The following is a 72,089-nucleotide window of genomic DNA, read 5'->3' as shown; positions in this document are numbered from 1 at the left end:
GCTTGTCTAGACAAACAATTCCAGTGCCTCATCACCCTCACAGTAGTGAATTTCTAATCTCTAAACCCACTCTTTCAGTTTAAAGCCATTCCCCTTTGTTCCATCACTACAGGCCCTTGTGAAAGGTCCCTTTCCAGCTCTCTTGTGTCTTCTTTACGAGCTGGAAGCTGATGTTAAGGTCTCTTCAGTGCCTTCTTCTCTCCAGGCTGAACAGCCCCAACTCTCTCAGCCTGTCCTCCTAGGAGAGGTGTTCCAGCCCTCTGAGCATCTTTGTGGGCTCCTCTGGACTCACTCCAGCAGGTCCCTGCCCTTGTGCTGGGGCCCCAGGGCCGGGAGCAGTGCCCAGGTGGGGTCTCATGAGGGCAGGGCAGAGAGGTGGAATCTGCTCCCTCAGCCTGCTGCCCACGCTGCCTTTGGTGCAGCCCTGGACACAGCTGGCTTGCTGGGCTGCAAATGCACATTGATGGGTCATGTGGAGCTTCTCATCCACCAACAACTCCAAGTTCTTTTCCCAAGGGCTGTGCCTGGCCCATTGTCTGCCCCATCTGTGTTTGGGCTTGGCATTGCCCTGTCCCAGATGGAGCACCTTGCACTTGGCCTTGCTGAACCTCTTGAAGGTTGCTCAGGCCCACCTCTCCAGCTTGTCAGGGTCCCTCTGGATGGCATCCCTTCCCTCCAGAGTGTCAAAATTAGAAATTGGTTCTGATATGCTGTAATGAATGGAGCTGCTCTGCTGCTGGTCGTTAATCAGGTCATTAATCCTCAAGAGACATACAGCAGGATTAGCTGTGATCCCATGCCAATAAACAAAATAGAATGTTCCATGGGTTGGGAATGGTGTTGTAGGTCAATAACTAGAGTCAGAGTTTTCCCCTGGTGAATTTTTTATGCCTATTTGCTTTGGAAATTTCTTTCATCCTCTACCTTGTAAGAAAGCTCTTTGAAATCCATGGATTAAATGCCATCACAGTGTTAGAGTTAAGAATGCTATTATTGTCAAATAACAGTTAAACTGAAAATCAACATTCTTTTCATGATTATCATACAATGAACCCACTCTGTGTGAATCTGAGTTCTCAGCTGCACCACTCTTCAGTTCTGTATCCCTGTGTTCTTGATGACAGACTAAAAGTGCTGAATTGAAAGGAGGACTGTCCATTCAAATTAAATGTATTATCCAACATAGACGTGGAAAATTGAATAAGATCTTCTCTGTATTACCTGATCTATTCAGAATTACTCAGTTTCCCTTTTTTTTTGTGTGCTTCCCAGTGAATCCAGATGCCTCCCAAAGAACCCAGAAACTTTTCTTTACTGCTTTCCTAATGGGAACCGTCTGCCAATGGTGCTGGGCAGGCACAGCTTTGCTTGGTTTATGGGACCATGATCCATGGTCGATTAACCAGGCTTTTTTGGTTCTAGAAGAGGTGTGTTTACAAAAATCCAGCCCCACCATCTGGTACCATTGGCTGTAGGTCTGCTGTAGATCACTCACAGTGAACAAATATTTTTCTCATTTGTCAGTCAGCCTTTGTCCACACACAACTGACTTTTCTAATAACATTAAGTGTTCCTTATTGTACTGTTTTACTGCTACTTATGGATTATTTAATTCTTTCAATGGCTCTGCAATGGTTCATTTGCTTTCTAAAATTATTCTTTAAAGTACTTGTGCAGATGGGGATAGACAAAGTTGATTCCTCTTGCAAGGAGCTGTTGATAGATTCAGAGATGCTGGCTGCTGAGCACTGCTGTAAATATTCACTATCTCAGCTCTGCAGGCTTAGCCTCTTTGTAGGGAGTTTGGGAATATCTGACAGTACAGACTATAAAAGCAGAGCTGTGGAGAGCTGCCTTCAGCTTCCAAATGAAAATGACTGATTATAAAACCCGTATTTTAATGGCATTGTCTCTCCCAGGAACATTTGAAAGCTAAGCCAGCAAAGTCCCAAACAGATTTTACGGACCAGGCACGTTTGGGGGTTGTGCAGGCACGTGTCACTTGCTGATGGGGCCAGTACCAGTTCCCAGAGTCACAGGTTTGGCTGCTCTGCCATCCCTGAGTGGTGCTCCCACTGCCTGCCCTGGAGAGACAGGGAACCAGCCCAGCAGAGACCTCACCTGTGGGGAGCTTTGCCCAGCAGCAGCTCCTCAGTAAAGGTGCAGTTGGCTTTGTGTGAGCATGGTGTGGTAGCACAGCCATGGTGTGGTAGCACAGCCCTGGTGGGGTAGCACAGCCCTGGTGTTGTAGCACAGCCATGGTAGCACAGCCCTGGTGGGGTAGCACAGCCCTGGTGGGGTAGCACAGCCATGGTGTGATAGCACAGCCCTGGTGTGATAGCACAGCCCTGGTGTGATAGCACAGCCCTGGTGTGATAGCACAGCCCTGGTGGGGTAGCACAGCCCTGGTGGGGTAGCACAGCCCTGGTGTGATAGCACAGCCCTGGTGGGGTAGCACAGCCCTGGTGGGGTAGCACAGCCATGGTGTGATAGCACAGCCCTGGTGTGATAGCACAGCCCTGGTGGGGTAGCACAGCCCTGGTGGGGTAGCACAGCCATGGTGTGATAGCACAGCCCTGGTGGGGTAGCACAGCCCTGGTGGGGTAGCACAGCCCTGGTGTGATAGCACAGCCCTGGTGTGATAGCACAGCCCTGGTGTGATAGCACAGCCCTGGTGTGATAGCACAGCCCTGGTGTGATAGCACAGCCATGGTGGGGTAGCACAGTCATGGTGGGGTAGCACAGCCCTGGTGTGATAGCACAGCCATGGTGTGATAGCACAGCCCTGGTGTGATAGCACAGCCCTGGTGGGGTAGCACAGCCCTGGTGGGGTAGCACAGTCATGGTGGGGTAGCACAGCCATGGTGTGATAGCACAGCCCTGGTGTGATAGCACAGCCTGGCTCCTGGACACTGCCCAGGGGAACAAGCCCCACCTGTACGGCAGGGAAATGAGAGCAGCACCAGCACCATGGCACAGTGTCCCCGGAGGGGTGTCCCTATCCCTTCCCAGCTCTTTCTGTGCAGGGCTGCAGCTCTGGTGCTATCACAGTGCCCTCTGCTGCAGGAATCACAGCAGAGCCCTCGGGCTGCTCTGCATCAGCTGGGAAAGAAGGCACAGCTCAGGAAGGCAGACCCCAGCACCGAAGTGTGTCCATGTGCAAAGAAATCCCTGACACAGTACAGGGGTTGTGTGGCATTTAAATGTATTTAAGAATTTTTATTTTTTAATAAAGCAGAAAGATTTCTTGTTAGATTTCACAAGTATAGAATACTTACTAGAGATATTGTGATTTTTCTTGTTATGCTGAATCACTGAGGGTCTTAGAGAAGGAGAACAAAGCCATGTAGGAAGTGCACTGGATATATGTATATAATTTCTGTGCACAGCATCTTTCTCATGTTCTTGAATGGTCTGGTAAGGAATAAAAAAAAAGGAACCCTTAAGAAATTCAGATTAGAATTGGTTCAAATAAATTAGATTTTTCTTCTGCTGAAAGCACAAATATTGAGATAGATATGCATATATGCAAAGTTGATTGATTTCTTTCTTTACTTCTGTAACAATCAAGATCCTTCAATTGCAAAACACCTGGATCCAAACTTGCTTGGGGCTCTGCCAGCACAGGTATGTGTGAGGAATTGAGGGGGCATTTTGACACATTTCTGCAGCTTTTGGAGGGGTAAAGGTAATTGACTCTGAGGTCAATTTGCACAACTTGGCTTCAGGACTTTTTTCCATCTAGTTGAAGTTTTCCCCAGAAGATGGAGAAACCTGATTTCCATTTTCTAAGGGAACCTGTGCAGAGGAAGGAGGAATCAATGACCCTGCTTAGGGCAGCAGCCACATCTGACACCCCTTGGGTATTGGGGAGCTTGTTGTGAATGGGCTGTGCTGCTGGGCTTTGTGTCTTGGCCAGGAGAGTCAAGGCAAGAGTCTGAGCCCCCTTTCTGACCACATCAACAGGATTATTAATTTCCTTCTGCTTTTTCACTGCACTGGAAGGGTGGCAGCACGTGAGTACTTCACCCACTTGTTCTTTTCAATTTCTGAGAGCATTTGTAGTAAGTGTTGAGCACACAAAATTATAGCTCTGTAGTGGGTGAGAAAGCTGCTTGCTGCAATCAAAGTGAGACAGACTCTTGACAGCAGACTTTGGTGCTTGCACAGAAGAACAGAATAAATGAGAAATGTTAGGAATGATTCCGACGACATCCCCAAAGCTTTGGGTGAATCTTGCCCGACCTCAGACCAGATGTTTAACCCTCCCATCTTCTTATGACATTGCCTCTTGTTAAGAAAGTGTACCCACATAAAAAAAATACAGGGTTTTTCCATCTGGGACTGTGCTGAGACATTTCGGTGCTTGGTCTGTTCTTTGTAGTTGCATTTCCTTCCTCCTTGTAGGGAATAATTGCCCCTTTGCAAAAAAATACAGCTGAACATCTCTGTACTACTATATTCTACATCCTCTAATGAAAGCCTCAGAATATTTTCATATTAATAGTAAAGAACAACAAGCATGGACATGTTCCTTAGTATTGAAATGTTAGCAAAATTAGGAAAAATTAACACAGTCCAACTCATGAATGAGGCCTCATCAAATTAATTGCTGAAATCTGGTTAACACAGATTGATATTTTTGATTGTGCCACAGCTGGCTCATATTTTACATAAGGATATTGTTCAGAAAGGGTTAGTGCAACTTATTAATTATTAATAGTTACTTTTGCAAAAGCAGACCATAATGTTATTTATTACAAATAACATACAGGCAAGCAAATCACTATTAGCAGTGTATATCTGTACCTGGTGTTTTATATTGGTTTGCTTTTAGCTCTCTGGAACTCAAGAGTATTCATGTGTAAAACCTGCTCTTGATATTTTAATTAATTAGTTTATCTAAACCAGTAATAGAAAGTGGAACCCGTGGCTTTGGTGCTGTCTGGTTTATTATTATCCTGCTACCTTTTTGGCAAACAATGCACAAATTTCATGCTGTAATAACTCCCCTTGGATTAGCTAAGGAGCAGAAGGAGGGGAAATGAGAAAGGATATAGAATGAGTGCTATGTTTGCAACTTGTGTTCACTTTTTTGTCCCCTGTGACAGTATAGATTTGATGTAATATTTAAATACAAGCAAAGCAAAGTCATTGATACAATTTCTTTCTTGTGCCATGATCTATTTAGGCTGAATTCTGTTGACAGCTGAGTAACACTGTTACCTGCCAGTGTGATTACAGCAGTGTCCGCCTTCATTTTCAAATCCAATTTGCATTTAATAAAATGAAAGATGAAAGCAACCTGGCTGAAAGTGCATCATCAGCACCAGCTTGCTGAATAATGGATTTGAAAGACTGGAAAGAAGTCACCAAACTAGTTACAACGTTGGAGCGAATCTAGGTCAGAGAAACTTCAGCATGACTTATTGCAAGCCCATGACATAAATCATCCAGGAGAGGCCAGGGAAGACCAGCTCCTGAGCTTATTTATTGTAGAAAAGATTGGCATTAATGAGCTGGAGGAGCAGGACGCATCCATCTGGCCTCAAAACACCAACATGTCCTTCAAGGGAGTGTTGGCTGTCCAGAAAACACTATAGCCAGTGTGAGCTCCAAACCAAGGGGGAGTTTCCTGCTGGCTGCAGTGCCATCCCAAGGTAGCCCTGTCTGTCCTGTGCAGCCCTGGGGAGCCCCATGGAGCTGAGGGGGCTGAGCCGTGGCTGCAGGGCTCAGCTGCTGCCCTGGCTGGGGCTGGGTGCTGCAGCTGCTGTCACAGCCGGGCTCCTCTGGCTTCAGCTGCCTTCACCCATCCTGTCCTGGCTCTGATGGTGTTGCTGTGGTGCTGTGAGGGTGGTGGGGCTGCAGCTTACTGCTTGTGGCAGTGTCACACATTGTGGTGAACCAAAAATCAGCCCTTTGTGAAAATCAGCCCATTCTTGTACTGTGGTTCTTCCTAGGCACCGGCAGAAAAAATGTTTCAGCTTTGGTTTGTGTGGGTTGAATTATTGCTGTTTGCTGCCTTTGAGCAGAGAGGATTGAAAGTTTGTGGGCTTAGGACTAGCCTTGATTAAGGACTTTTTTCTCCTCTGGGGTATAAATATTTAGTGCTCAGTTGGACAGGAATGTTTTCCAGCACAGCTCTGTTTTCAGCATGATTTCCATTTCAGCTTCCATTTCTAAATCACAAAATTTTGCACTAATGATTCTGGATGCACAAGAATGGAATCAGTTGGATTGTGGGAGATTGGATATCATGACAACGTACATATGTTATTTTCTTTCCTTTATCTGCTTTGCTTGTAAGGGCTGTTATCTAACTGTCATTTTCCTGGCTGGATTTCCTGTTTTATACTTCTTGTCCCAGAGTATTTATTTCTCTTTTGTCTGCACCCAGTACTTGTAAGTGTCTTAATTTTGTTTTTTCTTGACATGCTCCTGTGATGCTTTATTTCATAAAAAAGTACACCTGGCAGGGAAGCTTTTTTTAGCCCATCAGTTCTCAAGAGTGTGTATAGAATAAAAAACTTCCTGATGTTTCTGAAGGCGTAAATGTGTTCAGCCACACCTAACATTCACAATTGCAAGTTATTTTAGTTTTTTTTTCCAGGAAATGATAATTATACAACAGTAAGTTCTTTCAAGTTTTGCTATTACATGTATTGCAAGGCATGGAGGAAGCTCTTTGCTTTCAAAAATTTATGTATCTTAAAAGGGCTATGACTTTGCTTGGTTATTATTGCTGGCACAGTCTCTATAATGCTTGTAATTTTAATAAGATTTTAAAAGTTAAGCCATATAAAACATGCTTCTAAAGCAAGGAGAGAGGACTTGAATATACCTAAGCAGTGAAGATGGCAGAAAACCTGCGTAAATCTTGCTGGGGAGCTGATGTAACTGGAACCAGGATGTCAAAACTTTCAAGGGCCTGACAGCTATCAGCAGGACCTTAAGTGGGGGGAAGCTTTTGTTCAGTAGAGCTGATGAACAGCTCACTGATGTTAATAGGAGGCTTTTCAAGCAGTTCGAATTTTTGGACTTTGAATCAGGTCTAACATTCTCATTGAAAGTGTGATATTGCAATCCTTCTGTTGTCATCAGAATGACACCTTCTTCAGAGGAGATTATTTTCTTTTGGAAAGGGAGGGAGCCATGAAGGAAATAATTGATAGTCTTAAATGCTGTACTTTGAAAATTCAGGTTCTCTTTATAATCCTTACAGAATGAGAGAAATTACTAGCAACTGCACAATACTTACAGCAGACCTGATAATGGAGTAATTATTTTACAGAAGAGCACATTCTTTATTGCAAAGATGAGCATTTAATTCTACCTATACACAGCTTTGCAATAAAGGCAATAATTTCCAACAGAACATGTATGATTAAATGAGCAACTCGGTATAGAGTTGTCAATCTTGAATGTTCTGGTAGCGAGGAAAGAACAAGGACACCTTGTCTGTGATTATTGTTATTGGGGTGGGGGTGGACAGCAAGATCTTAAAAACAGTGTCTCAACTCACCTTAGGTGTATCCTTTAGATCCACAAAAGAGAATGGGGGATGAGGGGAATAAAAAAGCTAAAATGACTGCCTGCTTGCTGCTCAACAAACCAGTCCCTAGAAAAATGAAGTAGAAGCATAAGATGGGCAAAATGCATTATCTGTGCCTGAGGAGAATAATATGGAAGTAGTGAGAAAAAAATTAGTACAACTTAAAGTTTAGGAGAATAACATTATCTAAATTTACAGTGCCTTGAAGGAAATAAAGATATTTTAATATCTTTATTTTCCCCATTTTTAATCTGTGGGATTTTTTTAAATTAGTAAGAATTGGAAAAGTGAAGTTCTAATTAATTTTTTTAAATATGCAGGAAATTATATTGTTATTTCTAAAGGTACATATGCGTGGATTAGTAACTTAAAAATGATTTTATTTTTTGCTTAAACTGATAATTGCATTAGTGGTTCATAATCTATTAATGAGAATGTAACTTTCATGTACTTTGGTTAAAAGACATGCTGCAAAGCAGAAAAAAAGCATTAGAGACGTACAGTACAACCCTCAGTGTGCTTGCAAAATACATGAATGTAATGCTGTGGAAGTGAAAGCAAATTTTTAGGAACAAGCATTTGAACTTCACAATTTATATCAATGCTGTGTCTCTGGAGAGCTGTGGGTCACAGCAGCAGGAACTGCTGTGCCTGCTCAAACTGCAGACCTGGGAACATCGGGAAGGTGACCAGGGCAGTGTTTCAGGGTAAGCAGCGTTTGCGTGCCCAGCACTGCACCCATCACCACACTACAGAAGGGAAAGCAAGCTCATTTTCTCATCCTTTAGATTTTACAGTGTGTGGCATGAATTCTGATGAGCTCTTGCCTGTAAGTTGTGTAACCAGTGGAACTATCTGACGCGTTTCAGTTTGTTGATGTCCTGTGGCATTGAATTCCTTGAATTCCACAGACTGCATTTGCATGAGTTTTTGGCTTCTAACTTTCCTGTTATTTCTCACCTTGAACATTGTTTTGGGAAGACAAAGGAGTGTGATCTCTGTTTTCTGAGCCCTGTTGCAGCAAGAGTTGTTTTATGGCAACAAAGCACCTGCAGAGGACTAGGACAGGAATGCATTTGTTGGTGAGCACACAACTGTAGCAAAACACCAGGGGCTGTGAGCACTTTGAATTTGCTCGTTTGTTATCTGCTGTTGCTTGTGTGCTGTCCTCTTTGCTGAGAGAGGTGGGATCTGAATGGATGGGGCTCTTCATCCTCCTGAGGGTCCCTTGACTTTTGAGGTGTTTGTACTTTGCTGCTTATGCTTACCCAGCTACTTGTAAGTGAGGTGCCAATGAACACGTGAAGGGACTCTGTGTTCTGTATATACTGAGTAAGAAGAGGTTTCTTAGTATCAGGTGTTTTTATGTAAGGTTTTCTTGTACAACCTGAGAACATTTGCTATGGGACATATTTTATTATAAAATGACTGTACAGATAATACTGATCTCTATTTAAAAGAACCCAAGCTATGCAATAGCATTGGGCTGGACTGGGCTGTATGTAAATACATTATCTCCCAGCTACCAAACTGGTGAATCCAGGTAATGGATACCTTTTTTCTTTCTTTGCAACTGGTAACAATGAAAACCACCTCATTTTGGCATCCTGCTATTAATTCTGTTATTTTCTGCCCCTTAAAGCTGCTGGTGTTTTCATTTCTGTATTGAAACTTACAGACCACAGGGAAGTTCAGGATAGAGCCCAGCCCTCTCTGACTCCCTCCTGTTCATAGAAATGTAGAGATAAATGCTATAGAGCTGTGGATTTGAGGTTTAAGGAATCTAAGCCTCCACAGTAGGAAAAAGTAGCCCGTAACAAGAATATTCACCCCAAATCAGAGTCCAAAGCTGCAGACCAGATTGAGAGTGTTCACCCTTAGATGTGTAAATTTTTTTTCAACACAGATATGAAAGAAAACAAGTGGCATCCAGAGGAACTTCTCAATCCTCTTTTTAATGGGGACTACAAGGTATGTAGGAGAGGAAGGCAAGGGAGTCTCAGCGAACCTGATGTCTTTAAAAACAAAATGGGTGAACCAAGTCTATATAGATATTATATAGATGTGGAAAGGCTTGCATTTAAATTTCATACTGGTTAAATGCTGTAATAAATACACAAGAATGGGCTATGAACCCTTGAATTTTGTTAGTTCAGAATCTACTTACATGTTTCAGTGTGTATATATGCAAAGAATTGGTGATTGGGTCATTAATGTTACTGCTAGACATTTTCAGCCATCTCAGCTTTTCTGCGTCCCATTCTCTGATTGGCTAAAATTGTAGTGAAAATTCATCCTTTCTCCAGTGATAGTTTTAAGAAGTGATGGGACATAAAGAAACTGACATGTCCCAGTTTGTGCAGAGTGGATGAAGACACTTCTTTAGAAGCAAATATTGCATGAAGAAATACAATTTTCCAAAGAAGTAACCCCTATAAGAAACATTTTCAAGAAACACACAATGAGGTCTATCACTGAACAGCTGAACCCAGTGCTTGTGTTTATGAAATCATGCTTTATTTGTGAGAACCACAGTGATGAGTTTCAGACAGAGAGCAGGCACAAATCTCCATGGGGAACACTGGTGAGAGTGTAACCCCAGCCCTTTCTCTCCATCTGTAGGCTAGGGGACACTCTTTCAAGTGACAGTAACACAAGAAATTAAAACATTCCCTTGACATCAGAGACAATAATTCAGTCTTTGTTTCCAGATGAAAGCACAGGCACTTGCTTGTCACTGCGACAGAAGTAATTTCAAAACAACAAGTGTTAGGGAGCACTCTGTGGGCTATGATGAACTACAGGTTTATTGCCCTTTATATATTTTGTATCATTTTTATTCTGCCTGGATTTATGTTACTCAGGGAATATTGGAAAGATTCTTTTAAACTATCTGGGCCTGAGAGGAGATAATGTTGTATATATTTGATATAAAGTATAAGGATCCCACCACATGAAGATTTATTTTTAGCATACCGGTAGGTGTATTCAAAGAGACATTTTGATAATACAGAATAAGAGATGTGAAAACAGCCTGACCCTCTAGTCAGGATTTAGCAATCTGGGCTATGCATACCTGGCCAATAAAGAGCAATAACCTTGTTTGTGGGATGTTTTCTTGCATGGCTGAACAGCAGAGATTTATTCTGGCAAAGCTGTCAGTATGGAAAGAGCAAAGGGCAAAAGCAGGGTGTGATAGAAAAATAATTCAAACAAGAAAACCAACACCTGGTTTGAGTTGGGTCAACCCATATTCTAGTTTTGACACCCATGCACAAAGAGGAAAAGGCAACTTGGCTCGAAAAATGCACAGATAAAACTGATGAGCTCCCTAAGGGATGAGGTTTGCTGAAATTCCACAATTCAAGAGGTTTTTGTAGACATAAAAATGTCAGTACAACAGTCTGCTGTATGATCAGTCTTTACAGAAACTGTTACTTAAAACATGTCTATAAAATTTTATAAATAATGCAAAATATTAGTAAGGATGTAGATATGATTTTACTCATTCAGGGCTGACTAGTCTAGCAGTTTTTGATGCCTTTTTAATGCTTAATAGATGCAGAAAAAATCATTCCAAAGATAAAAAAGTCCTTGAGACTAGCTAAAGATTTGTCTTGTGTTTCTTTTCTTTAATCAGAAAAACAGAGATAAAACCAGTTTCTTTTACTCATTTGCCTTGTTTTTTCCAACTCTGGGCCTTGAATTTCAAGAACCAAGGTTTCTTCTCAGGCATCTCCCTGACCTCAGTAGCCCTGACCTCAGGCTGGTGTTTCCAAGCACTGCAGCTAAAATGATAACAATATTAATGTTACCAGTAACAGGCATGGCATATGATGTGGGAATAGATCTGTAAATTTTTTTTTTCACTTTCATTCACGTTCAAGAGAAAAGAAGTATTTCTGAATTACTGGAATGTAATTTTTTATCTCTTCTTAATAAGAAGAGTGTCCATGGTTACCTCTCTGCTGCCAATAAAGTCAAGTGTTGTTATCAAGGTCTGACTGTTAGCAGTCATACATAATAAAACTGATGGTGTTTATAGATGTTTTATTAGTCAAAATTATATTCCAGCTGAAAGGTTTGCTAAAGATGAAATTCCATTTCATTTTACATTAAACAGGAAAGAGTGCAAAGGAAAAAATATCTTATTAGAGACAATGCACTGTATGCAAGTTTATAAATTTGACCCTCATTTTGGAAACGAGTCTCTAATCTTGCTGCGCAAGCAGCACATGCTGCACAATAATAGCACAGCCATAACATCAGGTTTTAAAGCCTGCACATTCAGTGTGACAGACTTCCTTGGAAATGATCTAAATCTTGTGGAATGTGAGTCAAAGGCAGGTTAATGTTGAAAACCTCTGGTGACCCACTTTGAATGTTGCACTGCTCTATCTCCTGGCAAGTGTCTGACATGGACACAAATTGTGTGGCAGAGAGTCCTTGCAGCAGCTACTCTGGACTGTGGCTGGGAAAGTGGCTTCTCTTGGGAACTAACTAAAGTAGATCCATGTTCTCTTAGGAGGTAATTTAGTTGTCTTTGATGCTGGAATTTTAGGTTCTTCCCCATTCCTAAGAAGTTCCAAGTTCCTCGAAGGCCAGATGCATCTATGCCCAAACTGCTTCAGTCAGATGGGATTTTCCATCAGGTAGATGGGATATTGCACAGGCTGAAATGGGGGCTAATTCTCCAAGGACATACAAGATGTTTTGTGCTTCCAGTCAAGGCATGTAACTCTTGGTTGTCCTGATAGCCCAGAGGATCAGTAGGGCTCAGGGATGGGACTCCTGGAAGCTGCTGTGCCCAGAGCTGCTTCAGAAAGCCAGGGGGAAATGTCCTTTCCCCCAGACAGGCACTTTGGGTGGGAGGCAGAAAGCTTTGCATGCCTCAAGCTGCTCCCAGGGAGGAAGAATGAAGCAGTGCCTCTTGCATACTCCCTGATCTTGTGTTGCTGACCTGCAAATGCAGCTGTCCAGAAAATCTCATCCCTGTTGCAGAAAGGGTAAGCGTGTTAGAAAAGACAAGGGCACATGAATTATAGCATACTATCAATTTTCAAATAATCTTTAGTCAAAAATCCTCGAGGATATTTATTCTAAAATCCTTTCGGTTATTCATTCCTGGATAGGGGATTCTCAATTTTGCTTTCTTTTTACTACAACTGAATTAAATATCACTTGAAACAGGGGGTATGATGCCCCAATTAAATGGATGACTGCTGTAATCATAGAACACATTTGAAATTAAATGGAAAGGTTTCCTGTTCCAGGTGCAGGCAGTGCCATGGGTACCAAGGATGTGTACAGTCCCAAGGACTAATGCATAAGGGCAGTGCAGCTGCAGTAGTTACATCAATATTACTATTACACATAACTTCTCTCTGACCCAGGGAATACAATAGCTTGTACTTCAGTGAAATGAAGAAAGCATGTCTGCACTGTGCCATGGAGGGGCAATGCAGAGACATTCAAGCTGCTGCAGAACTGAAATAATATCATTGCACTAGCACGTTGCAAATAACGTCTGCCAAGAGGACTGGCATCATTATCTAACCTAGTGATTATGGAGCTTGGCCAAGAGTGATGTATTCCTGGTCCCAGTCTCACTGTCCTTGATTATTTCTGGCTTGTATTTGTTTTTTAATCCAGATGCCATCTGACATTGGATATTTGAACATCCCAGGGAGCAGAAGCTGAGTCCCACGTCTCTTCTACTCAAATCCAGGTTTGTCCTCCTTTGCAGGCTCTGCATTTTCCCCCAGGAAGTAGAGGCCATAGTTTCAGCCCTCCTCAGCAGGGAAAAGCCTGGAATTCAGGTCCACCACTTCCTGAGCAAATACTCTATTCGGGTATTATGCAAAAGGCCATGTCTGTGAATAAAAACTTGGCATACATTAAGATTACTCAAAGCATACCAAATAAATCAGGCTCTTCAGGAGGCACAGCTAGTTTGTAAATCCCAAGCAGCCTTTGTTGACAGAGAAGTGCTTAGATTGTCAGCTCAGCTTGGATTTTTCAGAAATCTAGTGCAAAATCCCTTTGTGTCTTCAGTTTTCATTACCCCCTGAGCTGTGAGGCTCAGGGTTCGTGTTTGGCATTCAGGATGAGGTGCTTTGCCTGTCCTGTGCACCTCTAGCAGCTGCACCCAGAGCTCCTTTCCTGTAAAAGGATTTGTGGCCAAAGAGCAGCAGTGCAGTGAGAGCAGGAGCAGAGCTGTTAGAGGGGAAGGCACCCAGTGAATCAAAATTCAGAACAGGAGACTGGTGAATGTATCAAGAGGGAAAGCACAAACAGATCCCCAGTCAGCTTACATGTTCAAAAGCTGCTTCTTTAAAAAAAAGGAGAAAAAGGTTATAGATGGAACAAAGAGGTTAATTTAAAAAGAATTGTATAAGCCCAAATTTTAATTCAGTTTTGAAAGGAAGCAGCCTTTTACTGCACACTTGAGCAGTTAAAGTCTCACCCTTGTTAGCTTCCCAAAAAGTGATGCTTATTGCTTTCAAACAGCACTCAGAACAACTGTCCAGAGGCTGTGGCCCATACCTAAGCAGCCAGATAGCTTAATAACAAGAGACAGCAAGTTCTTTTGTGCAGCTATACTGCACTTGGCTAACTGCTCAGGATGTCCTGAAAGATGATGTCTAATGTCAACAACATTTGTGTCTTGGTTCTTGTCTCAGACGTGTGAAATTAGAAAGCCTGAAATGTCTGTCCTGGGTGCTCAGAAACTTCTTACTACTCTGGCATCTTTTCCCAGACAGTATTCATTCTCCAACTGAGTTACACATTGGTTTATACATACTAAATCTATTTATGTGCTCATAGGATAAGGAGTGCCAGGGCTTATTTGCATTTGTGGTTTATAAAACCTGAACATGATTTCCTGAATGTGTGACAGTGCCCTGTATCGTCTCCTGATATGCTCTGAAAAACAACTTTTAGCCTATTCCTAAGACTGCTTACATTATTGTAAAGTTGTTGAGTTACCTCTAACAGAGCCAGCAGCTCAGTACTGATTTTTCATTCCCTTGTGAGATGGTAAAGCCACTCTTTTTCTCAGCTGCATTAGTTGTCTCACTGCAGATAACTCGGCCCAGATTTACATAGGTGGTGGATGTCACAGCTGCACGTCCCAGTGGCAGCAAAAGGCACCCAGGAGTGCTCAGTGCTTGCTGAAAAATGACACTATTCAGATTTCAAATTTACCACTGCAAATTAGAGGAGTGGAAAGTATGAGGCAATGAAGGATGGGATTTATTTGCATTCTCCTGATTCCTGTATGCTGGTGTGACTAATAAATATATTTTGAGATCCCCTGAGTCTTAGTGAGAATGTAATTTTTTTTCCTTGGTCTTAACAAGGAAAGGAAGAAAATGATGGATGAAATTGGATGTCACAAATTTTATTTAAACACGCTGTCATTGATTTGCATTTTATTTCTTGGTCCAACTGGAGTAGGAAAATCCTGCTTTTTCAGCTCTCCAAGTTCTCCAGGAGTACCCCCTAAAGAGCTGATAAAACAAGTATGACAACTCAAGATAAATAATTGCTCCTGGCTAATTGTTTCCAAACTACAAATGCAGTCACATAGTCAAAAATCATCGTGGCCAGTTCATGGAACAGCTGTTTCATATAGAAATGCTGTGATTCATTTTGTATTCCTGTCCATTATGTGCTCTTGGTGAATTTAGTGCAATTATGTGTAGCAAAAGGTTATTACTTTTTTTGAGGAAGGCACTGTAAGCTGCCATTTTCCAGAGCTGTATTTCTGTGCTGTTTTATTCCTCTCTATGAGAAGCAGCCAGAAGGTGTGTCAGAAAGACATTATCTTCAAAAACACATGAAAGGTGTCAGTCTGATTTTAACACAGTTTTGTGCAATTTATATTTGTTTTCTGTCACATTAACTGTTAACTGCCCTGTTTGGTAAAGATGCATGCTGATAGGAAAAAAATCCAAATGAGAAATGGCATGATTTTCTAAAGAAAATTGCTTGAGAGAAATTTTGCTGGGCTGTTCCTTCTGTTGCAACAAATAAACAAACTGCCATACCAATAGAAGGGATTCTGCCCAAATTTGGCTCTCCACCCATGGGAATGGATGTGGAACTGAAGCCACAGTGATCCTGACTGCTAATTTTCTTGGGTGTTTGCTCTGTTATCTCACTTTCCTTCCTATAAAATGGGATATTAATCCTTCTTTCGTTCAGAGAATTAGTTGGGGTTTTGTGCAGTCCTTTGGTACTATTAATGAAGGATTTCCTCTGCAATTTAACTCATCTCTCCCTCTTTGCACAGACAATCCTCACTGCACCAGGAACCTTTCTTTGCAGAGTCAGATTTGCTGTTTTTCATTAGGAACTGATGAATGTAAAGCTGAAATTTTCCCTGAGAATCTGGAAGTGAAGCTGAAATCACCTCAGTGAAAAGTGAGCCAGCATGGTGAGTTTTATATTCCTAAATTAGCACTGAAGAGAAGGGGAAAACTTAAGAAGTAATTTCACAGAAAAGCCTCAGTGTGCTGGTGAGTAGGAAAATAAAGTATTCTTCACCCATGAATCATGCTCACTCCTGGGGAGGAGAGATAGATACTTACTGCTCTTGCCATTTACCCTCTAGCCAGCTGTCTGAAGAAGAGTCATGCACCCATAGCCACATGTTGAAAATATCTTCTCTGCTCTCTTGAGTTGTTATAATGGTTAGAACAGGGAAGAATTGTGAAGGACTTCATTATTCTTCCCATTTAATTTTGCAGGATGCCCTTTGGTGCTTCTGCTCTGCGGTAGAGCAGAGTCATTCTGATTGATGTATACACCTGGTGGACACCAAAATAAGGCTACCATTACTAAGAAATACTGACTTTGAAGTCATGAATTACAAAAAGAAGAAAGAAAGCAGCAAGAACATTTTGAAAATATGAAGTAGCAACGCTTACTAATTTAGCAGACAGAGCACAGAAGGAGAGCACCAAAAAGCAAATAACGCCCCCTTAAAGTATGGGACTCTAGTGCTGGCAAGCACCAGTTCAGCCCTATCTCCCATGGATACAGTTGGATGCAGCAGCAGGAGTGTTATTTTCTCCCTGCATGATATGAGTCACTTCCACAGGAGACAATATGCAATCCTAAGAGCCAAGCACTAGGTGTTTCATATTTGCTGAATCTCTTGCTTTGAGTCATTGATTTCTTCACATCGAATCTCATCTCTGGCCCAGTTAGTGAGCCATTAAGTGAGGACTCTACTGTGTTGATGAAATAATAATTCTGTTTACAGAGTGCCTTCTCACCAAGGCACTGTAGGTGCAGCACACTGTCTGCTTAATTCACACTCTTTTAATAATTAAAGCTTTTCTACCTAATGCCTTTGTGAAAAACTGAATTCTTGTGTGAGCTTCAACCAGAAGCAATTGCAGAGAGACTTCCTGGGGAGCAGTTCCTAGAAGGTTGCCCATTTGTTTGGTGCCAGAGCAGACTTTCCTCTAGAATGAGGAAAACATTTCCTTCTTTTGAGGAAGGTGCTCAGGCCTCGTACTCAAGCACATCAGCTGAGGAGAACACAGTTCTACTCCATTTCTGCCATGCTTTTGTCCCATTAGGGATCACCATACTCTGAATGCATAAGTTGTGTGACAATTCAAAGTCTTTTTTCACCTTCTAAAAAGTTAAGATATGCTGAAATGATATTCATATTCTCAAAGAATAAATTGTCTTCTGTTAGCAGAGAAAAAAGACAAACTTGGGAAAAGTAAGAGCTAGCGTGACTTGCTGCATCCAGCCCAATCCAGAACAGCAGGAGTTTACCCACCCAGCTGAGGAGAAGGAAAAAAACCAATCCTGCTCATATGTTTCTACAAAACTCCCTCTATTTTATTTTTCTTTAATTCTCATGCATAATTAGAGAAAGAAGAAGACAGGAGTGAGGTATGCTGGCTGCTAGTGATGTGCTGTCTCATCCCCTAACACCTGCACGCCGCTGGCTCAGATGTGAGCAGTTCCTCATGATCCACTTAAGATTCCATGGGGGCACTTGCAAAACCTGTCCAGAGCTTTTCTTTCCTGGGCCACAAAAGCACATCTTTGTATGCTTGGTGCATCTAATCCAGAAGGGAATAAGGTTTAGTTACAAAGGCAAAAATTTTGCTTTACCCTTAAGGGCTTGTGTCTCCTTTTTTTCCCTTCTGTGGACATTCATGAAGTTTTTGTGAAAAGAGACACTAGGGCTCTGTACCTACTTTGCGTGGGTGTAAAAATGGCACACAAAAAGAAGGATGTAAAGGATCACAGGTCAAAATCCTGAAGTGACATTATTTGTGATTTGCATTTGTAGGCCTGCTCTTGGGCTAATACTGGGTGATTAATTAGATGCAGTGGCTGGATATAGCTCTGAAGTGACTATCTACAGGGGGATAGCTGAGAAACCAGTATGAAACATGGTGACTCACACCTGGCTGACATGACTTCCCTTAACCTGTGGGAAGGGCTCCCAGAAGCTGAAGCTCTTGTAGCAAAATTTAGACTTCAGGTCACATTACTGCTTGTTTTTGAAGTATGCTTTGAACAGGAAGAAAACCTAGCAGGGAACAGATGATAGTCCATGTTGGCAGGAATAAATTAATTTGTTTCTTACACTTGTGTGAACATTGGCTTCAGGAAGCAGTGTCTGTTCCACTGCCATGGCGTGTCCTTGGTGGCCATGGGAGGGGACCACTGACATGCTCAATAGGTTAAGCTCATTAAGATGAAACATCTTGAAAGTGCCCAGCTTTTTTTTTTTTTTAATGTTCTTGCATTTCTGTTCTCTCTCCCTATATTTGGAAGGTCTCTGGCTTAGGGATGGTGCAGAAAGAGTAATTTCAATTCCCATTGTGTTGTCCTAAACAGTTTCTCTGAAGGCAATAGGCTGCAGTAGTGGATGAATTGTTCTGGTGGCATTAGCACACCCGTGAACTGTTTCCTTAAAGCTACTGGGTGTCCTGGTGTGTGGCTGCTGCCAGAGGGCTGGAGCTCATGTGGGAAGGCTCACCAGACCCTCAGGAAAGGTGTTGGTTGAAAGCAAATGTCATCAGCCATACTGCAACCATGTGGCCCCATTGCTGGTGTGAAGGCAGGGGAGCAGCCAACACTTACAGTCTCCTCAAAAAATGCCTTTGAAAATATTTTCCTAAGATTTTTATTTTACTTCTATCACAAAAACCAAGGCTAGAAGATAGTTTGAAAGCTCTTTAAGAGAAATCCTTTTGTGCCTTTCCTACAGATGCAGGTAATTGCAGAGAGATTTGGGATCTGTCTAAGTCAGATCCTGCCCATTAAAAAATAGATCTCAGTGCTGGATTTGACATGCAGTGTTGACATCCTTCTTTTATAGTAAGTCAGATGATATGTTTAGCAGACAGCTACTTTGACAACTTTCCTTCTGAGGAGCTAAAGGAAGAAAATGCTGAAAATTTCCTGTAGCTTTTGACATTTTATGTGCTTGCTGAGCTAATCTTTGTAAAATCTTGATGTTGGGAGGTCACTTACTGATACCAGAGGCAAATGCAACTCCAGAGACTTCATTTCATTGCAGTTAGGGAGCTGGACCTCCTGTTAACAAAAAATATTGCCTTGCTTACGTTAAAGGGAAAACAGACTCACCAATTCTGCAGGATCTTTCTAAACCTTCAATTTCTTTCCATTAGAAAAATTACCCGCACAAATCTTTCAAGAAATTATCAAATGAATACTATTTCCTCTTCACAGTTTAAATGACATCTTGAATGATTTCCTACACAGTTTTCTTTACTTTTTCCTCTCACTTTGCTGCATTACCTTCTCTATCCTGAATAGTTGAATAGCTAAACACCCATATTATGTGATAATGACTAACTCCACCTACAGACCCTGAAGCCATTATGAAGAGTTATCGAACAAGAATTGAGCTGCCTCTGTGCTCATTCAGAATGAGATGAAAGCCAGGCAAGAGCCTTGTAGAGGAAGTCAGTCTGGATGTCTCATTGTATCACCTTCTGCATTAATAGGAAACACCTAGAGTGGGATCTCTAAAAGTTTTCTGGAAGCCTTTTCACTGGTTACTGTTAATATATTTTTTCAAAATAATTCTTTTCCACAGGGTGTAAAATATCTAGATTGTTTTCGTTTGTATTGGTTTGAAGAACAACAATGCATATACCATATTTTTATTTGAATATATGAGGAGAGTGTTTTGCTTGCTTGCAGTTATAAATATTTTAGGGACATGCGTAGTAAAGTGTCCATGTGTTTTGGGTGAGTTCCAGCCATGAATATTTTTAGTGTATCTGACATCCGTGTCTCTGGTAGAAGATACCATCACAGTATCCTTGCTGAAGGTACAGTGGGCAAAGAGGCTTCTTCTCACAAAATCAGCCATAATGAAGACTGATTATATATTAATGTAAGGGATTTCTTTTGTTAAATGGCTTGGCCATGTTTGCCCTCTAGTGGCAGTGAGTTTGCAGCTGATGGACCCCCAGAAGTGGCCAAGAGGAGCAGAGAACATCACTGATGGATTTTATTTAACTCTGTTGTTTGTTTTGCGGTTCTATTTATCAGCTTCTGCTGTGAGCACACAAGTGTACAGGGAAGGCTTCCTCTCACCTAGAGGTCAGGGTGAAGTGTGAGTAAACCTATTTCCTGCTGCTCCATTCCCTCAAGGGTAAAGCCTTTGAGAGGATCCCCAGGTCTCTTATCAAGGAGGTAAATGCAGCAGCAGCTGGTAGGAGCAGAGGGGGCTGCAGTTTGCTTTCCTGAGGGTTTGCTATAGGAATCTGTTCAGCATGTTGAGAAACACTTGGTTATGTAGTGCTTTCCTGACAACCCTGCTTACTGACTAACAAGGGAAAAATAAGCCCTATAAATAGCATAATGCAGAACTCAGGCAAAGAGAAGAACTTAAAGTAGGAAAGGTCTTTTCATAGAAAAAAATCTTCTGTGGATGGAAGAGGGTAATGAAACCCAGTAGCTGTGAAATTGCTGTGTGATCACCAAGCAAGAAAAGCGCTTGGTTTGTCATTCAGAAAAATTATTGCAGTTTTCAGTCTTGAGACATTAGAATAGCAAGGCAGATTCTGGCACAGATTTCCTTTCTAATATACTGTTTTAAAAGATCTATCAACATTTTTGCAGCAGAAGAAACTTTTTTTCCTTTCTTCCTTCAGTGCATATTGATGGAGGAAAACAGCAAGGCTCATGTTTTCAGTCTTAGTGCAACTATAGAGGAAATGGTTGACATTTAAGGATGCTGTAATGAGGAAATTACCAGGTATTCTCCTGAGGGGCTGACTCTGGGTGATCCCACTCCATCTGTATTCCTTGCACCTAAGACTCAGGGCCATTGGGTTTTAAAAAGCACTATTTATTACGTCTTGATTGCCTTAGGATGAAGTGCTTGTAGAATGGTGGAAGTGTAATGAGAGCCTTATTGGATGAGAGACTTCCCAAGCTAAAATATGAGTTTTGGCAGCTTGGCTAAACAAACACATTTCCAGCTAGCAGTTGTGAAAATCTCACACTGTCTCCAGCCCAGAGGTTATGCAAATGTAAGCTGTTGTGGCACTGCTTGTCTCTTCTGCTCCATATGGAGCTGCAGTTAAAAGGGAACTTGATGACTGGAACGATGGTGAAGAGATGGACACAATCACAGGAAATATTTCTATTGCTGTTATGGGGCTATTCAGGCATAGAGTCCTGATCACTGATTTCAGAACAAATCTGATGCATATATAAATAATTTAAAAAACTCCTTTAAAGTGAGATTTTTAGGGAGAGACAAGCTCAGGAAGAGCAAAAACTTACACATTTCAACTACTCTTTGGTACCATGCTGAAAACATGCAGCAGATGAATGAAGGTGACATTCAAATGTTTGTACTATAAAGGAGTTACCCCTAGAATTGATAATAGAAGCTGTGTAAGAAATGAGAAATACTTCTTAATTATTTTTATATTTGTATTGACATGATATAGAACCATACCATACTCTGAGCTCTGATTCTGCTTGGCCAGGACAGGGTTTACTCTGTAGGTGTTTATGTAAAGCTGCAGATTTGGTAGGACACGGAGCACAGAGCTTTGCCTGTGCCTATAACCTAAACCATGACCTTTAATTCAGCCAGTTTGTGCCTAATCATTAAGAGCAAGCTGAAACGGGACACCAAATGATGTGCAAAAATGTAGTGCTTTGAGCTTCAGATCCTTTGAGAAATATAAATGAAATAAATTCATCCCAGCACCTCTGAAAAGGCCCTTTGTCCCCTGCCTGAGTGAAGGAGGTGAGGCAGGGAGCAGCCTGCAGGTGCTGCATGAAGAAGCCGCTCCCAGGGCACTTTGGGGCTGTCCCTCCGCGCCTCGCTCTGCGCAGGGGCGATTTCAGCATCCCAGAATTTCTCATGAGTGGAGCAATCCATTTTGTCGATCCACCAGCTGGCCAAGAGGTGTGGGCAGTGCCAGCTTCCCTGTCTGCCTGGTGCTAAGCAGCTGGCCCTGGGCATGCGGAGGAGCCTGCAGAGCCAAGCTGCAGGCAGGAGGCAGCGCAGGGGAGCCGCTGCTGGCTGCGCTCGGAGCTGGCAGCCCTGCCCGGCCGGGAAGCAGTGAAATCCGTACGGCTGCAGCTGGGGAGCTGAGCACTTGGCAAAGGGGACAGCCTGCCTGCCAGATTTATTTTGGTCCGTCAGGCAAGGTCACCAATTAATTCCTCTGGAGCATTTCAGTTTGGTTGCATTAGGATTTTCCAATGTGAAGCTGTAGTGCTGTAGAGACTGATGCCCAGCTTCACAGAGGAAAGAAAAAGATACAATGCAGGTGCTTATACTCAAGACTGAAATCCTTAATACTTCCCTTCTATACCTTTAAATAGTGAAGTCTTTCACTGCCTAATTTTCACAAGCTGTAGAGCTCTCCAGCATCCTCAAAAGCAACCTTGCCTTTGCTCAGAAATGGTGGAAAATGCGCATGGCTCAGCCCTTTCTCACACGTATGAAATGGAAAGTGTCACACAACTTGCTCTTCCCTCTGTATTCCACCTGTGATTATGCTCATGCCTATTTTCATTCCCTGATTTAACAGGTTGAGCAATCATCAGAGATGTGAGCCTCCTTCCCTGGCCCACCCTCCCCAGCTGCGTTCCAGAGCAGGCAATGCATGTGCCAAAACCTAGAAGGTGATTTCAGGTATGGAAACTGTTCCCAGGGAGCCCAGGGCCCCATGAAATGGGGTGTGTATGGTGACATCTTCAGAATTTCCTGTTCAAGTCTTGGTAGGGATTGGGCTGGAGGGAAAGATGCCTCAGATTCCACCTGAAGTGCTTTATCTCCTTAATAAGGGAAGTGAGTACATTGCTCTGGGATGAACACTGTGCTCTGGCTCAGACACAGGAAAGTCACAGAGACTCAGAATGCCAGAGGAAACGGGGGCACCGTGACTCATGGTGTAGATCAAAAGGAAGTGGTGTTATTTCTCAAAGGTGAAATAGTCAGAGATGTGTCTGCATTGAGGCTGCAGTAATGTAGGCAGGTTAATGCCACTGTGAGACAAGCACTTCTCTGCCAGTTCTAGCCCCACCCTGAGGCCCTGTTAATCTCTTATGCCCACAGTGAATCTAATCTGTATATCATCCCCCAAATCATGAACAGATCTTGAATAGTACTAGTTTTGTTTTGACAGAAGCACACAGAAGCAGGAATCTGAGTAGAATTCTAGCATGTTAGCTTGTTCAGCCCAAATTCTTGGCTCTCTTTTTTTTTTTTCTTTTTTTTTCCTGTAATTATCTTTTTTATCAGCTGGCAAAAAACAAAGTGTCAAAGCAGCTCTAATTAGAGTAAATTCTCAACCACGTAAGAGACAGATATGACCACAGTTACACTGGGCATTTAAATATTGTTTCTTATAATGTCTGTAAGGAATGTTGGGTTTCTTTTTCTGTGTATGTTAAGAAGATACATGAAGGTTAGGAGCCTGTATGTGTCCTGACCAGACCAGTGGACTCATAAATAGGGAAGGGAAGCTGGGACTGCAGGAAGAGACAGGCTACAGATAATGAAGGGAAAGCTCTGTGATAGATCTGTCAACATAGATAATTCCTGCTTGTCAAATCCCATCTGAAAGGCAACTTAAAATTATTAGGCCATAGAAGTGTTTCCTGTGAATTACAGCTAAGTGATCTGCAAGTGAAAGAAAAAGGGATAACCAGATTTTTTTTCTGTACATTAAGCATTTTCAGGTACCAAAATAACAGCCTTCTTACACTGATTCAGGATGAACTGTAAGTACTATTTTTGAGCAGCCTTGGATTTTCTAAGTAAACTGTTCTTCCAGTACTGCTTACAGTATAATTATTACCTATCCAGCAATACCAGAAATAAGAATGTCTTATGCAATGCCTTTTTCCTCTGGGGACAATGTAAAATGGTATTCAGAATAGTATCAAACTGTAATGTACTTACAGGAAAAAAAGATCATATAGTAAGCAAGTGTGGAGATAATAGGGAAAAAACACCCCACCCCAAACCTTAAATGGAATTTATGTAAAACTACCTGGAATATATCAGACCTATAAAAAAAAACCTCAAGGAAAAACATTTAAGCCATTGTAACTAAATTTAAAAAAAGCCAGTAGATGGCATGAGAGACCTTGAGATTCAACATAAAACTCAGACGGTCACTAAAAGCTACCCCTGCAACCTTCTGAGCTGTCTCTGGTTTTAGCCCTAACTACTGTATTTGCTGGATTCCTGAGGTTTCTTATTCATCAGCTGCACTTAGATCTGCACACTACATTTATTTTTAGGGACAACTGAAGTTCATTTAATAACTCATTCAAACATGCTGAGTAAAAGCCTGGCTCTGTTGAGTTTAACCATTGGTTTCAGTGGGGTTAGAATTGAGGATGTTTTTTTTAATGCTCACACTGCGGAGCTGGCATTTCATTTCCAGGAAGGGTCTGGTATTAGTGGTTTTGTCCTTTCCTATCACTGCTGCTCCTTTCTCTGGAGCAGAATGATCCTGCTTTCCTGAGATTCACTGTGTCATTTAAAATTAGTGAATCAAAAGAGCCAGGTCTGGTGGACAAAAGGTTTGTTGTCTTTGTCTAGGACACAAAAGTCTGTGTCTCCAATAGCCTTTTTGCCTGTCTGTCTGTAATAGTATCATCCAATTCTAGGCTTTTAGGAATAATCCACTAAGGTATAACCAAAACTGACCATGAACAAATTAAGTGTATTGTTTTGATTTTTTCCAAATGTATAGTTATTTTACAGTTGGATGAATCTGAAAATGAAAACCTTCAACTTAGCAATAAAATATACTCATGTGGTTAGGAGATCTAGTGGAAAAATTTACTTTTCATTTCTAGAATCACTGAAGAACTTGCAAAAGACATATGGGACTATAAATTCATAAGCATTTCTGACTCCATCAAGTAGGTAAGTAGTCATATCTTTCTGATGCAGAAAATGAGACACAGAAGTCCCCAGCCTCATGCAAAACCACATTACAGAGCTGCAAGGGCAGGATTAGGATGCAGGCCTGGCTTATGCTTAAGTCTGCATCTTTTTTCTGACACTTAAAAAAAAAGCAATACTAGAGTACCATAATTGCAAGATTATATTACTTGGTTACTGCAGTAAAGTCCAGAATTCATTAATACATCCAGTTGAGGAGCACTAGGAATGAAAAGTGGAATGCATGAAAGCTCAGCCTGTGTAGTATGCATTTTAATACTCAGTTGGGTACATAGTTTTGGCTTGCTTTATAAGATAGGACAGGCATGATTTCCAAATGAGGTTTAAATCTGGACTGCAGATATTCTCCCAGATGGGTTGGAAATGTCTGTGTGGTGCATTAGAAATTCCAGAAGGGCCTTTTCACACTTGTACTGCTAATGTTCTTAATTCCTTTGGCAAAATGAGCTGGTTCTCAGTCCTGCTTTGCTGTGCACACTACCAACCTCATGCTTTTCTAACGTTCATTACATTGTGATTTTACAGCTGCAGTGAAGCCTTCCAGGCAGCCAAAGGCATTCAGCTGTCCCAGCAAGAGGGCACTAAGGAACAGGAGCTGGCCAGAAAGGAAAGCTGCCCCTTGGAAGTGGAAATGGGAGCTGTGTCCCACCCATGCCCTGTGCAGAGCAGAGGAAGGTCTGCGCCTGGGCTTTACCTGCTTTCCCCCAGGTTCAGCCTGCACCCCAGCCCAGGCTGCAGTACTGGTGGGGTGATGGTGAGTGAATTCCCAGGAGCAGAATTTCTTCTCTTACTAATGGCTCTTTGCTGTTACTAAGCCCCTGTTTTTAGTAGTTGAGCATGAAACTTCATTTTTCTTCTCCCCCTACTACCTTTGTCTTATCTGAAGTGGTTGACAGGCAAAAGTTTCTTTTTTGTAAACAAGAGGATTAAAGAGAGAGGTGTTGGATTAAAGATGACAGTCTGATCCTGTGAAAGTCAATGTCAAATCTCCCATAAGCCACAGTGAAAACAATACCAGCAAGAAAAGAGCTCTCCAGGTGTAAGACTAGTGTGATTTTAAGGGAAAGTGGAATGCAATATTCTTCATCTCCCCTCTTGTTTGAGGTATCTGTTTTGCAATCTAGCTCTTCTGATGAGTTAGGAAAACACAGCTTTTCTACAATTTGTGAATGCTTTATTAAAAATAAAAACACAGGGCAAGGATTCATGTTACTGGTCTTAGTTTGGATATCCATGCATGAAGAAAAGCTGTTGAATAGAGCACTGGGTATTTGCATATATTCTCAAACACAATGCACAGACAAAGGCTGGGGGAGGAGAAAGAGGCAGGTAACTGCCTTTTGCCTTTGTAGGTTGTCCCCAGGAGAGAGGCTTGGGGCAGAGGCAAATAGCCTTTCCCCAGAGTATGCATCAGGCATCTGCTTTGAACAAACTTGTAATGGCTTACTCTGGAAGTAATGATGTTATGGCTGTATATGGAGAAAAACTGGGCCTTTTCTGAGAGTTGGTGACAAGCTGCAACTCTAGAGAGAGTAAAAGGAGTACCTCCTTACATTACTCATGCTTCTGCTCTTGAAAGAAAAGCACTGTGAAGTGTTATGCTGTAATTGTTCAACTATTTAGCCTTCAATAATTTTTCTGATAGATCAGTTTTTAGTTAGAAAGAAAAGCCTTTTCTTTAATGACACTTTCCTGCCAGGGTTTGGGTTCAGCTGTACCTTGCCCATGCTAAGGCTTCTCTTGGAAGAGCGTGCTGGCTGCTATTGACTGCTGTGGAAAACACGGCATGGTTCAGTGCACGGCTGATTTGTGACACAGGGTGAAGAGATGCCATTGCTTGGGGGTTTGAAGGTGCCTCCTATTCCTGGTCCCCTGGGGTGGGAGGGAATTACCTTTCTGCACAGTGAAAGCTAGCAGATTGACTCTTCACTGGTTAAACAGAGTCTGGCTGTCCTGCTTGTATTTTATTTTAGCTTTATGGCGCTATTGATCTTACATATCTTTCTATATATTGCTTTCCGGAGTATTTGGAATGCTACTTGATGTATTATTGTTCCCTGAAGTTTTTGAAGCCATCATTTTCATAAATATACAATAGGAGATGGTAAAGCAAAAAAAAAAGTTCCTATTCACACTTTTAGTTAGTTCATGAAGCAACAGCACATCCATTGAAATTTAAATGAAAATGGGGACTGTGTCACACACTATAGCTCTCTGGAAAGCTACAGTGGGAGTCTAGCAGTCCAATTCATTCCTTTGTAGAATGTACTAAGGCTAATGGTCTTGCTGGGAGTAAAATATATTTTTTTGCAGAGCGGTTCCAGGAACAGACGTTGCTCTTTACCAGAACACATAAAAGAAAACAAATGCTTACTGTGTCTTTAGTATGCTAAATATGAAATTCTTTGCACAATGGAATGTTAGCAGTAGCCATAATCATGTTTTCCTTTCATCACCTAGTGAACATAATTTTATGAGCGGACTGCTGTAATTATATCTCAGATAAAAGGGAGCAGAATTTCTGTATAATATTATAGTTGGCCTGATTGTTTTGTTGATAGGGAAAAATAAAGAGAGACCACATGAATACTTATTTAATGAACATATTTATTAAGCAGTGCAGACTGTACATAATGCATTTGACTTTGCAGTAGACTTACTTCCTCCAAACACCTTTCTTAATATTTTACTACAGCTATTATGTTCCCTTCTTATCTGTCCAGCTATTCAATTATTTGTGTAGTATGTCTATAGCACAATGCCAAAACGTTTAGCTTAACTACAGCTGCCAGTGCAGGTACAATCAATGTCAGCATCCACAGACTCCACAACATCCTCAGACGCAGATTTCTTATCGCTGCTTTTCTGCCATTCCAACAGGCTTACAGCAGTTTCTGTCAGAAGAGTGAAGCCATTGTTAACTAACATCAAGCAAATTAACACATTTCAAAGAAATACTGTTTTGATGGCTGTCAACTCCCTCATCAAGTAAAGAATGAAATCCTGCCCTCGCGACTGACATCTAACTGAGTCATTGACTTGGAACAGGATTTTCACCCATGATATAATTACTGTAATACTTCCCTAAAACCAAAATGAATTACATTTCACGAAACACAAAGGCAAAAGGAGGCTGTGAAAGTGCTGGAGGTAGCCCCTGTCAGTGTAAGACCACCACGTACCAATCCACATCAGCAATCACTTCTGTTAGTGCTGCATATCACTGGGTATTTCTGCTGACTATTTGTTGAAGTTCATTTCTGAAGGGTAAGCCCTTTGGAGAATTTTCAGAGGTTCATAAACTTCTAATTAAAGTTTCCCATATACTGTGAAATCTGGCAGAGCATTCTCAGTTGCAGTATTAACCTTACCACACTGCTTTATCAACAGCAGCTTGAATAAGCCATATTCCTTAATGCTGAAATAATCTAAATGGAATAATGATATTCATCCTCCCAATAAATATTCCTAGCTAGTTGGAGGTTTATCATTGCATTGGAAGAATATTAGGATATCCATTTAGATTAAGTTTGTATAATGAGAATGGATAAAGCTTTCATAATTTCACTTCCATTTGTTTTATTCCTTAGTTGGACAGTACATTTATTAAATGCCATTCCTCATCACAGGGAAATATGGACACTGCTGTATGAGTTCGGGTTGCATCAGTCACTTATCTTCTGAAAGGTTAACACTCCCCATGGCTAAATTACTGTCCAACATTAAGAGCAGGTTTTGCATAATAAACTGGATAATAAATATTTCCCAGAAAGATGCTGGAGATGCTTTTAAAAATGTATATTATATTTTCAGGCTGTGAAATGAGAAATGCTGTGAAATGTCTGAATTCTGGTTTTTATATACATTATGTCTCTTACTCTTGGCCCACTGTGGGTCTGAGCACATTCTTATCCATGTAGGAAATGGTTTCCTTGCAAACTGGATTGTGGGTGAGTAACTGATCCCCATGTAACTGATCCCCTTGTGGCATGTTTGAAATATAAACCAATATGTGGATTTAAACTTGGAGTGATGCCTGCCTCGGTCAAGTTCCTAGGGCCACAGTCTTGCTGATTTGAGGGCAACAGGAGAAATTCTGCATTCTTGTACTTCATTTTATCCTTGCTCCACTGCAAGTGGGGTCCTTGACAGTGATGGGGCCCTTGAATTTTGAAAGAGCAAACTATCATGTCTGAATTGTCATATAAAGAGTCGAGAAAAGTTCTTTGTCCTGTGCATGTGTGTTCCTAGATTGAGAAAGATGAAGATTTCTACTGCTTCTACTGCTTCTCCAAGTCATTCAACAAAGAAAGAAAGAAAGAGTAGTTTTTAAGTCCTGGCCTTGTATTCCTATTGATCTTTAGTCTAAGAAAAAGCAATAAATTTAGCAAGCTAAAGAATGATAAATGGAATCTTTTTCTTCCTCCTCTTTTTCTGCTTCCTCTTCAGGAAAATAAATAAGCATACAAATAAATAAATAAATAAATAAACAAACAAGGTCTTGATTAGAAGTATTGCTAGCAGACTCCCCACTCTCTGCTTCAGTAAATGAACAAGAGAAGCCTGCAGTTGCTCTGAAAGCAGCACTGGCTGCAACAACTAACATTTTTTTTTCTGATTTTCCTCTTTTCTCAAACTGTTTTGTGAGAGAATGAGACAGCTTTATTATAGCCTAATATTCTAAGGCAGTGAGTGGTCTGGGGTTGTGACACTTCAGAGATACAGACTTGGATACACAGTAGAAATCTATGAAACATGGATATAACAAGATTTTGGAAGGATTTTTTGTAGAGGGTGGGTTTTTCTATTTATGAAAGAATGCATCCATTCTCATCTCAGGGTGCCACCAAAACTATTAACACTCTCTCTGTGCTACTTGTTGAATAGGCTGTGGCAGATATTTGGCTATTGTAGAGAGACATCCTCTCTGCTTTTCTGGGCTGATTCAGCACATTGCTGATATAATAACACAACCAAAGTGCAAAGTTCTACACAGTTCTACATTTAAATTCAGACATAAAATACCCTGCCCTTTCCAGCCCTACTCAACACAGGGGTGCATTGGCTCCAGTGAAACTACACTGGATTATCACAGCTAACCATGGATTTGGCCAGCAATGGTTAAGAGAACAAACCACTTCAATAGATACTTCCTAATGTTAGGGTTCCCTGTAAGCTATATAGGTAATTAATTTTTAATTAATTAAAAAGATTTAGGAAAGAATGCTCCAGAAACATCTGTGGGTTCCAGGTTGGATTTTCCTTTCATGATTACATAACTTCAGTGTGAAACTGTATTAGAAAGTGCCTTATATCCTGATATAAATGAAATGAGAAAAAGGAAAAGGCTTGCAGTTTTTTGTTTCTCTTTTTTCTTTTTCTTTTTTTTTTCTTTATCTGGGGCATGACTATGTGTGTATAAAATACCTTAAAAACCAAACCATTTTCTGTAACAATTCCAGCAATGTGGTTTTGCTGATGAATTGCACAGTGGCATAGCATGGCAGTCTAACTACAGCACTCATGTCACACTACCTGACTGACTTTCAATTGCCTTGCCTGCCCTGGTCTACACAAAATTGCAGGCTGTAATGCACATAAAAGGACTCAGTGTTGCTTATCTCAACTTTATGGAGATCCTGAAGACATGACAAATTTTATTTTGTGATTTTATTGATCGCTGCTGCCCCTTTTACCTCCTCAAATGTTTTTCTCAGATGATGCTGCCTGCCATCACCTAACCTAGCTTTTAGCTGGCCAGCACTGTCAGAAGCTATAGCAAATACTAATGGGATTTAAAACAGCAGCTGAGAGAGGAGCCGGAGCAGTACAGGTCTGTGCATGGCTGTGCTGTGTTTTGTTCTTTCGAGTGCTCTGACAGCTCCTGCAGTACGTGACACACAGAGGGAGAAAAACACTGTACCTTTTGGGAAGCAGTGGAAGCCAACCTTTACTGAAGCCTTTTCACTTGGAGTACAGTCTTTCATACATTTCAGTACTGGGTCAACAGAGTAGCAGGTAGATTCCTCACCATCAATAGTAGGGTTTTGATTCAGCTTCACATAACTGCGCTGCAGCTTGCACCCTAAGAGGAAAAGGAAAGGTAGTTAAAATTGTAGAAATAAATCCCAATCGATCCTTGCAATAATAAAGGTCCATATTTTCTCTTCAGCTTTTATTAAAACACAGGTATCTGACAAACCATTTTTACAGTACCGAGGTTATCAAGATAGGACAATAATAAGTTGAGGAAAGAGTCTGAAAGGGGAGCTATTTTTAAAATCTAATTGCACAATAGAACCCAAATGGAATCATGTATACTCAGTTTTTTAGAACTACATAATACACAGAAAATAACCTCTCATGTCTGAAAGCTATTAAGAATAGATACTGCAAGCACAATGGCTACTTCATTGCATTAGGAAAAATGTCAACCGTAGTGAATAGATAAAAAAGGGCAGCATTTATTTAATAACAACAAGGATAATTTTTGTATTGGATGATTTTTATAATGCAGCAATTATCTCACTAGAAAGGTATAATGTAACTTAACAGGATGCCAGCTACGACTCTGTTTTCTGACACACAGATAAGAATAATTCTGCTGCCACTGAAGTCAAGGAGAAAGCAACCATTAACTTCAATAAAATTATTTCAGGTCCAAGGTAAATGGAGACCTACCAAACAAAACTGTATTGATATTTTGGGAGTCTAACATTGTTTTTCCAGCTGCGTGTGAGATGAAGCTCTTTACTGTAGGAGTAGTTCTAAATATTTTCCTGAGATTGCACCCTCACATGGTGCAGAACAATAATGAATTTTTTTTGCACTTTGGAAATTTACATGAGTGTAGGATCTGACACTCTATTCATAGTCTGCACCTTGTGTGGTGAAATTAAGTCTGCAGACAACAGCTGAAACTGTTTTGATACAATGGTGAAAATCACACAATTTTTTTTCCTGTAGGAGCAAGATTAGGGCTGATTTTGCCTCTCAAGAAAAAAAGCTACTCAGTGTAAGAAATAAAACCCAATTATTTAACATTGAATTGCACATGAGACAAAGACTTTTGCTGGAGTATATATTCTCTATATTCACAAGCAGTGTTTTAAACAGTCAGTAGTTAATAAAGTTAAAATGGATGCATATGACTATTGAAATTTCTAAGTAAAAAGTACCTACTGCTTTAAAAAAAATATTTTCTAGCTCCTGGCAGAGGAAAAGTGAAATCATAATCTATCCAAGCATAGAGTTTTTCCAGATTCACTCACCACCAGAGCAGGTTTCTTCTAGCAGTACCCATGAATGAACAAACGCAGAACAGCTGTGTGCCAGCCTACGGTTTGGCATGAGCAGCTCATTTTCCTTTTCTCTGTCATTGTTACCACAAACTCCACAGGTCTTTCCTCTCATCCACGAAGCAACTGTAACCTGCAAAGCAGCACATCTTTGTAGTGAATGCTGAAGTGTTGGTATGTCACACTGGCAAGGCGCTAGGCAGAAAGAAAGCAGTAACCTTGAAAGTAAGTGCAGTACCTTAAGATTTACACCATCAAAAGTCACCTTCTTCAGTCCGAGTTCTGGAACTTCCACGGTAACTGTTTTTCCATTTTTGTAAATTTTAACATTGCCTGTAGAAAGATGGTGAATCATAGAGTGATCATCTTAAATGAATGGAGGAACTGTGTAACACAGAAGACACCACAATGCATTTTCCTTCACAATGCTCATTTTGCTGCTACAGTTAAATATGTATATTTAAGTGGAGAGGAAAAACAAAAATAGAAGAAATAATATATTTTCAAAAATATTCTACTGCTGTTACAGTCAGTGGGAACTGACTTCTGTAGGTAGTATGCTAAATTTTGAAATTATAATGACAGTCGTGGTGCTCCAGCTAAATGTCTGAATTAAAGCATCTCTCTGTGACTATAACATGAACTTTTTTTCTGAACAATCACCAAGCTGGGTATATGATAAGAAAGCGCTTTATTCACCTGTTATTTATGCTGGAGGAGTAGAAGTAAGAGTATATATACTATAGGAATCATGAACATAAGTCACTACAAAACTTAAGAAAGTAGTCCTTAGTTTTCTCTTTGAATTAATTCCACTTATGTTTTCATTACACTGAGATTTTTCTGTAAAATTTATAAAATCTTGATATTTAGCTCCCAGGTCAGCCATGGAAAACTGGGTTTTCCTTTCACAGCTTACCTTTTGCATACTCAGAACCTCCACTGTGTGATAAAACTCGTTCTTCATTGTATGCCACAAGGAGAGATGAATTTGAGGCAGGACAGATTGTGATGTTCCTTAAGAAAAAGCAAAAATAAAAGAGAATAAATTAGTGGTTAAATATGAAAAGTATAGATATTTGTGACTATCTGAATTTGAATTAATGAACAAGCAGTTTTCTTTCCAAAGTGCAAAATTCATTGAGACTGTGGGCTTTAATAGTCAACCTTTAAAGAAAAGACAGTATGGGCACTTAGTGAGCAATTTATCAGATATTGGTGGTTGTGGAATTCAAGACAAGAGTAACTACACCATAGAGCCTCAGACAAGGATTCCTTCTAGAAATTCTTTCCTTCCCATATGTCTTATTGAGAACCAGTTTCAGCTAGAAACTAGATATCTCTTACTCCTAGAGTGACTCCCTGAGAAACTTTGTACCTAATTTCTAAGCCTCAGTATAAATCACACTTACGCTGATGTTGTATTTATGTGAACCTCTCTTGAGAAAGATTGAGGATCAACCTTTCTTGTAGAAATGATGAACTTTGGGTATTCAGTACAGTCTTGAACCACCACCAGGTTGCAGCTTTTATTGAAAGAATATGAATGGCTTACACGATCAAATGTTTTGAAATCTCTCTCCCTGATTTCACACGTGGCTGCAAGAAAAAACCATAAATAAATGGCAGATGTGACCACTGTAAGCGTTGCTGTGAAGTACTGAAAGACACCTCTATGAGATTGAACTACCCAGCAAACATGAAGAAAACTTCACCTCCTTGGCAGAAGCCAGAGTCTGTAAGGACATGAGAACACTACAAAATAGCTACCTGCTGTAGATTATACCAGTATCGATTTTGATTACGTGCCAAACACAAAACTCGAGCTAACAGGGAATAAAATGTACAAAATTCTTGAGGAACTGGATTCCATAACAAACTGTGATAAAAACTCCCCATTTCCCACAGAAGTGCTAGACACCAACCAGGAGGAACTTATGTGGCTCCTTTTTGAATAAAATAAACTGGACAGAAAATAATGTGGACTCTCCAGTGCCCATCACCTGACGCCTCTCAATGCAGACCTGGCACCTTCTTAGGAGGGGCAAAAGACAACCTCTAGTCCTTGAAGACACAAGTGATTCCCAAACTCTGAATGTTTACAGTAGTTTGAAGCCTCTTCATTCACCTGCCAAAAAGCCTGCTTCTCTGTGAGGGAACAAGCTGCTGGAAGCAGGGCTACAGATACATGCTATGCTTCCCTGTAAGACCTTTAGAAGGAAAGGCAAGGCCCAGCCATGGCAGAGTATGACCTACACACATTGCTTATTCATGAGACAAACATATAAGTAACATTTACATTGATCTTCTTGTGCTATTTGTGAAGCTATTTCAGGCAATAAATTCCAGGCAGTGATATCTCGAGTCTCGTAAGCTGGAGATGGGCCTAAGGGCAGAGTGAATGGCAATCGGAATCCCTGACAATAAAGTGTTACCTGAAAAATCAGAAATGAAAATACATTAAGATAAATTGAACCATATGCTCAAGATATGACTGCAAAAACCCCCCACTCTTATCTTGGAAAAAAAAAAAACCCCTTGAAGATGCATTTCTACAATTGCAATTGTGTTAGTCTCGACAGCTTCAGCTTTTGTGAGAAATCATTATCATCTCTTCTAGTCATACTTGACTTTTTGAGAAAATTTTAAGAACACTGAAAAGTAACTGATAGAGATGAGTTTAAATGATATTTGAATTACTTAAAAAATAAGCTAACAAGTTGAGTAACTGAGATGATGGATGTGTTTGGAAAAATGAATCTCATCTATTAAGAGTTGAAAACTGGCATGTTCAGTATTGGGGTAAGATCCTCCACTGTAGCTACAAATTATATTTGCCAAGAAAATCAAATGAATGCCTAATGCACTGACTTCCTCATGATCACATAGTAAAGATCCTGCAGTACTGAAGCTCTGTGGTGGGTTAAAGACACACAAGTTTCTGTGTATGAACAGCTAGCTGTTATTAAGTAGCCAGAGATCCATAGGGGAAATTATAAAGAGGTGCATAGGAACTTAGTGGACAAGGACCAATTAATTAGTGGGACTCTGCAGACCAGGCCTGTGCAGGCTCCTGTAAGAGGGTGGGTGACTGCTCCAGTTTGGTTAGAGCAGAGTTGCATTTGTGGCTGCTCAGACCGGTCAAGCATAGCTACTGCAGGTGTGGGGCTGCAGTGCCAACACACACAGGTGCTGTTTGTGGCTGCAGCAGAGTGCAAAGTGCTCTCAAGGCCTCCTCCATCTGTGACCCTTGTTCAAGAACTAGTCAAACTGGGTAAAAATGCAAAAAGGTGTGAGTGCAGAGCAGTCATCCCTGAGACAATTTGGTCTCACTGCTGTTCTCAGAATGCAATTGGACTACAGAGCCTGATTTTGCAATTTTTGACTACAGAGCTTACTCTGCACTGGGCCAAAGCAGCACAAAATCAAGGGAGCTGTTGTATGTATTTGAACACCCACCTCCTATAGTCAGGTATATAGCAGATTCTCTAAAAGGGAATATTTTGCTTTTTGTTTCTTTATGTTGAGTGTCAAAACATTCTAAGTTGAAAATCATTCAATGTAAGGAAAATGAAAATAAAAATTTAACGTACCTCGGGAGCTTTAATTACTGTATCAATTGTTCGTGGAGATGTTGCAGCTGCTCTAACTATAAATTCATGAGATGGATTTCTCTGATGTATTTCTGAGAAGCCCAACACGAGTGCTGCACCAGGAATGTATTGCATGAATCTAGAGATAAACAAGATGTGACAAACTCAGGTGCAGGAACAAAAGCACACATGGGATGGTGAGGGCTACTGGCAGATCCAAAAACTCAGGAAAAAATGGAAGAACTGAAAAGTTGAGGAAATATTACTTTGGGTCAAATTATATGGTTGATTTTATTGAGAAGAAATACACTAGTTTTATTTTGCCTATTTAAAATGGTTATTTTTTGAGACTGAATAGAAGAATATTTTAAAACAAAAAGGCATTTTGAACTGAAATAGAAAATAATTTAATATGGAAAATGAAATCAAGCATACTTTTTAAATATTTGGAGGTTATAATTTAATATGAAATATATGGAAAAACTAGAACACATCCATAAAATATTTGTGTACCACTGAACTTGTGGTTACCATCCAAGCACTGCCCAGACAAGTATTTTTGGGTTGAAAAATTTCATCCAGTTCTTTCAGTGTTTTTCAAAAGCCAAGTAGGGTAAAAAAGTCAAATAAAAATTTAGGAAATAATGAATTACATACTCTGTGCTTGTCTTTTTTATCCAGGATGGAAGCTTTCCCCATTGCACCTTCAGCTGTGCAGCTGGCTTCCTTGCCAGTTGTCCAGTGGTAGTCACTGCTTCTATCCTGTAATCCTGGCACTCCTTGCCCCATCTCAGTCTGGCCTTTGTAAACAGGGAAACAGTCACCCAAAGTTCAGAAAAGAATCCCAGAATGAACCTTGACCATTTCAAAATGCAAAATTTTCTTTCACCAATTTGTGCATCGATCCTTCATATTTCCAATCTTTTACTCTAAACAGGCTCACAGAGAAATTTTGATTTGTTCATGCAAAATCTGAGGCATGGTAGGAAAAACATTTTCTGGTCTGTGCAAAACTACATACACATGTTCATGTCTCAAAGAAGCTGCAAAAAGCATGTTGAGATTTCCTCAGATGTGGTAACTTCTTAATCAATATGTATTTTTTCCTAGAAGAGGGCGGCACTATAATTTCTCTTTTCTTTCCCCAAGACCTCTTGATTTGAACCCACCCCACTTTCTTCAATAGTGAATATCATGCTGAATTTGTTAATTGCAGCTGCAAAAAGCAGAGATTTATAAATTGTTGCACAAACATCTAGTTCTAAAAAACTCTTGGGAAGCACAGCACAGGGATATGCAAAAAAAGTAAGGAAAGGACCTTTTCCTTCACTTATGATGCTCTCTTTGGCATCAACCCGTTACCCAACTTTGCTTTTTCCATCTTTTCATATAAATCCTAGGAAATACAATGTAAATATATTTGAGTTATGAGTCTTTTGAAATCACAGAACAGTCTGACTTGGAAGGGACCAATAAGGATCATCCAGCTCCATCCAGAAAGGGTTCAGCTCCTGAGTGAATGGCCCATACAGGGATCAAATCCAGTGTCCCGTCCTTAGCGTTAACAACACCCTGCTCTAAACAGCTGAGTTAAACTTGGGGTCAATAAATTATATACCCCAGGCAAATTCCCAGTCAAGAAAACTCATAGTAGAACAGATAATAAATAGTGATGAAGAAGTCAATTTTTCAATTTTTTAAAATACTTCTACTGGTTATATTTTGATTTATCTTGAAAATCAATATTTTTTGCCAGAGTTTGAAGTGTGCATTTTTTTTTACTATCGTCTATTTTAATGGTGAAATATTTTCTGAAACTTCCTCAACTTGATGAAACATTTCAAAATAAGTATGCCTTTCCTGTTTAATACTCTTCATCAGCAGATTCTCTGTGCCTGCTCTGGGCTTTGTGGGTGTCTCTCTGTGGAAAGCTGCCTGAGCACTTACCTGTGCTTTCAGAGGCAGTATCACAGCATCAGCACATGCTTTCCAATTGGTTTCAGCCAGCTGAACCACAACCAGTTGCACATCAACTTTGGCAGCATCAGAACGAACATATGCTGTGGCTTGATAACCTTGATTTCTGCTGTCACTCCTCACTGCCTGCGCCACAATCGTGATGCCAGGTGGAATTACGTCTCCCAGGAAGTTGCGCTGAAAAAGAGCCCCCGACCATCTGTGTTTAAGGATTCCTGTGTGCTCACCAGAGAGCCTGCAGGCCAGTTAATGTGCACTGATAGCAGGCAGCAGCCCTTGTCCTTCATCACTTTAGTTTGCAGGACATACTTCTATATCCACAATAGTTAAGGATGAATTTGGTTGGAAACCTTATTGTTCAAAGACGTGATTATTTTGATGAGGGATCCAAGATGCTTCCAAGCTGTCTTTGTGCATATAGCAAGGTTTTGTTCACTATGGTAATGTTTCAAATTGTTGCCTACAATGTGTGCTAGAGACATTCAGAGTAATATACACATTCACAACTTATTTTACTATACTACAGTTTCTTCAAGCCAATCAAATATTTTGAAATCCTGCTTAGTAGCAGAGTTTCCCATGACATTGCCTGCATTTGCAGAGCTATTTGTTCTATTATTATGTAGATACCTTTATGCAGTACAATTATAGAATACTGTGTGCATAATAAAGGTAAAAGCAATCTGTGCTTAATGGGCCTTCACATTTACCAATCAGTAATGTCCATGGAAAGTCTGATTTTAGTTATACTCTGCCTGCACTCATGACCTCCAGTCCTCATTTAAAAATAATTAGGCAGACTTATTTATTTCTTCCTCATTTTTACCTAAAGCAACTGATTTTGTATTCTGGGCTTTCACAGGAAAAAGAAAATTATTTCCTCTTTAACTCACAGCTACATTCCCTTCAACATGTATAATTTCCAAATCTAGGTTTCACATACTGCAAACACCTTCAGAAATGAAGGAAAGGAAACAGACAAACCTGAACACAAGGGGATTTGGAAAAAAAAAAAAAAAAGAGTTTTTTTTTGCAGGGGGAAATATCTCAATGAACTTTGGCTTTCCATTTACAGATTTTACTTTTAGTGTCCCTCCTGAGCCTAATACCTGGTTAGTGCCTCCTCATCTACAGCTCCAGCTCAGCAGCCAGCTAAGCCTGGCTGCTCTGGGTACCACACACAGTTGTACCTCACGTGTCAGGCTGGAGCCATGGCTGTGGTGATGGATGCTGACTCTTTTGCTCCTCCTGGAGTTGTGGGCAGAATTTTCTCCATGGTGGTGGTGGTGGCTGCTGCTGCTGCTGTCACTGCTGCTGCTGCTGTTTCTGTGGCTGCTTCCCAGCTCAGAGGAAGATGATGATGAGCTGCTTGATCCTTTATGATCTGGATGCTATGAAATAAAAATAGGTTAAAAATCTATGAGGCAGCCTCCAGTTTTACAGTGTAAATATCATAATCAGAGCTATCAGACTCTCTTTATAGGTAACGGACTTGGACATATCTAGAGTGTTATTTTTATTTCCATGTATAAACATGAATTTTGTTGGGTTGGAATGTGCCTTGTATCCACCTTGACATCTATTGAAAAAAAGACTGCATAGATACTGATTGCAAATAGCAACATCACACTGTTTGGGTCTAATGCTAGGGAAAATGAAAAGTGGCATTTCATAAGTGGTCTAATACATCCATATCCAGAAAAAAAACCATAATACAATTTTATGAATAATACTATAAATCATCTTCCTTTTTCACATGCAAGATATATAATAGCTGTACAGGTAACACCTACAAAAGCCACTCCATTATCACCCTTCTAATATATGCTAAAAATACCTCTGTGCCATAATGTGTACTGAACCTGGTTTCTGAAAAAAATCTGTGTAATGGTTTTGCCATGGCTTCCTAAGAACTGTGAACATAACTATTCCCATTGGAAGGTCCCATTGTTTTACTATTCCCCCATGGTCTTTGTTAACCTAGTTTTGGCTGCATTTGTGTGTCCTGACCCAAATTTGAGAATTGCAAGTGCTGCAACACCAAAAAAGATGACGTGTAATAGCATATTAGTAATAAATCTGCTTTTTTTGTTCATCATAAATATTGTTATTGGGGGTTATGGAATGGTCAAGGGAAATGGCCCAAATAAAGCCCTTCAGTAACAGGTTTGATCACATCAGCTGCAGCTACCATGGCAATGTGCACTTGAATTAGGCACCTACCCAATGGATGTGAGCAGACCTGAAGCGGAGACTGTATACTTTTGGAAGGTAATATTCCTGCAAAATTCACAAAGAAGTTATTACCTACAGGTCAGTCAAGGTCACTTCCTAGCAGAAGCCAAAGTATTAGACATTTTACCCATTCTGTGGAAGTGTGACCACTGCCACTGTGAACTCGGGACTTGGCATGGTTTGTCTCAGCTCCTTGGTCAGATTTGCTGCGCCGACGGGAAGCACCAGTGCTCTCACTGCTGCTGCTGCTGCTGCTACTCTGTGGTTTAGGCTTCTGCTCACGGGCACTTCTCTCTCCTTCAGCAGCACTGGCAAGTGGAAATGGTGTGGTCTTGGACTGCTTCTTAGCCTTCTGCTTTATACCAGATGCTTTGCTACTGCTGCTGCTACCTGCGCTGCCTCCGGTACTGCCTTTGCTGCTGCTCTGGCTGCTGCTACCACTGCTTCTGCTACTCCTACTGCTGTCCTTGCTGCTCTTACTACTACTGCTTTTGCTACTGCTAATATTGCTCTTGCTACTGCTACTACTACTCTTATTACTACTGCTGCTCTTGCTGCTCCTACTGCTGCTGCTCTTGCTGCTGCTACTACTACTGCTGCTCTTACTGCTACTACTACTGCTGCTGCTCTTACTACCACTACTACTACTACTACTGCTGCTGCTCTTGCTGCTATGACCACTGCTCTTACTGCTACTACTGCTGCTTTTGCTACTGCTACTACTGCTCTTACTGCTACTGCTGCTGCTCTTGCTGCTACTACTGCTGCTGCTGCTCTTACTACTACTACTACTACTGCTCTTGCTGCTACTACTGCTGCTCTTGCTGCTACTACTATCACTGCTACTGCTGTCACTACTACTGCCACTGCTGCTACTACTGCTGCTACTGCCACTGCCCCCAAATGGGTAGAACTTCTTTCCTTTGGCTTTGAACTGCCCTGTTTTCAGATTTATCTGGGTGCCTCCCTGTGGTGCTCTGTCATCAGAGTCGCTGCTGGAGGGGCTGCTTGTTGTACTCTCGGCACTTCCACTGGCGCTGCTGGCGCTGGATGATGAGCTCCTGTATTTTCTTGTCCCCTAGTCAAGGGTAACATTGGAAAAAAATTATTTTTCTGCGTTCCTGCAGAATGGCATAAGTAAAATCAGATGCAGACATCTCTGAATCTCTGCTGCCTTAGAAGACAAGGTGTACGCTCGATAACATCTTTGCAACACATCACAATAATTCAAAGGCAATTTCATAATAATGTGTTAAACCCACACATAAGCAGAATACCCCAAACACTTCTGTGATAAGGAGCGTGTGCAGCAGTTGTTGGCCTCACAATGACATGTAACTGGTATCAGTAATGACAATGCTGTAGCTGTCACTGTCTCTGGGCAGGTTGTGTAGTTGGTGTCAGAGCATTTTGCTGCAGTTGCAGTAGCTGTAAATAACAGACTACTTTTTTGGCCACACAACAGCTATTTTATCTCTTACAAGAGATTTTCAGAAAAGCATGCAAAACCAACCTGCTCCTTCTAATGTCTTTCACTTGCAGAAAGGATGAGTGCAAACAAAAGACCTGCCGAAAGACTTGTGTATCCAAAAGTCTGTCTTTATTTTCCACTTTGGCATAATATCTAAACAAAGGAAGCTACTTAGTAGAAGGAATAAAAATAACCTTTGTGTAATGTCTCCCACAAATTCTGAAGTGTAATTTCGCAGCAGTACCTGATCATCAGTGTCAGCAAGGATTTTCTTCACTTTTTTAATTGCTTCTTTTCTGGAAGATGCTTGTGCCTCTGGATCTTCAAATGTTACTAGACGTATCATTTTTGTAGGAGCTTGGTCTCCTGCTTGAATTGTGACTTGTATTTTTTCAATAGGTGCCTCAGTGGAAACTGAAATTGCATGGCAATTAGTATTATTGTTACTATTAGCAACTGAATGAGAGAATAAGCCATAATTTATTTAGCCATTTTTTCTCAAATATAAATGTTCAGTGATTATTATTGGTATTGAGCGATTTTGTTAAATTTTTTTCCTAATAGCTAAAGCATTTATTAATGGCAAATAAATTTTAAAATATTACCATGGTACTAGATTCTTTCAGGTCAATAAACAGAATATCAGCAGATTTAAGTCAAGTGAATTGGATTGTTTAAAGAGATAAACCATGGGTTAGAGAATTAAATGTCAGACAGGAATTGAGGCTTAATTCTTGAATGCTAAAGAATGGCCTAATGGTTAGGCCATTAGTTTGATACTTAGAAAACCTAGATTCAGTGGCCTGCTGTGCTTTTATTTCTTCTGATCATGGATTAAGACATTAAGGACTAGATCCTGGCAGGGTTAATCCATAATTCCCTTTTAGAGTCTGGGTTTTAGAATGTAGCTACAGGACACTGCATCAGATCTGTTGCCCATGTCCAATTGCTTCGTGCTTGCATCCCAAATCCAATGATTCAGGATGCATCAGACACACTCTGCAGGCACAGATCAGCTCTGCTTGACGCTGGCCACGCTGAGCGACATTGCTGGGAGAGCTGGGAAATTGCTGCTCAGGCGATGGGGGAGAAATGGATTCCTGCTGTGAGCATAGACTGTTGCCAGTACTGACTGGCCTGGTTCTTCTAATTGTAGACTTAGTGGTATTTAAGATGCAAAAAATACATATGCACATATACGTCTGTATCTGTCTATATGTGTGAGTGTGTGTATATACACACCTCCACCCACTATTTTCTCTTCTGTGCCCACTTATATTTACCTGGCTTGAAGCTGATTCTCAGGGCATGCTCTCCAACCAGGTAATAAAGAGGCAGGTTTTTGATAAATGCTGCGTGCACGCTTTTCTTCTCAATGCACACTTGAACTCCAAATGTGCTCGCATTGAAGCACACGGACTGAACAAATGGCTCTTTTTGGGAAGAGGAGCGTCCAGGAGAAAAGGGATTTCCAGATGAAACATCCTCTGCAGACCGCCTACCCTATTAGATAGCATACACATCAAATGAACTCAGACAAAAATGAGAGTAATTACCTGCACATTATGCATCATATTTTGGTAGCAGTACCTGTACTCTGCAGGGGGAATTAACCAGTTTATTTTAGATACCAAGGCAGTGACATAGAACAACTTAGTTCTAAAGTGGACAAAATTATCATCTGAATGGGTTGATTAGGCTACCTACTGTAAAAAGAGCTTCAGGTTGTAAGAATGGGAAATTATATCAAAATTAATTTTAAATATTTAATTTTGTTTCCCTGGAATATTAGACAGTGTTTACAGGTTCTTGATAAAACTGACTGTACTTTAGACTGACTGGAGTTTTTTCCTTTGATTTTTGATATGTCAGACAATAGAACTTTCAACTATGTCCACAAAAATTCTGAGTCAGATGAGGTCTAACATGAATGTGACACTATATCTTTAAATGGTCAAAACATATAATGTATTAGAAATGTCCACTAAAAACCATGTAATTTACATGTGATAAGCAATGCTTAGAGAAGAACAAATTAAAATTAAATAAAATTGGAATCAAATCCATGAAATGAAAACAATGATTTCCTGAAGCAATGAAGCAAATACCTAAAGACACAATAATCACAAGATTTCTTTGCACATATAATTCATGTTTGCAATTATTTTTTTTATGCAGTTTATCATATCTCACAAGATTCCAGCCTTGCATGAACCCTACCAAAAAACCTGGAATTTCTGGTGATACTGAGAAATGCTCCACTCGGTGCCATTTTTCAGTTGCTGTTCATTTAAGAATAACTGCGGAGTGCCGAGTTTTCAGGAAGGGCAGCACAGAGGCACAAAGCAGAAGAAAGCTTGTTCCAGGATATTGGAAAGTGCTCTCACTGAAAGCACGTTTGTCTATTGACTTCTCCATAGGAAAGTGCTGCTCTTGTCCTCCGTTCATCTCTTATTTTATCTGAAAACCCTTCAGAGTTGGAGGATAACAATGAAACCAGAACAGGACAGTGTATTCCTGCCTCTGTTGGCCTGAGTGAATCGTCACAGCGATGCCTTCACAGCACTGCCCAGCTTAGAAAGCCTATCCTGGCTTTTAAGGAAACCTGGCTCAGGAAGTCATGACACAAACTGCACTCTATCCTCGAATCAGGATGCTTATAAGCATTATATTTGGCTCTCTAAGTCAAGCAGTGGAGCATCTTGTGGAACATTTGTGACTGCCCCAGGAATGTGGGGCTTCCATAACGGTTGTGAAGTATTTTAAAGATCGTGGGCCTGTAGATGGCAGTGCAAAATTAATTACCAAAGAAAACGCTTTTGCTTTAGACAAAGTGTTGCAAGTTTGATGTATGACACTCTAGATTTTAAAATAATGTTACTATAGGGCTATTTGTGTTATTAGATTGAACCTGACTTATTTGAGTGAATCAGCATTGGTCAGAGATGAATTGTAGCCTTTCCTATAGAGAAAATAAATGGTTCCCTACTGTTTAAAAGCCCAAAAAAGAATAGTCAGACAGTACATCATTTACCCCAATGTTATCAGTCTCTCCTGATGCAGAATCTGAATTGAAGGACGTCTTCATTATGTCAGGTACTGCTTCAGGTAAAAGAACTGGAGTCATCTTACTAGCAGCCAAATCCCCAATATTTCGTGTAACAGCAAATGTCTTAGACCTGCAGAATAAACATTAGAGGAAACCTGTATTGATAAAGCACTGCTGAGGAACAGACCTGAATAATGCCTTGTAGCCTGCACTCAACAACAAGTATCATACCTTGCAAATTGCTTTACAGATATTTACGGCATCCTTCCTGTTGTGTTTTCAAGGACTGCTAAGAGTCGATAAAGACAATCTCAGGGGCAGATAGCCCTGTTAGAATTTTAGAATCATGTGTACAGGTTAAAAACCTTTCAGTTGATTGGATCTTCATACTCTAATACCATGAAAAACAGCACTCTTAGAAGCCTGGCTGTGGATTACATTATTAAATTTCTGAGTCTCCTATTTTGAGCTCCTGGACTTTTAAATTTTTAAATTCATCTTCTGTGTGTTCACTGCAGTAGTCTTAGTTCTAACTTCTTTTGACATTGTATTTGGAAAAATACTGCCATAACTTCAAAAAACAGCCTGGGGACTGGTGGCTACTGAATGCTGTTTCCTGTGCAATTTTTATTAGAGCAGAATTGAAGAAAGGAGCGTGAAATCATGAAACTAAGTGTCTCCAGCTTGATTTAAATTCACTAATACTCATGGCTTGGTGGCCATGGCTTGGCAAGAGGTCAAGAGAGTTGGGCAGGAGGGTTAAGAGCCTATTTATGTAAATCTGTCTGGTACATTGTTTCCAGTGTTGTCAATTCTAAGTGTAGTAGTCAGGATCCCAGATAAGTTATAGAAGGTGCAGCATCAGACTGAGGCTCTCATGGCAAAATATCCTGAACCCCTGGCTTCATACCCACATTTTTTGTGGAACTTGTTATGGTGTTGTGAACTATGAGTTTTGTTTTGGGTCACAGCAACATCTCGAGTGCTGAAACGCTTTTGAGAGACAAAATCCTACTTCCCTCAGCTATTAACACTGTGCTAGCTCTACCTTATTAGCCATTTATCAGCTAACATCCACCTCAAAATTCCCCATGTGCTCTTTCTCAAGGATGAAGCTGATCTCTTTGCCCTGGGACTTTTGTGGTCTGCCAATGGAGGTGGCTGCTGTGACAGTGAATGGAGATGGTCTCAAAATGGTCTCTATTTTAATACGGCCCACACTGTACTAGCCTGAGCAATTCCAATCTAACCTGTTTGAAAGATGAATTTGTATTCATTTGATAGCCCTCTCTTCCTCTTGAAGGCTCCTACCGTGCTGTGTGCAATGTAAAGCACACAATTGCTCTTCATGTGGAACACCTCAATAAAACGTGTGTCACCTGTGGGCTTTGTTTTCTTTTCCATCTCTCTCTTTTTTTAGATAAGGACATGACAGCAACGCTCCACGCTGGGTGATAGGAGAACCTTGAAGAATGGAATCTGAAATAAAATATTCTCCCTAACAAGCTGAGGGGATAAAAGAAAATACAAATCAACTTGCATTTCAGATAGCTCATCTGGGTAAAGAGACAAAAAGGGAAATGGTTTTATTTTAATCCCATTCAATAATTCAAATGACCACTGAACTGCAGGCTGGATCTCCAAGCAGAAAGCCCTGGGGTTTCTTTTCCAATTTTTTAAGTATTTTTATGCCAATAGTCTACTCCTGCCACCTAATGAAAGCGAAGGATCGATTCCTCCCTGTTGAGCACAGAGAGCCGACAAATGTAGCTGCATCACAGGTGACACATGTCAATGTCTGCAGAATCACACGGCACAGTAAAAATAGGCTACAAGAGCCAGCTCTGGTGCTTTAACAAGAAAAAACAGTCACAAAGAAGGCCTAAAGCTATGGTATGAAAGAATCTGTTCTCTCTGATCCCACACAAGGGAGAAAAAATAAAAAGGAGATTTTCCAATATGTATTAGTGCATTTTTTTGGATGAGAGAAGAAGCTGTGCTATAATATAAGCCAAACTCACTGCATGGGTAGGGGACAAGCAACTCAGCTGTGTTGGACACACTGATGATTGAGAGAGTGTGGCCTTTGAGCTCTCCTGTCCCCCCTAGCATGGGGACAGGAGAGCTCAAATGTCTGTTTAAAACAAAAAACAATCAACAAGAGACTATTTTTCCAGGTTTTAAAACAAAGTGTGACATCACATGTAAATAAATGAGCAGTGCTCCCCAAACACACCTTGCTGCCTCAACAAGATCACTCTCTGCATTCTCTGCTATACATGGTGTAGCCATGTTGGACAAAGAGATTTATAATTACCTGGCTCATCTTACAAATAAGATGCCTATGTGAAGCAATTTCTGCTTATCCTACAGCTAAAATAAGCAAAAAACCTTGTGATACAAGCTCTATTCATGATTATGCATATACTTCAGTAGGCTGTCGTTATGAATATGTGTTATATTAGCAAAGTGCATTCTCTGGCAGCTCTCCATATTTATACTTTAATCACAGGGCTCTAATTTCCCCTGAAATTTATTTGATTTTTACTTCTTGTAAATTTTGTTTAAAAGTATGTTGAAGTAGCCATCTGTAGTATACTAAATAATTATGTTAAAAGAGCCTTAAAAATAACCATTATTTTAATTAAATTTTGATAGGATTGAATTGAAACACATGCTATATATTCTCTCCATAGTACGATTAATTACTGTGCTCTGACTTTTTCTATAGAGAGTTGAGCCCATAATGTGCTGATTTGTCTTGGGAATGCAACATCTCTATCACCAAAGTTTTCTATTTTTTTTTCTTCTTTTGAGCCTATGATTACTAACCTGAATTTCTCTTTGGCTCTTGAAAATTTATATAAATCCCACTGCTGTGACAGGTTATAACCTTTATAGTGTGTAGGATATAAATGAATCTAATGCTATTGAAAACTGTTTGCTTCCTGTGTCTGAATGTGAGAGATGATGGGGAAAATAATACCACATCCTGTCTAACTTTAATGCCATGGGACTGTAGAAAGTAACCTGCTGACCATCAAGACAGTGCCCAATACGAAAATATTTTGAACAAAGCTTACAAACATATGAAAGATCAATAGCTTCCTAGAACTATTTCTTTAAATGGGGTATTTAAAGCTAGCAAGGGAAGGTGTCACAATATCTCTAAAACATTGACTTCAATTGGATCTTTATTATTTGGTAGATCTATGTAAAAGGAAGAAAAAGACGATGTTGAATTAAATTTTTTAACTCAGTCTACATAGCTATATATATCTATATATTTATATATCTATATATCTATCTCCTTTCTGTCTACCGTGCCTGCTTGTTTTTCTTCATGCCTCTAAGATTTTACTTTGCTTGGTCTTTGACCTCCTCAGTGATGTGGTTCAATGTTACATTCTCTAGTTATTGCTTTGCCTTCACTTGCACTCATTGCTGTTTCATTGCTCCATGTGGTTTCCACTGGCCATTTGTTTTGTAACAGTGAATGGGAATGCTTTTTGGAGAGAAATTGATGGTGCTAGAAGTCATCTAGTGAGTATTAGCTTTCTCATATACTTGGCATTATGGAGCTATTTCCAAGTGACTACTTCACTTTATAAATGGTAATGCTGCAGGGTCTAGATCAGGGCTTGTGCTGGAACTCATGGGCTTCTCTGCTGTAATACCTTGTTTCTGATACTGACTTGCTTTCTGCTTAATGGCAATGCATTTAACCCTTTTTGTGTCTCATTTGATCTCCCCTTAGGTCAAAGGAGGAAAATATTTTTTTATCTATTTGCAGGGAGGATCCTTCTGCTAATATTTCTCTCTGCTTGAGGCTCTAAACTCCCCATCAGTATTCAATATTCTCATTTCAGTTCAGTGTGCTTATTGAGTTCATTAATACCTGCCTCCCTCTCTCTAACAGTGGGAACTAGTGAGAGTTGCTGCCTGCTGTCCCTGATGACCTTAGGAGCAGACTGTCCTGGACTCCATAAGAAACTGAAACAAAAAATCCCCATGCAGCTAACTTTTCATCTCTGAAATGCTGAGACCCTCCCTACCTCTGCATTGAGAAAACCTTATTACAACCAACACTTGATGGAGTGGAGGAATTGTCTAAGGGAGGAGGATGAGATGTCAAATGCACATCAAATGGTCTGTGACTATTGAAGGACAAGGGAAAAGAATGATTAGCCTAACTGGTGGCTAAATGGAGGAAACCTGCAGAGCATCTCTGGGCCAGCAGCCATGAATGCTAATTGCAGCTGGATCAAGCTACTGATCTCTTTTGTTACGGCTGTATTCCTAGAGCAGAAACTTGTTAACATTTCAGTGGTTTGTATAATCGCCGATTTCTGTTGTCAGTGAAGCTTTTTCCTTTGTGAAGAATTTTCAGCTTCTCTTTCTCAGGTTCTTTTTTCATGTGTGTGCGTGAGAAGGTTTTCTAAGTTTGGTCTACTGCTTTGATTCCTTGGACATATTCTTTCTGTTTCCTCCTGCTCTTTGCATTTGTATTTCCATCTGTTTTCATTTGTTTGGCATCTGGCTACAACAGCTTTCCAGAGTGTATTGTAATTGCATGCACTGATAATAAATCAAGGGGACCTAACAGGTAAGAAAACCAAATGGCAGCCACAGGGGAACAAAGTAAAAACATAAGAAACACCGAACACTATGCTTCAAGGCATCTAATGCAAATATAGATGGGTTAACTGTTCTAACTGATAGGACTCATCTGGCTTATATCTTACCTAGTGTTTCCAGTTCAAATATTTGTATCAAGATAGAAATTTTATGTAATTTGTGTTTCAGATAGCTTATGGATCTCAACAACTGAGATAGAGTCCTAAGGAGGATTTTCAGGTGAAGACCACAGAAAGTAACACGTTTTCAAGCAAAGCTTTAGTGCGTGTCACTTCATTTAAAATAAACATTAACTATACCAATCACCACCAATTATCGAAGCTGTAAGTCAGAGACAAGATTCCTAGATGTATTTGGGTGACTCTGCTTTGCTACATAGAAAGATACTAAGTGCTGTGTCTTACCTTATGGTAACTACGTTGGTCTCATCTTTACATGGCGGGATTTCAATTTTGATATTTTTTTCCTTCATCTGGATAGTGGCAACGACATTCACAGGTACATGAGCAGTCATTTTGGTGCGTGCTTCTAGCCCTGCCTGGACTGTGTGTGTGTTAATTCCCATTACAAAGGTCACCTCCTTGGCCATGCTGAAAAGGTAGAAGGAGGGTATAATTATGTTCATGCAGCAATCAGCTGTTGAATATTTATGGTCTCTGTCACTTGGAAATATTTTTCTTTTATTTTATACTAAATACTTACCTTAGACTTGCTTTGGATCTCAGCCTAATGTTGGCATTTAGCAACTCAGTCAATCTGAAATCAGACTTTGGAGAAGGTGTAATCTGTGCTTGAACTATTAAAAAGAAAGCAAATAAAGGGTTAAAAACACCCTCCAGTCTTAGCAAAAATGTTTGTATTGCTAAAGCAATGAGCTATGTTACCGTTTCCTGCCACTTTTGTGATAGAAGAGTAATAGAAGCTGGTCTCTGTCGGGAAGCCAGTGCAGGTGGGCACAATGCGGCGGATCTCAGAGGACAGGAGAGCTTTGGTCCACTGCCTCCCTACACCACTTTGAAGGCTACTGATTATTCTCCTTAATGAAGGGATTTTTTCATCAGATCCATACCATGCCTGCAATTACAGAGTTCAACATGTCTAAATAAGCAGAACTTGAGTATCATGATCCGTGTCATTAACTATGCCTCAGGGGAAATTCTGTCAGCAATGATTATAAATAATCCTGATCAAAGCTTGACCTTATTTGCCTTGATTAATACTAGTGACAAAAAACCCAACCATGGATTTATAGAAGGGAGAGAATGTATGAAAGTAACAGTATTTTAGAGATTTTGATGCTTGGGTAGTTGTGCTTTAAAAATGATACCTGCAGTGCATTTTGGATGGCATTTTTATCAAGTCCACCAAAAAACAGCTCTTGGCCAAACATCTTCAAGTAGCCTGATGCAAAAGGTTTGTCGCTGGAGAATGCCTTCCAGTCAGAGAGCTGTGTGAGAAGATGAAAAAATCCTGATTCTTCATAACATCTGAGAAAGCAATATCAGAGATTTTCTTGTCCCCCAGAATTTACCGTTTTCAGGATTTTCTTGAAGTCATAGTCAGCCTCCCAGTCCCTGTCAGGAGCGTAACCTTTGGCAAACACCTCCTGCAGTCCTTCAGCTGTTATTCCTACCTGTGGGAAGAAAAAGTGCAGGTGCAAGTGGATGATGGTTGTAAGAAGGGTTTAGAGGGCAAACTGTGGGTAGACCCAATTACCTCCAAGGGATCAGCCACTCTTCCAAGGAAATGTGCCCGTAGCTGGGATATTGCTACAGTTGGAATTAAGCTACCTGCATCATTCAATACCAAATATTTAGCTGCCAGCCCACTCATAAGGAACTCTGCAGAGAAATAGGCAGTAAGACACAGCACAGTTAGTTCTTAGGTCAGAGTGTGCAGATTATATCTATTTACTAATTTAGTAAGGAATATAATATAAGCAAGGTCAGAAAACTTAGCTATAGAACTGATGCTCTAAAACAGTTATAAACAGAATATTCTGAATTTTTAAAGTAATGGGCAAAGCTACAAGCTCACTGGTCACTGCATGGTGGTTATGCCATTTTTCCAATTGCTTTTCCTGTATTGTAGAATCATAGTATGGTTTGGGTTGAAGGCAATCTCAAGGATCATCCAGTTCCAACCTCTTGCCATGGGCACGGGCACCCTCCAGTAGACCAGTTTGCTGAAATCTGCATCCAGCCTGGCCTTGAACACTTCCAGAATTGGGGCATTCACACCTTCTCTGAGCAAGGTGTGCCAGTGTCTCATCACCCTCACAGTAATGAATTTCTTTGTGATATCTAATATAAACTGATTCTCTTTCAGTTTGAATACATTCCCCCTTATCCTGTCACTCCATGCCTTGAGTAAAGCTGGTCTCCAGGTCTTTTGTACGCTCCCTTCAGCTGCTGGAAGGCCACAACTGGGTCAGCCCAGAGCCACCTCTTTTCCAGACTGAACAGTCCCAATTCTCTTAGCTTTTCCTCATGGGAGAGGTGTTCAACCCATCTGATCATCTTGCTGGTCCTCCTTAATACTTGCTCCAACAGGTCCAAGTCTTTCCTTTGTCCCAGAGCTGGATGCAGCTTTGCAGGTGGGGCTCACAAGAACAGAGGAGAGGTGCAGAATTTTCCCCTTGTCCTGCTGGTCTGGCTTCTTTTGCTGCAGCCCGGGACACAATTGGCTTTCTGGGCTGCAAGTGCACATGGCTGGCTCAGGTCCAGGCTCTCCTTCTGCAGCACCCTGAGTCCTTCTTGGCAGGGCTTCTTTTGATCTGTTCATTCCCCAGCCTGGATTGATATGGAGGGTTACCCTGACCCACGTGCAGCATCTGGCACTTGATCTTGTTAAACCTCCTGAAATTCCTATGGGCCCACCTCGTGAATTTCTCCAAGTATGGAAAATATGCCTGTCCATATCATTTACATCCAGTCACACTCTGTAAAATCAGCTTATGAAATGCTTTTACGAGACGTCATTTAGGGCACCTTGACTAAGGAGATGAGAAATGAAAACAGATTTGCCATCCTTTGCTAATAGTTCAGTGAAAGTGATACAGATGTCCTGTAAGGACAGATGGTGAGCTATAGATTTGTCTCTCAAATGACTCAAAAACTATTTAATAAATCTAGTCCCAAATGCTGTAACCCTCACATGAAATGCACCAGTTGTTAAATTATTGGTAACTACTGAGTGAACTTTGTGGAAACAATTTGTTTCTATTTGTTTCTCTATTTAGATATATCATCCATAATGGTCTTAGGTACAGATAATCAGTGCAGAGCACAGTCAGGAATTCTTCACAGTTCTGGGACAGTTAGATCCTGTCCTGTTTTATGAGTTAAAGTAATCCCTCTGCTTTTCTACATTTCCTTAGGTTTCAAGAGAAACGAGGCTGACAGGATTTGTAGTCATCCTTGTGCTTCCTTCTAGCCCTCCTCTCCTGTTCCTACACCTTCTGGAGAATAGGGAAATATGTATGAACTGTAATTTTGTCTAATTGCCTTCATTGTTTTGCTGTATGAATCTACTGTGCTATCCAAAGTGCTGGGCACTATCTACCTACAGCATATGAGAGTCAGAAACAGCTCCTGGAATCAAGATACAGGTATTTATGCCACCCCACTTTTGACAGAGGAATAAGTGGAGAACATTCAGTAGATAGTAATGATGATCCTATTAAAAAAAACCAAACAAACAACCAAGTGGTGCCACACTGGGACATTACTAGTGAGTTGACAGAAAACTTAAAAATGTGAAGACTAGTTTTCCTCTGCATGAGCTTAGCCAAGGCAATGCCAGGTGTTTTCTGGACAGGACACTAAAACTGAGGCACTGTACTTTAAGTGAATTTGTTAATTTTTTTATGCTCTTACCACAAAACCTATTAAAAAAATCCATAGTAATTCCTGATACTTAATAAGAAGTATTCCTTAGAAATGATTAAATGATTATATAGAATTCATTGACTTGAAGAGAGCAGGAATATTTTCCATACCTCAGGCATTACATAGTGCTAATGCTCCAAGAATATATTTGCCATTTCACCCTGAGTTTGATGACACCTGCATATATTTGATTAATGTCTTACCCCAAAGATGGGGGAAAGAAAACTTAGTGAGGAAAGAAAGCAGTCTGTGGTACATATAAACATCAGTACACAGTTAATTATATGAATCTGTGCATATTGAGAGTCAGATTCTCACAGTCCTCACACTGAGCAGAACCTGAGTCACCCCTTTGATTTCAGCAGCAATGGGTAGAGCATGAAGCACTATTTGTGGTGGTCATGTGTGACAAATTCCAGAGTAGAGATAGATTCAGCTGACATTATTTCCTGTCATTAAAAATTCAGCATCTAGCACCACAAAGATCTGTGATGCTGGGGGCAGATTTTTGTTTTTATCAAGGAAATAGGTACTGCATTACAGCCGTCACTATGGTAACTCTTCCAGAATGGACTCACAGAAAAATATTTTACCTGTGGCTAGTGGAGACAAATCAAATTAGAAATCCTCTTCCCATGTTAGTGTAGTAGGAGATTGACTTAATTTAGCTGAGTTATGCAAGTCTAAGATTAGCATGTGTGAGAAAAAGATCTCGTTTTTTATTTTTCAGGATGAGGACCTACCTATCCATGGTAGCCAAATTAATGACAATGGTCTTCACTGGGAAGTAACAGCAATTCCCTGATGTACTTCATTTCCAGGCTACAGTCAAAATAAAGTATTCCATTTCACATAGCCTCCCTCATACATATTGCACCCTTCTTTCTCACTGTGCGAAAATTTAGATGGCTTAATTTTAAAAGCAAAAATTAGAAGACAAAATGAAGGCCTAAACACAGAAACACATATCTTCATATTAACAGAAAACGTATCTATCCCTGAATGTATTTTAAGTAGTATAAATGTTCATGTGGTGTATATTAGTGACTGTGTTTCTTTGGGCACTTGCTGTCTCCATCATTGAGGCAGCAATCACATGTATAGTATATAACTGTGATTCTTACAGAATGTATTATATTTATTTCTATTATAGCACACATTAAATGGTCACGTAAAACCCAAAAACTGGGGCAAGGCAAGAATAATATTTGCAAAAGTCTTTCAAACCACACCCCTGTTTCCAAAAAGGAAGCAGCAGTACTTGTGCACTCAGCACTGTGAATTTCAGATGTTTCAGAGTGTCTTAATATTGATTATTTTGAGAAGAATCTCAACACATACCAGTGAATGACAAAAGTTCTAAACACATCTGGCTCCTGATAGATAAACAGCATGTGTAAAGAGACTGTGTTTGGAGCTATAATCTCCTAAGTCTACCAGCTACATATACCAAATCACTGAGGCTGTCATGGTCATTTACATAGAGGAGTTGCTTAAAAAATCTACTGAGGAAAAATAACATACATGGAAAATAGCAAAAGCTACAATGTGGACCAGCAAAACCTCTCCTCTAATCTGGTCCTTCCCTACTTTAACTGCATTTTCATGTGTAACTCTGATGTAACTGGCCAGTCTCCAATACCATACATGGATCTGCTCATTCTAGTAAAGAACCCTGGTAGAAAGATGCAAGAAAAATCTTTAGACAATAAACCTGATATAGCTGCACATGGGTGCAATGAATTGTCACATCTGAATGTTTTCAGAGTTTTCTGTTTCACTGGGCACAATTGTTGGGGTGAACAGTATTTAGCATCACATTTGGATGCAGCAGGAGTTGTAGGTGTTCAACACTGGTAGAAATTAATCCACTTCAGCAGCAATTTAGGTCCCTTCTGTTTGTTTGGTGCTGAACAATGGTATGAAATTGTTAAGCACCACTGAGAATACAGCATTTCATACAGGAGCATGTGCCTCCCTGACTAATGAAAATGGAGGGTTAGAGCCCCACAAGCCCTCTGGTAATTTCATTCTGGCAGTGTACAATGCAAAACACACAGGGACATAAAAACTCTTCAAATGGAGAGCCTGAGATTCTCATATTTTTTTCACTGAAGATAGGAAAACATGGAGGAACAACATGCAGCCTAACAGCTGGCTAGGAGAATTGGGCTTTCATACTGTACAATTATTTTCCCCCACATATTCACCATTGTATGTTTTCTACAAAACCTTCTGGATCTTACCTTTAAAGATGCTGAAGCGGAAAACCTTGCTGAACTGATATCCAGACCTGTCAAATTTGGGACTTAGTGCTCTGACAGCCATTCTGCAGGCAGAACCCCTGGAAAAGTTTGGTGAGCACGTTAATATTTCAATTAGCTTGCAACAAGTGCTTCTCCTAGGAAGGGAATTTTCCTTACAGCACTTGAAGATCTGGATCTGTGCTTCTACCCAGGGCCCTCAAGTGGGAGTAGATGAAACTTGCCACTTGCATGCTGGGCTCCTTCAGCACAGCATCAGCTAATGTCATCACGATTGGAAGACCTGGCTTGGTTTCCAGTAAAACCGCTGCAGCCAACATTCGGATTCGAGGATGAATTTTTTGATTCAGGAAAATCTCAAGGGTAATAGCCTGGACCTGATAATAATAGATATATCCAGTTTTACTGTCAGTTTGAACATTTTGGTAATAATCACCCAATACCTGTGAATGGTCTGTTTCATCAATAGCACAGTAGAAATTTGGATTATTTAATTATTATGGCAACACTGTAGTTTCATAGTCCAAGGGCTGGAAGAAGCATTATGGTAATGTAGTCTGACTTCCTCCACAATCAAAGCCAAGGAACTTCACTGGATAACTTCTACATCAAATCTTTCATACTTTTTGAGCTATCCCACTCTAGGTAAAAGAGATTTCATGAATCCATTACATACCTGAGAAGTGATTTCAGTAATCATTTATCCCTCTACATAAAAGTACAACTTGTTTCTAATAATGTGATCTTCTGGGGTACCTTCTGCTAACTAATAGAATAAAAATGAAACAAATAAAACCCAATTTATTACCAGAAATGTCTATGCCATATAGGCAGCTTAAACCAAAATTCAATGCAATAAATGTAATTTCCTTGTGGTTGACATGTTTGCCCTCAGCAATATTCACTACCAAGAACAATTTTATACTGGAACTTTTGCAGTTTGCAGGGGGGCACAGGAGCCTTTGGCCCTAACTTTGAAATGGATGTGGATGATGTGCCACTGTTCTGGCAGCCCTTCTGCACAGCCCTGTGCTGCCTGGGAGAGAGCACATCCATGAGCTGTAATGAAGAATGACCCTGGAAACGTCAGCAAACTTTGGAAAAACCCTGACTGGTTTTATGAATTTGAATATGTTGATTATCAAATGCCAATGTAGATGAGGTGATAAAGTTGCAATAGGCCTAAAATTAAATTTTCAAATTAAACAATAAAAAAGGCCATGAATTATGTACATTTAGTGCAAATATGGGTGTGTACCTAGCTGCAAGCCAGGAATTGAACTGTTTTTTGAACAAAAAACCAAAAAAGTGGCCACAATCATTAACTTGTTCCAGATCACTTCTCCCCAAACAAAATGCATAGAAAATGAAACTGAGTGGTCTGGGGCACCTGTGGAAAGCCAGGCCAAAGAGCAATCAGAGATGCAGTGTTGGTCTCAAACATCACATTGGCTTTTTTTCTTCCCCAGAAAATACTTTAACTTCTACCCTTGCAATTCTCTCCCATCCCTCCCCTGCATTTCCCCATCCAGCTCCTGCACTCCACTAAATTGTTTCTTTATTCTTTTGGTTAAAAGCATACCCTGGCTCACTATTGTCTGTGGATCAATACATGCACTCAAACTGGGAGGCACATGCAAAAATGAATATAATGGAAACACTGATACTGATTAGTAGGTGAATAGTTAATGAAAGCTTTTATTTTACTTTTTATATTAAGAATTTACTTATATGAAACAAGAAATTTCAACATTAGGAAAAAGATCTTGAAAGGCTTGAAAAGGTTTCCATTTAAAAGCAGATTGCTTCACAATGAAAACGATTGTAAAGCGATGTCTGTGGTACACAAGAGTGTGCTGGTGTAGGCTTTGTATGTGAGATCTAATAATTATCTCAGTCAGGGACAAAAGTCACATTTAGTAAATGCGCTGTTTATGACTTAAGCCCACACAATGTCTGTAAATTTGTAATTAGGATGCAAACCCCTGGTATCTATTTACAATAAAATCTGGTCTTGAATTACGATTAGATGTGACACTCAGTATTAAATGTCAATTCTCTGAAAACCTTGTTTTGTGGTTCTCTCACATACCAAAGGTGAAGTAGTACTAAACACATTTGGGTCAATAATTTAGTTTTCTGTCTAATGTCCTTGGAAATGAAATGTTTGCAATGGAAATACTGATTTGTCTTCAACAACAATGAATGTATCCTTTTAATGGGATTTTTTTGTTGCAGTCTGAAATACTGGAGGTTAATGTCAAAAGAAATAAGACATGCCTACCGAGGAATGGCTAAGTATTTTTTTTTTTAAATAATGTTATCTTTAAAAAAAATAAATCTGCTTTTCCCTCACCACCCATTATCTGTTAGCAGCTTTGCAAGTGAAAGTCAGAAGGGCAAAGGAGGCAGCTTTGTTTTCTTACCATTTTGGGGTCTTTCAGGCCTATGTTTTTCAGGGCCATCACAGCAGTCACATGGACCCTGAGTGGCAAATCCAAGGCACCAGCTGCATATCCTGGCAAAAACTTCTTGATGTGCTTGATGCTGGCTGGATGTCCTACATTCCCAAGGGCTTTCAAAGCCAGGGAAATTTCTTCTGTGCTAGACTTGCTCAATGCCTCTCCTGCAAAGCCATGAAGAAGCTGAAAAATGAAAACAAATCTGTTGAGTTCAATTCCAGCTCTTATCTATATTCCATTCACCAGCCTGTTCTGGGGTTTGACTTCCATAATTTCAGTTTGTTCAATTCATTTATTTTAAATATTTTCAAATTCTTATTTTTCCTCATGAATAGAACATTTTATTCATAGAACAAGTGTAGCTTGCACTGAGCAGCTTCTTCTCACTATACCTTAAAGTTATCAAGTAAGATTTTTAAAGGAAAAATAACAGCTTGGACCTAGTGTCCACTGCCTTTCAAGGTAAGTTGGGAACCCTGAAATAATGCTGCTTGAGCATCTCTCTCTCGTGGTTGAAGATAGGTGCAAAAATACAGATACAGTTAAACCTTCAGAGCCTTAAAAAAGATTCCTGAAGATATGGCTAGTGTTGGTTCCCTTAACCAGCTATGAAAGCCTTTTTCAGTGTTGATTAATAGATGGAAAATGAGATCACTGCCAACAAATAGGTAATTTTACAGCCTTCATTGTAAGCAACTGCATCACACTTCCATTAGTATGGCAAGATTAGAAGTAGTTGTCTGAAGGCTGAATAAGAGCAAAGAACTAAATACTAACAGATAACAGTTTTAAATGAAAACAAATGGCTCTAAAAAAGGAAGTGAGATGTAAGAGAATAATTTCAATACAGATTGTGTAGTTTAAAATAACACATTTGAGATCCCTTGATGGTGCAGAAACAGTCTACTTCATATTACTGATCAAATGAAGGGACACTGGAAATGCATTGAATAAGCCTAAACAATCATTTGCTTTGGGAAAGAATTTTCATTCTTTGACACAGGGTTTCTCAGATTTAATTAGCTCAAGAGCATTGGTGGCAATTGTAACACAGGAGACCAATGTAGGAATGTTGGCCATGCCTGTGTACTACAGGAAAAACATCAAGTCAGGCACGCAGTGTAATTGGAGCACCCTGCTCTCACTGGGGATGGTGGATTGACGGGTGCCAAAGACTAAACACATATTTCTCTTTCCTTCACTGTTACTGGCTGAGTGGTTGGCTCCAAAAAACTTGACATGCATTTTTAGAACTGGGAAATGCTATTTAATGACTGCTCAAATTGTTTTGAGGCCTGCTGATTAAAAGCAGCGTAGAACAGGCAGGGTATTACTGCTGTTATAACAACCTTATAGCCTATATTGATGACTGGGCTCTGCTTCTGGCTAGGATACATTAATTCTTACAAAAACCTGGGCTTTTGTATCACTTAGTTTATAAATATACATAATACCTATATTTAAAGTATTTTTGAGCAATGTCACGGGACTTCATTAATAATTGGCAACAAAGCACTCAGAGACACTCAGATAGAAAGTGTTATGAATTGTTTGCTTCTTCCTCTCACTCTCTTTAGTGTGCTAATCTAAAGATAAAAATGCTGTATTTAACCAACTGGGGTTCCTTTCCCCAAAGGAAGCACTGTAGTGAAGCAAGCTACGGCTTTCTGAATAATGAAGAAAGAACTCAAGGCTTAATTTTTCTTTTAAATGATAAATAACCCTGTGGTTACCTGGAGACACTCGGAGCAGGAGTCTGAGGAGGAGCACTGCTTGTGGCACAGGGACGCGTAGCTGAGGTGACAAACCTTCCCAAGCACGGAGCTCGAGCGTGGGCAGTGCTTCTTCACTATGAGCTGGGGAGAAGGCAGCTGGTTGTTACTACCATTAATGAAGAGAAACATTATTGAAAAATATGTTTCTGCACAATGAAAGACAAAACTGGGCTTTTGATATTTTTTTTTTGTTGATGGATTTTCAGTTAATCTGTGGATAGTGCTGTATTTGACAGCGTAATTGTAAAGTAATACCAAGTAACATCTGGAAGGCAGATCTGTTTCTTTTACAGTGTTTCACATTTAAATTTGGCATAGCCTATAATCCAAAGGGAAGAAATCACCCAGTCATGGAATGGAAAAATGCACATTATTGAAGAAACATTCATCATGTTTTGTGATTGCCTCAGCTATAGGTACAATGAATTTGAGATTTGTTGTGAATGGACCTCATTGCTTGGGCAGACAGGAATATCTTTTATAAATGCAGGAGCTGACAGGAGGCACCAGCCCACTGGTTTCTTGTGTGGGAAGCAGAGCACCAGCACACAGTAACAGTTGGGCTGTCAGGGCTTTCACTGGGGGAAAAAATCTAGTCTGGGGTTCATCATCTGTACTTAGGGTAGGCAGAGATAAATTCTTGCATCTGAGACTGGATTAAAGCCTGTGTATACAGAAAAAATTGCAAAAATAATTAGTCTTCCTCCTACATGGCCTACACATTGACATAATTCCCTTGGTTTTGACAGATCTTCTCAAATTCATAGCCATCCTTCTAGGACAATTAGGACAAACACGTGGATATAACAAATATGTATTTCTTGCTCCCTTGTCTTTGTAGACAGTCAGAGAACTAATCTGATGTAACTTTAAAGTACATTTGGAAAAAGAGAAACTAGAAGCCACTGTTTGCAGCAATAACCTCTGTCCCTGAGGGGTATTTTAGTCTTTATTTCCTGTTTCATTCCGGACTCATTTTTGCCCTTTTGATTTGCATTCTCCTCCCCTTAAGACATGCAGGAAACAAAGCCCTTTCAACCTCGCTAGAGGATATAAAACCTTTATCATTTCAAAGCCTTTGCTATCTTGTCAAAGGAATAAATACAACAGATGCTAGAATCAGCAGAGTGGTTTGAAAGTGTTTAGAGAATCCCACCGTTGCTTCCTCCATCACATCCTGAGTTGGAGTGCTGGAGTGCAGAGCCACAAGCACTGTTTGAGTCACTTCCCAGCTGGTGAGCTCCTGCCTTTCCATTTTGTGCCGCAGGAACCGGAGTGCTCGGTGACTGGCCACTGCGGGAATTATATCCAAAATGTGGCGCCTGCAATGGGAAAGGCAAGCAGCATTTTCCAAGTCTGCCTCTGAACACAGGGATCCCAGAGGGTGTCCAGCAGCAGCAGTACCACCTTTGCTGCCTGTACCTGTAGGCTGGCCGACTGGAGAATCGCTTCCACACTGATTCGTAATTCTCCTCGTTTGCTGCGCGGAAGAGGTGCAGGAGCTTGAGAGCCTTTGCTGGTGCATCATTGGGAAGCTGGTCAGAGGTGGCCTCTACTAATTCTTGGAGGCTTTCCTCTATCTGCAGAAAGATGAAAATGCAGGAAGACCACATGCAGTGTTGCATTGTTTCCCACATGCAGGGATTTAAAACTCCAACAAAGAATCTGTCCAGTTGCTGGGCTTTACCTCATTTTCCACATCTTTTATTTTAAATAAGTGGACAGGAAGCTGAAGCAGCTCACTGCCAAACTGATACTGAAGAGATCCACGATTCTGGTACTCTTTTGATGGGACCTCTGCCCTCTCCTTCTGCACATCAGTCAAAACAAGTTTTTGCCTGGAATGGAGAACCCCAGGAAGAAAACATCACAAGATGCAGGGTACAACTAAAAAAAACACCAAACAAACAGTAATTCTGCTTCCCCATACTGCAATGCAGATACAAAAGGTTTTGCTATTGAGGGCACTTGTACATGCTGCTCAGAACCATACTCTGAGAAGGTGTGCACTTGTCCAACAGGGCTCAGAGCAGAGCCAGCCTTTGCCTTCCTTTGGGAAAAACTGGGCTTGAGAATTTATGGAAGAAGAGGGAGGTGAGAGGCTGTGGCCTGAAGAATATCACAGGAAGTACTTGCTGTGTCTTAAGGAGTAAACTATGGACTCTAGAAAAACACAGATGGGAAACTTGCTCAGAAATTACAATTTAATTTAAACATTTTAAGAAGTTCATAAAAGCTGTTATGTGTCTGTGTCTCTCCTGGAAGCTTCAAACGGAATTGAAAGTTTTTAGATACAATAAGAAATGCTACAATCTTTTTACTTGAACTATTACAATTCCCTCCCCATTTTGTTTGGTAAGCTGAATATCCTGGGGACTACAGAAGAAGGTTCTCATGAAGCTTTAAATTGGATTTTAAAAGAAAAGGACCACATAAATTCAGGATTAGTCTTTGGAAAAGTGCTCGACCTTTTGAAAACTTTTTAAGAATCAACAAACCTTCGTCATTTGTTATTAAGAATAATTCCAATGAGAGACTGTCTTTGTAAATATTTGCTATCTTTTACAATTTCAGCTAAAGAGATGCAGCCTATCCCACCAATTATGTTTAAAATGGGTCATTTAGGACACTATAATAAAGTTAGGTATTTGTACTGAACAACTGAAAACATTCCAAAAGCAATATTGCTGTACTACAGAGTCTCTCGAAATCTCTGTAGAAAATTGGTGCGTTTATTTCGGAATCTCTATGATCTTCTGTATCATTTCTATTCACTCCTTCCATATGGATTGCAGAGAACTGCTGCAGAAAAATAGCATATAACTGCTTTACAGACAAGCCACTGGAATTTGAATAGAAACTGCTACAGAATCAGTAGAGATTTTTTTCTCTCTTGAAATTTTATACAATATTATTGAAAGGGCATTTGGGTCACAAAGTATAACATCAGGTACACTCAGGCACATTTAACTCCCCCTTTCAAATCCTGATGCATCTATTATGTCTTATTTTCATTGTTTTGGGAAGAGATATATCTGCCTAGAATAGATGAGAAAATGCTGTATTCTGAAGAGAAGAGCAAATGAATGCTAAAGATATTGTTAAAATGGCGAGACAGTAGTGAAACCTCTCTTGGCCTTGAAAGGTGCTGCAAGAGTCTTATGCTGAGCAGGTCTGAAAGCTCAGCTCCAAGTGCCTTGATAGATTACTTTTTTTTTAACAGAGAATGCATTGTGGAAATAACTTCTGAAGACTTGAGTGAGATAGTCACATCTTCCCAACTATCTTATATTTGTCCCCGTCAGCTGGGTAATGATAAAAATGCAGAGAAAATGGGAAAAGTAAAGGTACTACCCTTCTGAGAGCTGAGAAAGACCTTACTGAAGACAATCTCTACAGGCTGCACAAGGAGAGTGTAATGCATCATAAATCCATTGTCTCCAGACTAATGCCAACTCACAAAACCCTATAATTTAGTAAGAACATTGAAGTTGTGTCTATCTACATCTTGATAGCATAGATATTAAAGCCACTTTCACTTTTTGTTTTGGTTTAGTTTTGTTTGGTTAGCCAAATTGAACAGGTTCATTATATATATGGAGTTAATCAGTCAATTACTGACACAAACTTTCTGATGTTGCTGTTTCCAAGAGATCCTTGCAGAAGCTAATGGAGCAATGCAGATTACAGCAGCTGTAGAGTGGGATTGAAGAACACCTTCTGCACTGTGACATTTATACAAAAAAGCCTCTCCCTTCACTAGGGCACTCCTATTTACAGAGTCCATAATTCAATAAGGAGCTGAAAATTTTTTCAATAAATGAATTTGATAGATGAAAAAAAATTAAAATACTGAAAGTTTGAGTGCTTCAGCTAGGGATACAATTTCATAGACAAACATATTCGTGTTTTACCCTAAATTTCTTTAAGAAATACGCGAAACTTGCTGTGAAAAAGTAAATGCATTTAACATGTCTTGTGCCCAATTGTTTTGCAATAAAACCCAATTTCCTATCAAAAACCAGTTTTGGTGGGAGATTTGCAAGCTGCCCATGGTATTTAGGAATCCAAAGTCCTATCTAGGTTTCTTGTGAACTAGTCTCCAAGGATCTCTTACTGCATTATTATTTTCCATGGAACTCTCTTTCCTGAGTAACTGTCTTTCAAAGTATTTTGCTTCAAATATATTAGTTCACAATTTCTCAGATGGAATTATATTTGTTTTGGCTTTTATGGCATAAATCAAATATCCCTGAGAAATAAAATAGTCAAGTCCTGCCAAGTTTAGCTAACAAAATTTGGATAGAGATGTGCATGTTTCAGATTTACAACTAACAGTGACGGTTGTTTTTATGAGCTGTTTGGGATTTTATGTAATTAAATACTGGCAAACAATAGGCTGTGGAGGTAAAGGATTTATTTCACTTACAGACCTTCACTCAGATTACTGGATTGCTGAATTAAAGCAATATGTACAGTACCTTGCTTCTACAATAGCATTTCCTCCTGTTATCTCGTTGAAGGGTGCAAACTGGTGGATTTCCTCAACATCAGCTTGTGTAATTACAGCTTCACTACGTGTATATTTAATTTTGTAATTGTAAGTAGCAGTTGCACGAGAATTCTTGTTCCTCTTTATAGTATATAAAAAAAAATGAAACAAAGAAAATAAAAAGTCATTGAACTTTGAAATTCTGTGACTAGAGGCTATTACATCACCCACTTAACTCATTTGTTTTCCAGGGCTGTTTTGTTCATTGGCCATAAGAGCAATCAGTGTGAATTCTGTGCACTCACTTGCATGGGAGAGGTCAGGCACGCTGCCTGTCTCCATTACTTTTACTGCTAAGAAGTGTTAGCTGCTTTTTCCTTTTCCCAAATCTAAGTAATTGGTCATTCCCTCGAGAAGCAGACACATTTTTCTGAGGAGAGCAGCTGCATAAACCACTCTATTTCAAAGACAGGATTATAATAAAATTCAGCAGTACCTGTCTTGAATAGCAGAAAATGGACATCGTGACTATTTTTTTTACTCAACAGAGCAGGTGAACTAACTCATGCTGATAATTAATGGTTTCCAAGCCAGCTAGCTTGAGCTAGCTCAAGTGTGCTTGCAGTACATTACAGGGGGCAGCCCAGACCTCTGCTTCTCTGTAGGATCGTTTTCATACAGAAAGAAAATATTGACAACTAGATACAGCAGATCTGATTTTCCTCTCATTCTTAGTATTTCAAATTAAGAGATTGTGTGGATATCAAATGGTGTTCTGTGTAAGAATTTAAAATACTTTTACATAATACCACTCTGATTTACCTGCTGGCAGATCTTGCATGGATGAGTGTATGCTGATCCTGTGACAATTTGAACTTTCTCTTCACAGCTGTCCAGGTCCTTGGATTTGGTCACATAGACTAGGTTTGCTCTCTTGTTTTCCTGGATTGCGTATGTTGTGTTACAAATACCTCCAATCCCAGCCTGGCAAAAATGAGAACAGGATCAGGATCACTATTATAAAAAGCTTTACTTCAGCTGTTTAATTCTGCATTTTAAAAATTACTAATGGAAGTGAATTCTTTATTTTTTCCTTATATTCTTCAGAAGCAAAATTGCAATGATCATTACTTTCTTCTCTTTTTTACAAGTATCATTTCCAGTAAGCCAAATCAGAGTTACACTGAGAGAACTAAATCTCCCCAAAGTTTCACTCAGAGCCTCAGGAAAGGGGAGTAATATTGTCACTTAGAGCTGTTGATTATGAAATATGTTTTGAGAAAATATTAATGAAAAAAGTGTCAAAATAATTTGATCAGTCAGAATGAAATCTTAACAGCAAAGTATTTCAAGGTTGGAGATGACATTCTGCCCTCAAAACTTGCTTTTACAGAGAGCTTATCAATACCTATGGAACAGGCCTTGCAATATCAGGTGATCTGTCACAATATGACCAACAATAATTAAAAAAAATTCAGTATAACAGAGTTTTGATTATGGGTCATCTTGAGTTCACAGTTTTAGCTGAGCTCTTCAATAATATTTTGAGCATATACATTTATAAGAGCTTTTAAGTCTCCACAGTCAGTGAGATTTTTGTAGAGGAAAAATGCTTGATTGCATTTGAGAAGGAAGAGTTATTTTCCTGATTTTTTTATTATTGTTATTTATAGCATAGCTATTGCAGAGACCAGCTCTGGGCTATGTGAGAGCAGAGAAATGGTCACGCGGTGTTTAGGAAGGAAGATGTACCCACTACATCTTCAGCCTAACAGAACTCCCTGAGACACTGTGTCTTTGGCAAAGGCTAGAAATAGGAATTGTCCAAGATTTCTGGAAGCATTGCACTCTGCAAATACAGGTGTGGGTCTCTGCTCACTGCAGGGTACGGCAGAGACATCCAGACTTTAAATGGGAGTGTCTGGCCCAGAGAGTTCAGTGGGATGGAGCAGACTCCTGCCCAGCTGAACTGCACAGCTGTGTGCAGTTTATGGCCAGCCCAGACACCCTGAACCCACAGGATGGGATGTACACCTTCCCAGGTTAGTCCTTTAAACCTCTCTGCAACTCAGATTTTGGGACTAATAGTGTTTAGCTTCCTTTGTAGAGTGACTCAAGATTGTCAAGCATGGGTGCCAAAGCTCATTAATCAGTTGCTGTCTGAGAGAAGCAAAGAAAACTTGGAAATTATTCCAGAAGGTGAAGCCACATCTATTGCCTAGTGGTGAGAGTAGAACATATTGCTAACTGAATTAGAATTAAGATGTGAAACTAGATATGAGAAAACAGTGTTGCAGAACATCCAACACCACCACATGGATTTTTATGTGCAGAAAACAGTGTGCAAAAAATTAAATCATCTAGCTCCTTTCCCAGAAACAATTCTACTTATGGAAAAATTAATTTTTAAAAAAATAGAGTTACTCTAGTTTAGAGTTCCAATAAAAATAACATGAAAGTATAATAATTTAAAAGTTTTTGCCAATCTCTGAATTGAATGTAGTCTAATCAATGTAAATATGGTTTCAAAAACTAAACACATTGCAATTTCTGTGGTGAATAGTAATATCAGATGATTGACCTTGACTAATATATTACAACCTGATAAACAGTGGAAATTTCAACAGAGCATCAACTGCAACTGTCAAAGCTGTTATGGTAATGTTATGACATACATACCATTTTCTTCCTAAAAGAGAAGCTAGAAGAGATTAAAGTATCTATGATTGGTAGAAAAAGTCAAATTACTGTTATTTTGACTTTAATATTAGACTGTATTTTCAAGCATATTCTATACAGTGTTCCCATTTTATGTAGGCTTCATCTTTCACAGTTTACTTTCTCTGTAATCACAAGCCTGATTTTCCAAGGGTTTAATTCTGCAAATGTATTTTCTGAAATGCTTTCATCAACCAGTTTAAAACTATGCTCTTCTGTTGTCCTGTGCAAGTACATCTCCACCAAATGTTGTCCCATATGAAACTTAATCATGATCTCCCAAGCTTAGGTCTTTCTTATAAGTGAATTTTATGACAGGGATGAATACAGGAAACGCGGTAGAAGACTCTGAAGTGAAAGTTTATTTATTTACAAAGGCACCACAATGGCCAAACCCAAAACTCACCTCCTGCAGACTGTATGAATTCTGCGCCTTCTTTATGCTCAGCTCCAGCACGTTCATAATCCCTCTGTAGATGTTCAGACCATCATCTGACACAGAATCAGGAGCCATAATGTTCCCAACGTGGCCATTGCTGTACTCAAACTTGATGGGGTTACTGAGCTGCCCGGTGAGGACCTGGGTCAGTTTCAGGGATCGCGAGAACGAGCTCGCGGGCCAGGCACCGTTGTACTCTGCGGCTTCAATCGAGTGAATCTAGAACAAAGGGGGAATAAAACTCCTCTTTCAGTTTTTTTCCCCCCAGTTAACTTTTTTTCAATACACACAAGCATCTAGATCTTCAATCACATCAAAAATAAACTTTTAAATAACACAAAGCTTCTTCAAACGGGAAACTTAGAAGTTTTCACTTAGCATAACTAGTGTCAATACACACATTTCTGTATATAAAATGAAAGAGAGCAATGCAAATGGCTGATATTTCCACAGCCACTGCACTCTGCTCTGTTTCACAGAAAATCCATATTGACAAAGGTTGACTTGTGCAAAGAAATGAGCCAGAGAAGAGCCACATGCAGCAGGTTGCTACCCAAAAGTAGTGTGGAAGAACTGCAGGAAATTACAGGAGAAAGTTAATGTTGCATAAAGCATCATTAACTCCTGTTGTGAACTCTGTCATTTCCCTCACTGGGGTCACAGAGCGCAGGCAGCAATCTGAAACTAATAAACACATGGCCTCTAGGCCAGCCAGACATGCAGAATTAGTTTGAGCAGTGGACAGCAGGTTACAGAAATTGTCCTTCCCTACGCGTTTTGCTGTGGAACCAAAGGCTGAGGCACTGGCTCCAGCCCCACTCTGCACTTCACGCTCCAGCCTCAACACAGGGCACATCCAAACAAGTAGAAACTTGTGCTAAACTATGCATAACTTGAAAAATTCCTACCCCAGAGAATAGGCATGTTTAGCTTAGTTTCTCAGAGGACCCTTCCCTTCTATATATTTTGACAATTTAAAGAGACTTTTCTCTGACACCTCAGGCTGGCGATGTGGTGCAAGACACGGATTAATTTCTCAAAAAGCCACACAAACTAAATCCTCATACAGCAAACCACTGGAGACTGCACTTTCATATTTATTTTTGTTATTGTTGGTGGAGATCACTGCCAACCCCAGTAACTGAAGCTTACAGGGAAGGCTGTTAGAGAGTAAATCCCTCATGCTGCCTCTTGGACATGCTTCTGGCATATTGCATACAGGCAGGTTTGGGACTGCTCTGCAGGGTCAGGGTGAGGTAGTTTTCCCCAGCCCTTGGGGCCCAGGCAGGTCTTAGGCTGTCTGCTTGGTTTTGAACACAGCTGGCAATTCTTACTTGTTGGTTTGTGATGAAAAAATTGTCAGCTGGAAACTGCCCAGGGACCGCAGCTTTTTGTTTAGGCTGAATGTGAACTAGCAGGCTGCAGATGAAAGTTTAATTCCCTGAACCATCCCTCCAAACTGTCTAATTTAAATATAACAGCAGCAAAATAAACTTTTCCCAGAGAAGAAGGGAATAAATGTACTATTACCTTTAGCTTAGAACTTGCCCAAAAAGTTATGGTTTTTTTTTTCCTTTTCTCCTTTCCTTGCCTGAAATTATTTCTGAAATGGAAACTTTTCAAAAATGCAGTAACACCAGTAAAATGATGTTGGAAAGTTTTAGAGAACAGGAGTCAATTTTTGGTGAAGACTCACCCTGGCACACCAAGAGCCATTTAGGCAGGAATGAAGGAGGATCTGGGATAAGGACAAGACTTCTTCTGCCTCTTTTTGGCAGGGAAGCTTTCTACTCACCACTCCAGATGTGTGACTCTTATTTCCTTGACTTTTTCTGTTTTGAAATCCATCCCCTTAAATATGTCATGGAAAAGCAATATTTCCCATCTAAATCTATTATAATTTGAATTCACAAAAATACCTAATAACAGCAGGCTAATTCAGGGTGGAAGGCTACAACATTTACAAGCATTTACTAGACTGCCACCAGTCTTTTTAACCTACAGTTTTCATTATGCCAAATTAAAGCTTTTAAAAGTAACATTTTTCTTCCCTGCATACACAAGGCTAAGTGAAGTTTGTGTAAAGCAATTGAGGTGTGCATTTCTCTACAATCATTATAAGCACATATAGGCTTCTGTTAAAGACAAAAGTGTATTTCACATAATCAAAACCCTCAGAAATTACTTAGCAAGCAGTAAAAACATACAATTGAGGATGACAAAGAATGTCACTCAGGACCCTTCAGAAAAAAGAAGGATGACATTAATTATGCTAAATATTGAATCACATGCAACTACTGTTGCATGTTTTATTGCCTTTTGTCTGCTGGTTATGAAATCAGTTGATTAAATAATCCTAGGTTGTACAGTTTGAAACAATTGGATTGATCTACTAATAAATAATTGTGCATTTCAAATTACGTTCCATTTTTTCCCTGACCACAAAGCAGAAGAAATCCTTAAAGCCCAAGGTTGGCTTGAGCTGAGAATTACCTTGCAAAGTGCAAATAGAATTTAGGGCACTGTATAAAAAATAACAGAGTTAGTTACATTATCCCTGAGTAAGCACAACACATGATGAAACCTAATAACTTCACAAAAGCTTAAAAAAGAAGCTAAGTATGATGAGAATTTTACCTTTCAAATTGAATATATTTTCTTACCCTAATAAGACAAAGTTTTGGCCCAATGCCACTAATTTCCACTTTACTTTTTATTCTTATTCCAGCTCTTGCAAGTCCTTTTTCTGGAAGTCCACTGAGAAGCGTGGTTTCATAATCAAATGTATAAACCTTGTTTTCGCTGAAATCGGGTTCTGCAAAGAAATGGTTTCCATAAAATATTATACACAATGTACAGAACATACTAAAGTACCTGCATTAGAACGTATGGAACAAAAAAAGACAAATTTGTTCATTTTGCACTGCACCTGAACTAAATTAGCTGTTGTAAAGCTATATTAAACATTGATACACTTTTCAGATTCTATTTTTAATTTCACTCATTATAATTATATTAGTTGATAGGAAAATTACTTACGGTAATTAAGATGCTGGCTCCCTGAAAGAGAAGAAAAAATAGAGGAATGAAATGACAAAGAAAAAAAAAACAACCTTAAAATGTGAATGTACTGTAGTATAAAAGGCTATATCTCATCTTGTACATATAGCATAACCCTTTCTAATTAACTTTGCTTCTATTTCAGCACCAGCCAAATACCCTTTTTTCTTTAAACAACAAAAGAAGTAATGAAATATTTTTTCTACAACATGTTAAAGTTCACATCTGCCAGTGAACTATATTTAGGTTCTGAAACCTTTTCCTGAATATACAATTTTAAATTGATCAAAGCACATAAGTTAGATACTTACCCACCAGGGTTAAAACCAGGGCTAATATCAAGCCCCTCATGATGGGAATAAAGTAAAGGTGGATGTGATGGGTTTCTCTTTTATAAAGGCATGTGATATCACATGTTTCTTTTGGCACATTAGTTTGACAAATAAGTGCATTCTAGAATGCATATTGATCAATCCCAAAATAAACATTTCTGAGGTCATGAATGCTGACAACTTCAAATCACCTCATGAGTTCAGCTACCTTACTTTCTATGTAGTTCACCATGTTTGTGAGCCCTTTGAAATTCAGCAGAACACCTTGGCAGGTATATGCTGGAAAAGAGATTTAATTTTAAAAATATCCTGCTTTCTATTTTCCTCCATTTCTCTACATTTTATTTATAAAAAACCACCAAAGTTTAAATTATCCAAATATAGTTCCTCCATCATAACTGAAATAATTTAGATTTCTTCCAGTCATGTCTTCAATCTCTTGATATTTTATTCGTCATAAGGGTCACTGCTTTGGAGACAAAACTTGTCACATTGAAACTCTACTTTTAGAGGAGAATTTGTGGTTGATTTTACAGATTTAGGCTTGAGACACCTTACAGCTCATAGGCATGCAATGAGAAACTGCCTTTCCATGGTGCCTACCATATCTTGCTACCCACACCTGGAAAGACAAAACTTGTCAGTATGACCATCACATTAACTTTTGGTTAACAGTGAAAGTTCATACTAAGAAAACAGGAGGGAAATTATTCTCTTTGTTTATAAGAAGAATCTAACAAGAAGTGAGTTAAATTTCCAGAGGACCTCAGTGATTTGGGACCATTGGGAACTTCTCAATCGGTTCTCATGGGGCTTTTTCTGCTGTCCCACTTGGGGAAATATAACCAGAATTTCCCACTTGCAGCAATAACATTTAGATCAATCCTTAGTAAAACCACGTCAGGAGGGAGTTTGCTCCCTAACTTCAATTATATGTATTTTTTCGCAAGTGTTTAACATTTACTTTGAATTTAAACTTGTCTTTTGTTCAAATGATAAATTAAATATCATGTAAAAAACCACCTGCATACAAAGGTTACTGAGGGGGCAGGAAGGAGAGCTCAGGAATGTCTACCTGGTATTTCCATGAGGCTGTGGGAGGTGCAACACCGCAAACACTAAGTTCAGGCAGCCAGGCTTTATCCTCCAGGAGGGGAACAAGGATGTCCCTGCTGGTGCTGTCCATCAGGGAGGAGAAGGGTGAAACCTAAACCCAGGTCCTGAGGTCCACCTTCAGGCCTGAAGACACATTTATTGCAGGCCCCATCAAAGAGTCCTTTACATTATTGCTTCATTTACTTGGAGTGATGCCACCTGACTGAGGAATAATGAAGATCATTATTGTGGTGCCAGGGCACCTGGGCTGGAGTC

At 40.0% G+C, this 72,089-nt stretch overlaps 1 protein-coding gene across 1 annotated transcript; it reads right to left on the bottom strand.

Annotated features, from left to right (window-relative positions):
• Window positions 1–27,612: 27,612 nt before the first annotated feature.
• On the bottom strand, window positions 27,613–70,737 carry LOC139594391 (vitellogenin-1-like). The gene is made up of 36 exons (XM_071436435.1): window positions 70,698–70,737; window positions 70,366–70,386; window positions 69,990–70,141; window positions 67,294–67,545; window positions 64,992–65,153; window positions 64,159–64,310; window positions 61,365–61,515; window positions 61,100–61,257; window positions 60,834–60,999; window positions 59,636–59,758; window positions 57,867–58,085; window positions 55,600–55,817; window positions 55,423–55,520; window positions 51,003–51,127; window positions 50,818–50,919; window positions 50,614–50,733; window positions 50,171–50,360; window positions 49,989–50,082; window positions 49,691–49,876; window positions 44,634–44,778; window positions 42,883–43,102; window positions 41,844–42,013; window positions 40,720–41,206; window positions 40,256–40,518; window positions 40,117–40,173; window positions 39,084–39,284; window positions 37,864–38,070; window positions 36,574–36,716; window positions 35,917–36,055; window positions 34,623–34,758; window positions 33,736–33,922; window positions 33,243–33,340; window positions 32,562–32,656; window positions 32,297–32,456; window positions 30,949–31,110; window positions 27,613–27,919 (listed from the first exon to the last, which is right to left on the bottom strand). The coding sequence occupies exons 1-36, from the start codon at window positions 70,735–70,737 to the stop codon at window positions 27,801–27,803; spliced, it is 5,718 nt and encodes a 1,905-aa protein (XP_071292536.1). The 3' UTR covers window positions 27,613–27,800.
• Window positions 70,738–72,089: the final 1,352 nt, after the last annotated feature.

This window comes from Agelaius tricolor, unplaced genomic scaffold (assembly GCF_023055355.1).
Source record: "Agelaius tricolor isolate 1412-34295 unplaced genomic scaffold, bAgeTri1.0.p SCAF_11, whole genome shotgun sequence".
Lineage (NCBI taxonomy): Eukaryota > Metazoa > Chordata > Aves > Passeriformes > Icteridae > Agelaius > Agelaius tricolor.
Note: the sequence above shows the minus strand (reverse complement) of the source record. Positions and strands in the feature narration are given on the sequence as shown.

What these genes read in the sequence shown, in the direction of transcription:
- LOC139594391 (XM_071436435.1), bottom strand. Translation starts at nt 70,737, where the DNA reads ATGAGGGGCTTGATATTAGCCCTGGTTTTAACCCTGGTGG. An exon ending in GCCTGAAAGACCCCAAAATG is followed by an intron (nt 55,818 to 57,866) that starts GTAAGAAAACAA and finishes TATTATTATCAG; the next exon opens with GTCCAGGCTATTACCCTTGA. An exon ending in TTGATGGTGTAAATCTTAAG is followed by an intron (nt 32,457 to 32,561) that starts GTACTGCACTTA and finishes GCTGCTTTGCAG; the next exon opens with GTTACAGTTGCTTCGTGGAT.